General features: G+C 39.4%; 2 protein-coding genes and 1 long non-coding RNA gene across 4 annotated transcripts; 1 reads left to right on the top strand and 2 right to left on the bottom strand.

The window, feature by feature from the left end:
* Positions 1–2976: 2976 nt before the first annotated feature.
* LOC131991404 (uncharacterized) lies at positions 2977–4722 on the top strand. 2 transcript variants are annotated; one of them, XR_009396143.1, is made up of 3 exons: positions 2977–3212; positions 3334–3427; positions 3854–4722. It is a non-coding gene; the product is annotated as an uncharacterized LOC131991404 (long non-coding RNA). The 2 variants fall into 2 exon arrangements; XR_009396142.1 differs by having other exon boundaries at positions 3339–3427.
* Positions 4723–10121: 5399 nt separating this feature from the next.
* Positions 10122–32076, bottom strand: hsf2 (heat shock transcription factor 2). The gene is made up of 12 exons (XM_059356235.1): positions 31885–32076; positions 31433–31541; positions 25927–26054; positions 23974–24098; positions 23722–23797; positions 22403–22464; positions 21992–22070; positions 19671–19801; positions 18377–18646; positions 17121–17223; positions 14454–14520; positions 10122–12032 (listed from the first exon to the last, which is right to left on the bottom strand). Exons 1-12 carry the CDS (start codon positions 31975–31977, stop codon positions 11647–11649), a joined length of 1629 nt encoding a protein of 542 aa, XP_059212218.1. The 5' UTR covers positions 31978–32076; the 3' UTR covers positions 10122–11646.
* Positions 32077–34040: 1964 nt separating this feature from the next.
* On the bottom strand, positions 34041–53090 carry LOC131990660 (sacsin-like). Its single transcript, XM_059355744.1, has 7 exons — positions 53059–53090; positions 48710–48797; positions 48435–48546; positions 47825–47971; positions 46286–47717; positions 45948–46036; positions 34041–45843 (listed from the first exon to the last, which is right to left on the bottom strand). The coding sequence occupies exons 1-7, from the start codon at positions 53088–53090 to the stop codon at positions 34892–34894; spliced, it is 12852 nt and encodes a 4283-aa protein (XP_059211727.1). The 3' UTR covers positions 34041–34891.
* Positions 53091–61394: the final 8304 nt, after the last annotated feature.

Here is a 61394-nt window from a genome sequence, read left to right on the forward strand (position 1 = left end):
TGAGAATTGATGACATTCTGCTTGGTCATATTAGTGAACACCACAGCCCTGTGTCCGGTGAGGATGGCTAGGTAGCCCATAATGTAACCCATGAGCATGCCATGTACATTATGCTCATTTCCACTGCAGGCTATGGATTCTACAAAACATTAAGAACAGTACAAACAGACAAACACAAACAGGTAGTTATGAATGTATAATGGACCAGTGTCCATTGGGTAGCAACATCAATACAGGCCTCCAGCATATCTGGTCAGGATGTAGGGTTGTCAGAGGGCCATGAAAGAGCTGGTAGAGGAGGCTGAAAAAGCAAGGTACTGGTTGTGGCAACAGAGGGATGACACATGGGGTGTAACCTTATATAGCAGACATCCAGACTACCCCCAACCCCACGGACCAACACCCAGTGCACCCTCCACACACACACACGCAGAATGGACCAGACCTCCCTGAAATGACTTTTTGCAGATTGGGATGTCTGAGATAGATAAGCTGCAGGGGGAGGTGGCGAAACATCCCCAACTGTCTCCTGCCCCATCACTGGGAGATGTACTGGGTAGGGGCTAAATGGAGATTTCAGCTAACAACCCTACAGCTGACAAGGTGGAAGCTGGAAGATGTGCAGTAAGCAAACATGCCATACAAAAAGAACACCTCTGCAACGTAGAAGCTACCAAAGAAGAGGAAATATAATGTGAATAGCTACTTACCAAACAGTTCAGGAATCCTTCCCCTAGCAGCCATCATGAATTTGGATTCCTGGGCTGCCGTAAGCTGATCATCTCTGAAAACATTGTGTCAAGTACCACTAATTTATGGGGTTCTACAGCCAAATGTCTTTAGATGACAAAATGTGTTCCTCCCCAAAACTCTCACTCTGGCTCAAAGGTCCGCCCACCTGGCCATTCATGTCATCCTCCGCCCCTTGATGCTGGTAAGTGCATGGCATCATTGTCAATCTCATGTTTTAACTACCCTTTCTTGGTGTAACGTACCTTGTGCGTTTTCATCACTGTTAACATTGAAAATTCCCTGGGTGGAACTGCCAGGGTGGAATTGTCAGTCCTCATTCCGAAGGTTGAATCTAAGCTGGAACTAAACTTTTCATTTACATATATGTATTATTCAATAAATTGAAATTAGGAAGTTAAGTATTTTATGTGCAGGGTGGCCGGGCTCTCCCTTAGAGATAGGGTGAGAAGCTCGGTCATCTGGGAGGAGCTCGGTGTAGACCCGCTGCTCCTCCGCATTGAGAGGAGTCAGATGAGGTGGCTTGGGCATCTGATCCGGATGCCCCCTGGACGCTTCGCGGGCGAGGTGTTCAGGTCACGTCCCACTTGGAGGAGACCGCGGGGTAGACCCAGGACACGCTGGAGAGACTATATCTCTCGGCTGGCCTGGGAACACCTCGGGGTCCCCCCGGAAGAGCTGGACCAAGTGGCCAGGGAAAGGGCTTCCCTGCTTAGGCTGCTGCCCCCGCGACCCAACCGCGGAACCAGCGGATAAGAAAATGGATGGGTTGGAAGTATTTTATGTGGTAATTTTAAACTTGGGAATCATCCCATATTCCCAGTTCTCATCTATTCAATTCAATAAATTAGATTTTGGAATTATTATTACTCAAATTTTTCAATTGCACATTCAATCAATCAATCAATCAATCTTTATTTGTATAGCGCTAAATCACAACAAAGGCACTTTTCACATAGATAGTGTGGGCAATATTGCACTCATGTAATGGACGGCTTTGAGATGTTTCTGGTGGAGTTTGCTCCAGAAGGGCGCCACTTAGCTGATGCTGACATATGTAATAGTGTGGAGGTGGTGGGACCCAATTGGATCCTTGGATCCTTTGTACTAGGCAAGGCAAGGCAATTTCATTTGTATAGCCCGTTTTCACAAACAAGAAAACAGTTTATGGTTTACAACACAGAATGTGGGAAACATGGAAATGTTATCAAGAGTTGATGAAGGCAGCTTCTGGTGGGGGTACTAACTCTATTTTCCCCCGTACCGCCAAACAGTGTATATATAATATAATTTGTTGTTATTTGGCGCTATACAAATAAAGATTGATTGATTTAATTTATTAATTACACATTACCAAACTGAAAGACAATGACAACATTTATCTGTCTTACGGCGCACCACCTTCTGCCGGTGAGTGACTAATCCCACAAATGACAACAATAACACTGCTAATAATTATAACAGTATGAATGTGAATGAAATTGAAAAAGAAATTAAAAAATACCATATAAAATGAGTCCATATTCACCATGGCTACATGTTTCCACTTTTGAGCCGATCGAGGTGCTTTAGGTGGTGCACTTTTGGGGGTGGTTGCCTGTGACTGCATCTTGAGCAAAGTATTCAGCTTTTCTTCCACGTGCTGCAGCCTAGACAATGCATGCTTACAGTTGCATGCACATGTTTTTGACAGTGAACCAGTCGAGTGTGTTCAGTCTGGCCACTCAAGTGCCCTGGTAGGTTGAATGGAGAACTCCCACTCTCACATGCCACTTAACCCATAGACCCACGCAAAGGGGTGGAATGGGCTTGGGGAATCTGAGTCATAGAAATGTTGCTGAATGAAGAGCTTGAAGACATAGGAACAGGGGTGGAAGTAAGTGGCTGACTGGGAGCTTGATGAAGGTCACTGGAGGAGGATGTGTATTGACCAAGAGGTATAGGGGTGGAATCGATGCCAGTGGAAATGTAACCCAGGTTACTAGGCATTAAACCAGTTCATCAGTCTATTGGTAAAATAAATAAATAAATAGATTCATATTTTTATGTGGCAGAAGGAATAAATAGGATTTAGGATTAAAATCTTAAATATGTCAATAAATAAATAAATAATATTATTTATTTATAATATAATGTTTATTTCAATCTGTTTGAAAGAGTATTTTTATTTCATTTCAAGTGTGGTGAATATGCCTTTCTGAACGTGTACAAGATCCAGTGACATGAGGAGTTCACGTGATGTAGTGTAACCAATCAGGCGCTGTCAGGGCCTACGTGCTGCGGTGTTTTGGTTTTTCCTTTTTCTCTCTGCCGGACCGACGGGAAGGCGGCTACATGATACTTTTTTCCTGCATGTGTTAATGTTTTTGACCAAGAGAGCAAGATATTCAGACTTCTTTGTTAATATTTTTCTTTGCCGTGGAGAGCGAGATTCACCCTTTTTATCGAGAAGACGAGAGAGCGTGAGTAATGTTAATTAGCAGCCCTGGCGCTAGCTTAGCGGCGCTAGCCACATTAGCTTCGCTAAATTCATTTTGTAAAAATATACAGTGCTGAACTCCTCTGTCCCTGTTTCTTATCAAGTGTAGCCTGGATTGATGAGAGTCCTGTGAAGCTGTATTGCCCTGTGAACCTGTGTTTTGCTGGAGATTGTGTGTGTGTCATAATTGAACCTCTGGTGAGTAAATTTCATTGATCTCACAGATGAACCAGGAGATGTGCATATATGCTAGTAGTAATGTGGGATGAAGAAGCATTAATTTCACGTATGTTTTGTTTAAAGAAAATGTTTAATTAGTTTTGTTTAAATGTTAAAGTGGTAAATTGCATTTCCCTCGCTCGCCATGTGTTTCTGTGAGTGAGTGAGTGGCGGTAAAGAAAAGGGTAAATGAGCAGAAAAGTGATGGCTCAGTCATTTTGTTTCATGTTAGTGTTGAAAAATGCATTTAGTTAATTGATGAACAGTAAAATGGATATAATGATAAATGAGAAGTAATATTGTAATATACAGGAATGTTTATGTTTGTTTATATACAAATGTTTATATACAGAAGTATATTTTGTTATAAGAATATTATAGTAACCCTCTTTTTGGCCCTTATAGGCCGGGTCTTTTTCTTTTCGTGACATCGTTCCTGGTTCCAAGACCTGTGTGGAAATTTCTTCTACTGAGATTCTTCTTACTGTAAGGTGGAAGGGGACTCAGTTGAGGTGGCGAGCCATCCAAACAAAACAAAAACAGAACTGTAACTTTGTCATTAACTTTGTGATTTTGGGGATTCAATTTTTGTGAAATGTTGTTGACACCTGAAGTGTTTATTGATACTCATCCATTTTTATTTCATTTAATATTTTCCTACCTTTAAAAATAATTTCTTATTCAATACAAAAGAATATTACATAAAAACCTTACCTGGTTGTTTGTGTGAATCATTTACTCTTACACTCAATGCAAAATTGCTAATACCCCCTTCTCCTATAGCGAAACTAGACTTCTGATCTTCTGGTCCAAAAGAACATTGTTACACTGATGAAAACATATCTGTACTACTTAGCCTTTACCACTAATAGTAGGAGCTGAGATTGCTTACAGAAAGGTTAAGGTCATTGTCATCCTTCTGGGACTCCTCTTGCTGCTGCCTCGGTTCTTCATCAGTGTGCTCTTCAGACAGGTCTCCAAAAATTGGGGTAAAATCCTCTGCAATAAAGTGGACAAAGGCAAGGCACTGGCCGGTGCCCGTTATTCGAATTCTTCAACCCCTATACTTCCCCTTAGTATTTTTTGGATTTTTATTACTTTTTAAATCAATTTGCTTATAGTAATTTTTGTGGGTCTTTTTTTGTAAGAAAATTGTTGCATAATTGGATTGGGATCGTTTTGAAATTTTATAATTATTTATTAACATCCCCGTAAGATAGGCATATCTAAAGGATTCAGTTAAGGTTCTCGGTTAGGGTTATATTAGAGTTAGGGTTAGGGTTAGGTTATAGGGATAAATGCGTCCCTCGAGGGCCCCTCAAGAATTAGGGTTAGGGTTAGGTTATAGGATTAGGTTAGGGGTTGGGTTAGGGTTAGGGGATCTGCGTTGGGTCCCCCTCCGATAAGAGGGGGCACGTGCACGGTCCATCCCCCAGGACCTTCCATCCCCCTGATCCCAAAAGGGTTGACGGTTGTGCCGGCCTCTCCTGCCGTAACGCACCACCGTCCAACCGTCCATCATGTGGTTTTTTAAAAAAACAACTCTTTTTGGTCTATGATTTTTTATCCTGTATCCTAACCCTTTACGCTGAATTTCAGCCAGGGCCCTCTTCAACTCGTACTGAATTCTGGTCAGGTCTTTAGGTGTTAATTTACTGGCACCCTGGAATGAGTTCTCCGTGTGGTTGAAAAACGCGATGACGTTAATCATCATGTTCTTCACTGTTGTGACTGTATAACCCTTTTGGGCCAGGTATGTCGGCCAGCTATGGAAAAAAGTGTGCAGTTACAAGTCATTCAATCATGCTTTTAATTCAAGATTCCACATTTTATACTGCAACTGGATTACTCTGATGTATCCTTCTAAATCCAAAATAAATATTCCACTGCATATGACAGAAAGAATACTTAAATGCGCAACTTGTCCATCTGGTTCAAAAACCTGATGTCACCCGAAATGGATCTGGAAGGTAGGCCAGAAGCCATGTAAAGGCAAAAGCGACGAGCGTGGTTGGCTGACTGCTTTGCATTATCCCTGTCCTTCCTTCCTGTCCGTGGTCCCAGGCGAAATCTTTCAAAGTCTTGAATGATATTTTCTACATTAAAAAATAGTAATTATTAGTTGTACAATCCCAAAAATGACAATAACACTGCTAGTAGATCCTAATTGATTTTTTTGTGTATTTATATGTTTTTAGAAAAATAAAATGAAATAAAATATAAAACTAATCAACAAAGGAAGGTGTGCCAAATGAAATTAAACAAAAACAACGTTTCGACCCTGTCCGGGTCTTCTTCAGGTCAGGAACACTGATAACTATGAGCAGCAAGCTAGCTGTCAAATGGTCTGGCTGGCAGAGCTGTTGTCTCTTCGGTGGCCAGGCTCAGAACTAGCTCTCTCCAGTGCTCACTCCTATTTATCAGCTCTGGCAATGTAAACCGTACATGCGGTAATGGCTTTAACTTAATTTAAACAGTTTTAAACTATCTCATTTTGGTTTTAGTAAAAAAAAAAATATATATATAAATATTTTGGTCCTCGCGGTTAACACGTTAAATGCTAATTTATGGTTTTGACTAATATTTATCTGTTTCTTGACTATACCGTCCTCGCGGTAAATGCTAAAATGTGTTTTTAACTGTTTTTGACTTATTTAACCCCCTAAATGCCAAAATCACCTATATCCCATGAATTTTAACCTGTATTTATAAAAAATTTTAACCCCTAAACCACTAAATGAGTTATTTTTAATGTACTTATTTATATGTATAGTATTTATTAATTAAACCAAACACTTTTAACCCTTCCAATGCCAAATACTATGATTATAATCCCATCAATTTTTAACCATATTTAACCCTTTTTAAACAAAAATTATGAACTTTTAGTAAATCAACTTTTAATAATGAATTACCCTTGTAAATAATTTTAACCCTTACAAACCCAATGAAATTAGACTTAGGTTTTGGGTGGGGGATAGGTTTCAGGGTAAGAAGTGAGGGTAGAACATCAGAGTTAGGGTTAAAACAGACTAGGGTTAGGTTTATGGTAAGGGTTAAGATTAGGTTTAGGATTAGCGTTAGGATTAGGTTTAGGATTAGGGTTAGGATGAGGTTTACGATTAGGGTTAGGATTGGATTAGGATGAGGTTAGGGTTAGGTTTTATGTGTTATCTCAATGATCCTCCCTGCTTCGTCCGACGACTGAGCAGTTAAGGAGAGTCAAAGGCAGTACACTGGCCGTCGCATGTCATCCGCAGCTCTCCTCACTCACTACCCTCTCTAAACTACAATTAGAATTAGCCTATTTTTGTCTATTTATCGTTCTGCTTGCTGATGTCTGCTTTGGAAACAGATCGCTTAGATTATAATAATATATAATAAATATAGAATAATTTATATATAATAATATATAATAAATAATACATGATATAATAATTAATGTATAATATATAATAACATATAGGAATAAATTATATATAATGAGGAATTATATAATAATAAGAAGCACTTGTTTTGTTCATTACATGTATTGGGCTGTGGAATCTTTTCTTCTTTCTTTTTTCATTGAGGTCACATGTCGACGTGTATTCTGTTTTGAGTATTTTTCTTCATTTGTTATCCTTTATTTATTTTTGTCTTTTCGACTTGGTGGAGGTATACTCCAGTTTGTACATCACCTTTTTGTTGTATTAGGATCTGAAAACTTCCTTTGTATGAAGATGTAGAGACTTTTTTTGTATGGAGTCACATTCGGACATATATTCTGTTTTGAGTATTTTTCTTCATTTGTTATCCTTTATTTATTTTTGTCCTTTCTTTTGGTTGGTTTCTCCTTTTGTTTTTTTCTGTTTTCCATAACTTACCTTATATTGGATGTTATTCCCTTGTATTCTTCTTGGATTGCAGTATTATTGTTTTAGTATTTCCCCTGCTTATGGGATATTTTGGTTGGTTTCCACCTTTGTTTTTTTCTGTTTACCATACCTTTTCTTATATTGGATGTTATTTCATTGCCTTTGATGTAGTCATATTGTTTTATTATTTCCCCTGTTTATGGGATATTTTGGTTGGTTTCCTCCTTTGTTTTTTTCTGTTTTCCATCATTTTCCTGATATTGGATGTTATTTTCTTGTATTCTTCTTGAATGTAGTATTATTGTTTTAGTATTTCACCTGTTCATGTGGTATTTTGGTTGATTTCTTTTGTTGTTTTTCTGTTTTCCATCATTTTCCTTATATTGGATGTTATTTTCTTGTATTGGATGCTGTGGTATTGTTTTGGTATTTCACCTGTTTGAGAGATATTCTGTTTTGTTTATTCCTTTATTTTTCCTGTATTGGGATGAGATCTCATCTGGTTTTTCATAAAGTTTCTATGTGGACTAAGTCCAAATTGTAAGACACATCCTCAGTAGTGGACCCCAGGATCACAGGGTTTTTCGGCCATTTATCACTAGACACCCTCACCTGAGGAGATGCCCAGCCAAGGTTGATCAAACCTTGGTGTGTGTCCCAAGCCAATTAGGTGATTTTGTTGTATTATATTTATTTATTTATTTATTTTTCTTCATTTTATAATTCATTATATTTAATCTATTTAACATTTGTATTATTCATAGTATTTGATTTTGTATTTCCTTTATATTATTTTATTGTTTTTTTATTGTTATTTCATTCTATTATTTAATTTTTATTCTATTATTTATTTTTTTATTTTTTCTTTGATGTTATTTTATTTCATTTTTATTTAATATTATTCTGTTATTTTATTCTTTTTTTATTTTATTATGTAACTATTTTATTATTGTATTATTATTTTATTATTGAGTTGAGAGATTGTATGCCTTAAGTAGTGATGTTGCTATAGGTGAGGTTTGCCCTCTGCTGGTCAAGGTCTGTATTGCACCCCCAAAAAATTCTAATTTTATTGATTAATTGAATTTATTTTTTGAGTTATATTAATAGACTTACCTTTTAGAAACATTGCTGAGTGAATTTTGCCCTTTTTTAAAAAAATTATTAAAAATTATATTATTGAATAAAGTTTGTACTCACTTAATTAAACCTGAAGGAAGGATGGATGTCCCTCTTTGTCTCTATCTGGGCCAGTGTGTGTTCCGTACACTGCTCAACTACAGATCTGGTATAAAATGCATTAATGTGTATGGGCCCTTTAGTTTCCCTGCAACAGGTCTCACTCGTGGTGCTGATCCAAATCCAATTTTACTTGCTTATTTTATCCCTTTTTACTGTACTTTATCCTATTTCATTCCGAATAGGTGGATTATTGAGTATTTTGTAAGTAGACTAACTCTTGAGATGTTATTAAGGTATGTATTGCAATAAAATTCTAAATTATATTTTATTCATTAATTGAATTTATTTTTAGAGTTATATTATTACACTTAGCTTTTAGTGACCTGCAGAGTGAATAACAGTTTCATTTTGTATAATTTTTTGTCAGTCACAGGGAGCCACAAGTTGCTCTGGAGCCGCAGGTTGCCTACCCCTATTATAGATCATAGAGACACTTTCAGTCTCCTGAGTTTGACAAGAAGCAATGAAACGCCAGATGAACGACTGTAGCATTTGCTTTATTTTAACTGTGAGACTTGCAACAATGACATACAGCTCATGGGATGTGGGCGGGTCACAGAGAAGTCATGTGACATATGCGGCTATGCACATCAAACTAGAACCAGTCTGAGGCCTAGAATGGGGCTCTATGAGAAATAATGGAGCACGGATGCAGGCACTTCTATATCAGTGAAGAGAGACAGGAGAGGACTTCCCTTTAGCACAACATGAACATACTGAGGCTCCCCAACACTAGTCAGGGCTCACACATTTTCTGATTGAGGAGCACGCAAAAAAGAACAAGCGGGTTTTTCATAAAACCCCTCCTTTTGATAACACTAAAAAAGGTGTGTCTAAAAACCAGATAAAAACACTAAATCTGAGGGAAATGATCTTGCTGCATGGACAGATAATTTCACATGACAAGATTTCTTAAATTAAGATTGTTAAATCTTAATTTAACATGCTTACTTAGAAATAAGCATGTTGAACACTTAAAATAAGAAATTTCCTCTGAAAACAAGATAAATTATAACACTTCTAAATCTAAAATATACCTATCTATAAAGTTTTTTTTATCTTGGTAAGAAACAAATAATTGTCAGTGCACTCAGTGCCAGTTCATCGCTGCTTGCAGCTTTAATTTATCTTGTTTTAAGAGTTAATTTCTTATTTTAAGCGTACAACATGCTTATTTCTAGATTTAACTATCTTAATTTAAGAAATCTTGTCATGTGAAATTATCTGTCCATGCAGCAAGATCATTTCCCTCAGATTTAGTGTTTTTATCTTGTTTTTAGACACCTTTTTCGCAGTGAACACAATGAATTTGTTTTTAACTGCTTTTTTATTCTTGACAACTGGGACAACAGCTGTTCATAAAGGTGATTCAAAGTGAGAATACAGAGAAAAAGAAAAACAAAGTTGACAACATCCTTGAAATGACCAAAGTATTTTCTCAGTGGTGCCTTTTTGGACGGCAGCATCACCTGCTGGTCACTCATACAGCAAGCCTGAAGTCGGCATTTAATGAGATTTCTGTACACACGCAACCACAGACCAGTGGAGACAAAAAACTATGTTTTTAGGAAATGTTGATTGGTTTAGCATTTGAATTTGCATACCATGTTGTTGCTAAGAAATGTAGTCAATCATTTATTGCACAATCGTTTACTCTGTAGTACACTGACTGATGTGGAAACTGTAAAATGACTTGATCTGATGCTTTAATAGGTTCATTTACAGTCTTTAGTTAGGATCTTTTTGTCCCAGTTCTCTACAATGTTTAATTTCATATAGTTAACACTCACTTTTCTCAGTCTGATCTCAAAGGGAAGGAAGACCCAAGAGTCTTTTGGACAGAAATGTATCAAAAAAATAACACAAAAAAAGAGAATAAATACATGTTCAGAAGTACATACAAAGATTCAACGTGGTAATACAGAGTGGTGAGGATGCCTCCTCACTTAATTTACTGATGGGGAAGATACTGAAGGAGATGAGAGCAAAGATGAAGCTGCGCTGGGAGTCATGTGCTTACACCAGCCAGTTTGTGCACGTCATGTCATTTGTACATCTGAGAGCATTGCATTGAGGAAAACATTAAATTCATGAAAAAAAAGCACCAATATCACCCAAAATTAATAGATTTCACTTCCAGACATGCAGTTTGTTTGTTAAGTCAGCTTCTCTAAAATGTTGTACCTGTATGTTTACAAGATTTCAACACACACGATATATGCACGAAAAGAGAAAAAACAATTAAGGCTGAAGTAATACCAAAAACATTTATCCACAGAACAAAAAATAGCTGTTTTTCCAGAGAGTTATGACTCTGGAAAAAGTGGCGCAATTTTTCACACGAACTGCATCCAATAGGTTTAAAGGCCTATTAACCCATTTAAGCCGGGAAAGCATTACTGCATTTCTACCATCAAAATCGGGGGCGCTGTTGCGTTATTCTACCATTAAAGCCGGAAAGCGGATACACCGTTTTGTAGTACTTTACTTTTGTAGTAGTTTTTTCCACCTATTTTCAGTCTCTTGGCCAATGAAATGCATCAGAATACATGTGGGAGTGTCACAATGCAACATGGGACTTTTCCTGAAAATCATTGCGGAAGACGACTATAGCAGAGGGAGCTCAAATATAACAGCTATAAGCTCTCAAATACTTTTGTAATTTCATTTCTATCTGCTACAGAGGCTGAAAAATCTATTATTTAGTAGGAAGCGTTGACACACTGTTGAATTTCGAGAAAAACTTCAGGTTTTAGGGGGTTATTTTAAAATCAGCCATAGGTTTTACAGGCATTTTAGGCCTAAATGGGATAAGCTGCTAGATGCTATTAATAATAATAATAATAGTAATAGTAATAATAACAGTTTATTATTATAACTGATGAAGGTGTGGCTTATAACAGGAACTCAAATGCTATCATCAATGCAAAAGTCTTAAATGTTAAAATGTGTACATGTTCCAAACTGCAGCCTGGAGCTGTTCTACTTCTCTTACAGCTTCTCATCAGACACACAGCTCAGGACAACATTAACACACAGTGTCAGTCCTGTCTGACGATGGAGGGATGTTGTCTGAGGTGAAGAGACATCACTTCCTGCTCACACTCTGTCCAGCAGGGTGGCGTCAGACTCCGCTCCAGGAGGACTCAGTTCACACATGTAGAAGAGCGTCTCGGCGCTGGCCTCTGCCTCCGTCAGAGGCTCCAGGCGGATCAACGAGCTGCGGGCCGGATGCTTCAGCTCCTGGCTGGGGTCCAGCAGGTCAGAAGGCGGCTCTGCATCCACAGGAGCACCACAGCTGGAGGAGAGCTGGAGGTGTGTGTTAATGGAGCCTGTGGTGGTGCTGCTGCTGGTTGTGGTGGTGGTGGTGCTGCAGCTGCAGGTGCTGCTGCTGCTGCTGCCGCCCAGCTCCACCTCTGGTTGAGTGATGCAGCCATCGAGGAAGGCCAACAGGGGGCAGGAGGTGTACTGGATCAACTGCTTATCTGCACAGAAGACACCAAAGGAGGTCAGAACAAAAAACAATAAATAAGTGGAGAAACATGAGTACAGGAGCTTCTACATGGGACTCATTAAATGCTTTGATAAGGATAAAAATGATGTGAATCATATGCTAAGGCAGTGGTTCCCAAACTGGGGGGCGTGACCCCTAGGGGGGGGGGCGCCCAGGGTTATAAATAATGTTATGAAATAACTTAGTTGTTCTCCAATGCTGGTAAAAGCTAAATCGGTTCATGACTCTAGTCCAAATATTACAAATACAAAAAACAAAGATAAAAAAATATGACAAGACCTTGCTTGTTGTGTGGAGGCCGCCGGGGGGTGGGGGTGGGGGGTTCTTTATAATATTTTTTAGACAGAAAAGGGGGGTCCACTAGAACAACTTTATAATATTTTTTAAACAGAAAAGGAGGGCCCACTAGAACAACTTTATAGTATTTTTTTAGATAGAAAAGGGGGGCCCACTAGAAACACTTTATAGTATTTTTTTTAAAACAGAAAAGGAGGGCCCACTAGAAACACTTTATAGTATTTTTTAAACAGAAAAGGAGGGCCCACTAGAACAACTTTATAGTATTTTTTTTTAGACAGAAAAGGGGGGTCCACTAGAACAACTTTATAGTATTTTTTTTTAGACAGAAAGGGGGGGCCCACTAGAACTTTATAATATTTTTAGACAGAAAAGGGGGGCCCACTAGAACTTTATAGTATCTTTAGACAGAAAAGGAGGGCCTACTAGAAAAGGTTCATGGTATTTTTTAGATAAAAAAGGGGGGCCCACTAGAAACACTTTATAGTATTTTTTAAAACTTTGGGAACCACTGTTTTAAGGCTTTAACTGTCACCACATCTCCTATGAGATGAACACACCTATGAATACCTGTGGGAGATTATGGAGGGATGTGTGAGACGGTGATCTCGCCCACCATCATCATGAACTGAGGGAATGAGTTGAACACGTGGAGAATTTCTAACAAGTGGACAGCATGAACAGACAGGGTCTTCAGCCAGGTGGAGTAACTCAACAGTCAGTGAAAGAATGAGCAACCTTGTTATCACAGTAGGTGCAGATTTTAAGGTTCAGTGTGAATAACTTCCGGGTCTGGGTAAATACTTTGCACAAACTACCCTGTCCTACAAAGTCTAACTGCAGTAACTACATTTTTGGTCAAAACTGAGTTATAACTTAAAATTAACCCCTGGATGTCTGTTTTATCTTGTGAAAAAGTTTTAGATTTAAATATTGCTTAATTTCAGAGAAATAATATAAAATCCAACTCAAAACCAAGCAGTCTGCTTTGGATATATATACTAATTTAAACATAAAAATAATAGAAATTCTAAGTTTATTTGAAAGGGAAATTATAATCTAGATAGTGATTAAGTAAAAAAGTGAGATTAAATCATATTAAGACTAAAATATAACATTACTTTATAATATTGAGTCTAAAATACACAAATCTCCGAATGGAGTTGTTAAATACTTTTAAAAACACTGATAAGAAAATCAATCTGAAAATGTTTTTTCACTAAAAACAAAACATAAAAGCTGAAAGAAGACAACAACATTGTAGTTATTCCACTCGATTCTGCATTACTATTAGAACCTTTTACAGCAATGCAGTAACTATGCTACAAAGGCATTTATCTACATACAACCAATTTGGCTGGCCAGTTAAAACACGTCAAAACACAACTTTTAAGCAGTTTTTCTCAGTTTTACCCTTTGTATTACTGCAGTTAGACTTTGTCGGACTGTACTTGAAGACTCTCCCATGATGTCTTTTAGTCAGTTGAAAAGAAAATATAATAACATTTTTTTTTTTATATTTTCAAGTGAGAGATTTTGTCACAAAGGAAACCTCAATCCTTAAGTGTCAGGATCTAGATAGATAGATGGAGATTGTTTGTTGGGCATCTGTGAAAAAGGACCCTCTCCTTATGTAGATATGAAGAGCTCAATCTAATTATTCTTAGATTCAGGTGATTATAGTTGTGTGAATACTTTGAAAGGACATAGGCATGGAGTAACCCTTTATGGATTTTTTTTAGCCCACCTTTTATTCTCATTTTGTACTTCATTATTTGGTTGGTGACTTAATAATATTAATGAATTAATTCAGCTCAATAAGCGTGAAAAATGACCAAGACAATTAACCAGAGCTCTAGCAGAAATCTTTATGCCCTGTTGTGTGGGATGAAAACAAAGATATTCACTTTACAATCTTAAGCAAAATCCAAATTGCTTTAATTGGTATGGACCAGCTAGTCGCGTTGCTATTCTTTTTTTATTAAATACAACTGCCGACTAAAAAACATCTACATGTCTACACAGGATCCAACTTAATATTTCACTGCAGCCTTTGGAACAGTCCAGGTAAATTGAGGCAGAGTGTGTGACTCACCTGTGTTGACTTCGTCTGTCTTGCCTCTGTTGAGCTGTGTGCTGTTCTCTTTGGAGGAAATGCTCTCCTGAAAACATATAGAGATAAAATGATGGATAAAAAAAAAACTAGCCTCAAGCCCAACAAAACTCCATGTTTAAAATAAAGAGCTTGATTGAAGGAACGATGTATGAATCAATAAATCTGTCCAAACTGGCTGTAAACAGATCCCCCACTAAAATGATTCCACTGTTAACACATGGCCCCATCCATAGTATACCCCTTTATTGACCAATGCCAACCTAGTTCTTTTGCTGTGCTCGTGTGTTCATAGGGCTGGGCGATATATCGATATCAAAGATATATTGATATATTTTTAAATGCGATATGGAATTAGACCATATCGCATATATCGATATAGTTCACATTTTTTTCTTTTATATATAAATGCTGCCCTTACTAGGGTTTGTCATATTTAGTTATTTTGTAATGTTTGTTATTATTTTCTCATATAATATTAATTTCAGAAAAAGATTGGCCTATTTAATTTCATAGGCTATTTCTATTTAAGATATTTTTTTTAATTTAAATGTCACTTTATGGAGCTTTGATTTAAAAAAAAAAAAAAAAAAAGGTACTCCTGTTGTTATACAGTATTTATGTTTACTTAAATAAATGGTTTCAATAAAACTACTTGTGACAACATTTGCTCTCACTTTGCGATAAAAATATCAGGATATACATCGTATATCGATTTTCAGCCTAAATATATTGGGATACGACTTTTGGTCCATATCGCCCAGCCCTATGTGTTCACAGCTGGTTCAGCGAACCTTCTCAGAACCAGTTTTCTTTACGCAGGCTTGAGAGCAACGTCATTACATCACTGCATACGCAAATATATTGAACAACAATGTCAGACTACATAGTCTCTTTATAAATATTGCTCCTGGCTTTGAGAGCCTATTTTGGCATCCAAACACGACATGTACAACAATTTTTTTCTGTTCGTCTTCAATGCTGTGGACGAAGATGAAGTTCTTATTAACAATTAATGTAAAATGTTAATGTTAGCCTTTGCTGTAAGCTAACGCTAGCCCACAAATGCAGTTAATCAAATCAACCAAATTTTCACACACAACACCTCTCCTCCGCTCCCTCCACTGGCTACCAGTGGCTGCGCGGATACGCTTCAAGACTCTAGCTCTGGCGTACTCTGCTGCTAACGGTTCAGGTCCTACTTACATCCAGGACCTTGTCAAACTCTACACCCCTGCCCGTCCTCTCCGCTCTGCATCAGCCAAACAGCTAGCGACTCCCACCTTGCGTGGGTCAACTCGCCTCAAAACCTCTTCCAGACTTTTCTCTGTCTTGGCTCCCAAATGGTGGAACGAGCTCCCCACCGACATCAGGACCTCAGACAGCCTGTACATCTTCCGCCGCAGGCTGAAGACCTATCTCTTCCAACAATACCTCGGTTAAGTCATGGTCACCTAACAGATATATATATATTAAAAAAAAAAAATAAAAAAAAAAAAAAAAAATTTTCTTCTTCTTTTCTCTTCTTTTCTTCTTTAACATATAGCACTCCTTAGCAATGACAGTTAGCTCTTAAAGTTATGTACTTACTCGATTCCTATGGTCTATGTCTAGTACCATCAGGTTGAATGCACTTATTGTAAGTCGCTTTGGACAAAAGCGTCTGCTAAATGACATGTAATGTAATGTAAAAATCAAATCAATGATACAGGTTTTATTTGGTCTAGTTGGTCACAATAATCCCGACCCCAGCCCGTGACGCAAGTGGTTCGAAACCAGCAAAGAGTTGGTGCTAAATTCTACAATAAATGGCAACCATTTATGGACTTTTTTGTGACAATGCTTGCTTATATGTTAAACTGTCCATCGGAGCCGTTGCTGAGAAATTCATTTTGAGGTGATTTCTGTTTAAAATGAGCTGAGGACCAAAATGCTACTTGATTCTAGATTCTTGATTTTTGTTTGTGTCTCTGTGATGCCTCTATCAATTCAATACATTTGTGCTGCTGGGAATAGGCGTCTTTGAAAGTGGTTGCTTATTTTTTTGTGAAAACTTCCTTTCATATGTTTTTCTATCTTTTTGGACGGTGTCCTTCAGTGTTAAGACAGGCGCCTTCCAAATAAAATGTATTATTAATTATTATCATTATAATAATAATTATTATTATTGTTATCTATGTAGTGGGTCAATTTTGCCAGATGATACTGCTGCTGATATGTTTTGTTTTCATATCATATGTGAGTGTATGGCTTGACAAGAGGACATCGTGGTGCATTTGTAGTTCTATGAGCGTTTACACATCTGTACATGAAAATGCTCTTGATGACAGTTAGTTATTGATGTATTGAGTATATTTACTGTATATTACCGTAATTTAGTCTGTATTTTGCCAGATTATGGTGATTCTGGGGTCGTGATGATGCGGCCCTTGAATATTTTAACCCAGGGTACAGCAACGTGTTAATCTGGCCCTGAGTGACACACATCGATATTAACCCTTCACATGCTTTCACAGCAGTGGAAATATGTGGAAACAGTCATACTGTCAACGGTACGTTTGTCAGCGCTGAAATAAAACCCCTGAGATGAGATGTGTTATTGATCAGGTAAACACTCTTTGCTTCAGTGTGTTAGTGATGTCATTTTACCTCCAGGGTGTCAAAATCCAACCCAAACTGTTTTCCATACAGCATGGCCTGAAAGTCCTCCAGACTGCAGTCAATACTGTCCAGATAGTCCATCAGCTCCATCCTGACAGCACACACACAATATGTACAATCAACTCTTGTCATAATAAACTGATAGAAATGCCTGACTGTATTACACTGGCTCTGACTGCTCCTTTACACCACAACAACTCAAAGGGAGATATAACTTTAAAATCATGAAAATACGTACAAACAGGAAAAGGTTTTGCATTTCATTCAGCGGAGTAAAAATATGGAATGGGATGTGTTCAAACATTAAACACTTCAAAATCAAATATCAAAGAGCATGTCTTCACACGATATAGGGATGAAAACGGGGGTGTGAGATGACAGTAGGTGGTTATTGTTGACGCTTTATTTTTTAAATGTCTTACTATTTTTATTTTTGGTGTGTGTTTTGTTTGTTCATTGTTGTCTCATTATGACTACATGGGTGTATGCGTACTTATGTGTTTGCAAGTTAATAACAAGTTATGTATGTTAATAATGGTAATAACAAGTGTATATACTACATTACTATGTGTTATACATATATAAATATAACTGAATATAGTAAACTAACATAGGGAGAAGGGGTGGGATTTAATAAGCTTTGGCTTCTTCCCACTCCTTTTGAACACAAATAAGTGTTCAGTCTTGTTGTTTCGTTTTGTGTTGTCTTGTATTTATTGTTGTTTGTTTTTAATTGTTCATCTTTTATTTTGTGTTCAAATAAATTCTCAATCAATCCAAAACAACATCAATTTCTTTGTTGTCCAAAATTAAATATGGGAAAAGCCCAAATCTGCAATTAAACATTATTAAGCCGTTACATTAGAAAAACTAACCTATGTCATTAAGGGTAAAGTGCAAGAATTTGAAGAGGTGTGGACACCCTTAATGGACTTTCTCAAGCAACAGTAGATTATATTTATCTGTAAGCATATTGAGTGTAACAATTATTTTTTTATTATTTGTTGTAATTGTTATTTTATATTTATGTACTTTTTTCTTTTATTTCAATTTTTATTCATTTTATTTTATTTATTTTGTGTGCATGTGTGTGCAGCGGGGTTTGCCTGCTTTTCATTATGGGGCTAGTGTGGTGAGTGTTGATGTGTTTTGTATGTTCTTATTGAAAATTATTAAAAACGTTCAAAAAAAAAAAAAAAACATTATTAAGCCCCTTCAAAATATAATTTTTTATTTTGACTTACTTGCCCAGCAGGTTGATGTTCTGCGATATTGCTCCGTTCTCATTCAGTATGGAGTCCATCATCTTGACGGGGTCCTCCAGACTCAGGCCTGAGGGTTTGTTGAGCTGCAGGGCGCTGCTGGTTGACCCGCTGCTCCTCGGGCTGTCGTCTGCTGCTGCTGCAACACCAGCCTCTGACTGTCTCAGCTCATCTGAGCGACTGGTGCTCACCTCCGCCTCGGCTGGCAGCACAGCACAGCTGTCCAGCTCTACCTCTACGATTTCTAAATCACTGAGGAGGATGTTGAAAAAAATAATAATAATAAATATATATATATATATATATATTTAATATACTGACTGTTCTTTTAAAGTCAACTTGTTTGTGGTTTTGTAATAAAACGACATTCCCTTTTGTTGCCGACAGAATAGAGTACATGAAACTAAACTTTACAAGAACTTACACTCTAATGAGGTTTTTTTGGGCCCAAATGCATATGATGTGCTGATTCAATCGATGTGTTGACTGCAAGGTTATTATAGTTAACGAAAACTAGAATTGAAAAAACATTTTCATTAACTGAAACAAAAATAAAAACTAGAGTTTTAAAAAAAACGATAATTAAACTGTATTTCGTGGTTACAAAACTAACTAAAACTGGCTAAAATTATAGTGAAAATGTCCTTTGTTTTCGTCTTTGTCAAAAATCAATTTAATCTATCTGGTGTTATGACTTGATAAACTTATTGGGTGGGATACTTGGGTACTGAGATGGATAAGACAAAGGAAATGAAGGCAAAAATAATTGTAACTTTTTTGAATCTCGCACCCAACAAATACCCCATTACTAAAAAAACTAAAACTAACACTAAAACTAATAAAAACAAAACTAAAACTAAGTATTTAAAAAAAACAAAAAACAAATTAAAACTAGCAAACTCACTCTAAAAACTCATTAAAACTAACTGAATTTGAAAACAAAAAATCACAACGAAGTTAAAACTAAAACTAATGAAAAATCCAAAACTATTATAACCTTGGTTGACTGAACATAACAATGCATCTGCACAGCAAATAGTTGGTTTGCAAGTCTTCTCTTCCCAAATGCACATTAAGGAACATAGAGGAGTTAAAGTGAATTGCTGAATTTCACCTGATCACATCAATTTGAAGTGGAGGAATCCTTGGGAAAAACAACCTGCAATTTTACTCATCATCAAGACTCACAACAAGACAGACAACATTGTTGTAAAGCAGACTGAATGACCAACATATGGCAGTCTTAAAGCACTAAAAAAGAGTGAATGATACCTACCCCTGGTCGTAGGCTCTTGGTGAGCCCTCGGAGATCTCAGCAGCCGCCTCAGCAGCACTCTCAGTCAAGTCACAGATGATAACATCATCGGATATCTCAGAGCCCTTCACACCATTCAGACTGTTGACAGACTTAACATGTACACACAGACAATTGGTAAATGGACCTGCACTTATGGATTTTGTCCGCCACAATTAAATTAACCTGATCATCGGCGATATTTCCATTTTAAAATGCGGCTCTCCTGCATATCTAATCAATCACTTTCTACACCAGTAATCCACCAATCACCAGGGGGCGGGGCCGTTTTTCTCCCCTGAAAAAAGCCTGGTTGCTGATTGGATAGAACGCTAAGCAGAATGTGACATAGTACTGGACGCCACAACAACACACGCCATTTGTAAAAGCCGGTGAAGCAGTGTTGCCAACTTAGCGGATGGCGGCTCATTTAGAGTAAGAAGGAGTCGAAGCAGCACAGTCCTCCTGCAGCAGTCTCTCCCAGCTGCAGAGCCGGAGGGGATGTTAACCCCTTTAATGTTCAGTCTGCAAATTGCTAATAGGCTAACAGTTAGCTCTGTAGTAGTACAGTGTGTATGTGCTGCTGCTGCAGGAGGTGTTCACTTAGCGATCTCCGTTTAATTACAACAAGCACCGGACACTGGCCCTCATTTATCAAACGAGCGTAGAAACCAGCGCAGATCTGAGTGTATATTTCGTCTTACGACAGATTTCACGTGTGATTTATCAAACGATCGTATCTCTCCAATCACAGCGTAAGAATGATAGGCTGTTGATAAATGTGGCGGCTCGAAACGAGCTTCATTTAAGTGTCACGCCCTAATATATATAATATATATATAATATACCCGATTCAGATGACTAGCCTCCAGAGTTTACGACACCGAAGGTCAGATTCCGGCCAAAAAGAGGATCCCCCCCCTAAAGTCAGCTTTATTCGCAAAGTGCACCGTTACAAATAACAACAGGGGCAATATAGACAGAAATACGCAGCAACAGAGGTTTATCAAATAAAAGTACTTATAGTTATAAACTCAAACAAGTTCACTGAATATTTTACATTTGGAGCACAGACTTAAAAGTTTTCACAGCTATTTGGTTGAAGGAGGTAAACAATGTTTTAAAGTAAGTTTTAATCCCAAAAGGAGAGGAATTTCTGAGAGTCGGAAAGTGAAATGCTGACGTCCAACAGCTGCAACACAACAAACTGGTTTTGTTTGGCAGCATAAAAAGTGAAAAGGAAGGAAATCAGTGGTGCTGTCAGCAGAGTAGCAGTGGACCATTAAACTCCTGGTGAGGTTGGAATATTTCATTCATACATCGTGATATATAAAGCCTAATAATTTATATAATATCCAAATATTGCTATCATTATGGTGGAGAGATATTATTCACCTCTTTACATTTACTAAGAATGATGTCCTAGTTAGAGCGTGTGGCAGCGCTGATTGGAAATGTTTCTATTGGGTCAGAACCGCTGGTGAAGGAGACGCTGACGCTCCGGTGTCCAGCAGGATAACAGTAAACAGCAGAAGACAACAACATTTTATATCCTCGGCTAGTATTCTGTTTAAAGAATTTCACTGTCGCAGGGTGTATTTATTTTAAATTATGTTTTAATGATAAATGATGTAGTCTAAACATGTTTTGCTTTGTCACCATTAAAAAACAAAACACAGCAGAGTATTATCAGCTCCAGGCATCGATACAATAGTCTAAGATCAATTCTCAGACTCAGGCGTGTGGACTTCACGCTGACTCAAACCAGCATAGACGAGCTGAGAGCAGACTGAGATCTGATCGTACCCTCCCTCACGTCCACATTGATAAATGCCGAGGCTTGAGTAGAAATGATCTTACGCCGACTTTACGCTCACTCTCTGTCGTACGCTCGTTTGCTAAATGAGGGCCACTAACTGTGCACACACTAAAAACTGTGCACGCACGCACGCACGCACTACAGAGGCTACCCTAAACGGTAGCCACCTGCCACCATTGGGAATTCATTCTCACACTGATGAACGCAGCATCGGGAGCAATTTGGGGTTCAGTATCTTGCCCAAGGATACTTCGACATGTAGGCTGCCATGGTCGGGGATCCAACCACCAACCATCCGATCGGTGGGTGACTGCTCTACCAACTAAGCCACAGCCGACAAAAGCTAGACTTCACAACTAATCTTATGGAATACGTCACATATTTAATATCATCCATTTAAAACAAAGGAAAAAAGCGAAAAAGAAGAAGTGTTTGCTGTAGGTAACCAACATATTTCTGTCAGCGGGTACTGAGGTTTACTGACCTGTTCAACACACACTTTGTCATCATAGATCTGATGAATGTATTTGGACTTCTTCCCACTGCTGTTCATTAGAAGTGGCCTGTCAAAAAGATGATGACACATCAACGTTTAATGTTCAGACCGAATGGAGTTTACATTAGGAAAGTGCTTTAACAGTTAACAATGACAACTTTAATAACAGATTCATCATGTGAGTCATTCCAGTAAAAAATCATAAACACCATTGACAATTCATTCCTATCTTTTATCAAGGTAAATCAACAATCAAAAACATAGCACACTGATCAATAACAGGCGGACTGATAAAGAAAATCATTAGTTGCAACTTTGTTATCTACACAACTGTGTGTGTGTGTGTGTGTGTGGGTGGGTCAGTACCAAGCTTAAAGATGCAAAACACTGTGAACTCACCTTTTGCGTTTTAAGTTCAGGATGCGGTTGTTCTGTACCAATGTGACGATGAAGTGTATCAGCTGAAACAAAAAAAATAATTGAGATTCAACAGAAAACACAGTGTAGACTTGCTCTAGTACATTGGCACTAAACAATCTGAACTGTCAGGTTGTACAGGCTGCCAGTACTCAAAAGGGCTGTTTCCACTACCGGACAATACCCGGAATGAGGCGGGTCTCACTCGCCAAAACGCCCCTAATTTGAATACGAGCAGTCCGGAGCTGACTTTTGTCAGGACCTTTTTAGTCCCTGTAGAAGAGCAGGGTCTTTTTTCTCCCCTGAAAACAGCCTGGTTACTGATTGGATAGATCGCTAAGCAGGATGTGACGTAGTACTGTACACCAGTAGTTCCCAACCTTTTTCTTGAGAGACCCACATTTTTACCATTGTAAACTTTGGCGACCCCCCATGTTACACATGTCCTTATTCTCGCGATATAGCATTTATTTTTAAACTTTTCTATAGTGATTTTTCTATTTAAATAAATGAATAAACGTTTAATGTAGCCCTTATTTAGTTGTTTTTGTCCCACTAATGAATTAAATGCTGACTCATCTATATTTAACACATAAGATTTACTAGATCCCTTAAAATCAAGAGGGCTTCGTGGATCTTTCACACCCCCCCTGTTGGGAATAACTGCTCTACACGACAACAACACACGCCATTTGTAAAAGCCGGTAAAGCAGTGTTCCCAACTTAGTGACTTTGTTGCTAAATTTAGCACTTTTCAGACCCCCTTAGCGACTATTTGTCAAGAAAGCGACTGGAGACAAATCCAGCGACTCCTTCTTACTCTTCTTAACAAGCCGCCCGTAGCTACAGTTAGCTCTGTAGCAGTACAGTGTGTATGTGCTGCTGCTGCAGGAGGTGTTCACTTAGCGACCTCTGTTTGTTTACAACAAGCACCAGACACTCTGTGCACAGTTAGAGATGCCGTTAATTCACAATCACTATGTTTATTATCAGCGGAGACTCTGTGCATAATAAGCCATGCTGCTTTCAGCTACCGACGTTGTGCACAGTTAGCGACGGTGAAAACCATACGTCACCTCCAGAGTCTCTAAATCCCTCTGGGGGCTAACTAATGAGCGGACTTTTGAGAGGGTGTGGCCTGAGACTTTCCTAGTGGCCACTCTCCCCCTAGCGGAAACACGGCTAATCACTTGGTTCATCAGAACATACTGGTGATGGAGACACTGAAGAGAAAGCTCTTTATTCAAAGACGGTTCTCCTGGGATGAATGCAGCATTTCAATGTTGTGCATTGAAGCTTACCTTTTTGATGAGCTGCTGTTGGTGAGCATGTATCTGCCTCAGGTCTGAGATCTCCCTCCACAGAGCTTCATTCTCCCTGAACAACAAAACAAGGGCAATTTCATTTACATTCAAGAGTGGACTGCACAACCAAACCCCGTTTCTATGAGCTTCATCGTGATATGCAGCACAAGTGCAGAAATGCACTATTCTGGCATGCTCACAAAGGTTTTTTACTCTCTGTTGAAACTGTAGAATGACGTTTACACTGACCTCTTTAGTGATGTCAACCTGGCGTCGATGTTCTCCTGTTTGCTATGAACGCTGTGAACACTTGCCAGGACCTTGGTCAGGTCCTCTTGTCGAATCTTGTTGTCCTCTGGACGTGTGTTTGAAACCTGAAAGATCAGAGCTTTTGTTTACAGTATGGGAACACTGGAAGCATAAAAACACAGCAAATATGTGATGGAAGAATTATTTAGGACATCAGTCTAATGAAACAAGCAAGCAGGTACAGGGATCAAATGTCTTGATACGTCCCATGGTTATAATAGTTTTAGATTTTTCATTAGTTTTAATTTTATTGTCAATTTTTGTTTTCAAATTCAGTTAGTTTTAATTCGTTTTTAGAGTGAGTTTGCTAGTTTTAATTAGTTTTTATTTTTTTGGAAAATGCTTAGTTTGAGTTTAGTTTTTATTAGTTTTAGATTTTTTGTAATGGGGTATTTGTTGGGTGCATGATTCAAAAAGATCACAATGAATGTTTCCTTTATTTCCTTTGTCTGATCCATCTCAGCCCCAATAAGTTTATTAAATCATAAACCCAGATAGATGAAATAGATTTAATATCAACCAAAAAGGTTTACGTATGAAAAAAGTTGACAAAGACAAAAACGAAGGCCATTTTCACTATAATTAGTTTTGTAAACACACAATAGTTTCAGCTAGTTATTGTTTTTTTAAAAACTTGTTTTTATTTTTATTTCAGTTAACGAAAATCTTAGTTTTCCTTATTTCGTTAGTTTTCGTTAACTATAATAACCTTGGTACGTCCCAACACTTATTTATTTATGTTACAATCATCTGTCTTAACTTTTTAACACCCTGCATGTGATTTATAAAATTATGTTGTAGCAAACCACTGCTGAGTGTATCTACCTGTACAGGTCTGTACCTGCTCTGCCCTGGAAATGAACACATCTAACAGACATGAATCCTGTCCTATATCCTGTGTCTAAAATTTCGCAATGATTTCCTCTAAACACTGCTGAGCAGTTTCTTAGGATGATGCTTTTGGCAAAAAGCATCATGGGGCTGTCACTTCACTCTGCATTCAGCAACGTCTGGCCTCAGTGACAATAAGCAAACGTAGCAAAAACTGCATATTTTAATGTTTGTTGTCATCCATTCAGGGCTTGGTATATTTCTGGGTAATGCCAGGGTGTTTGGCTAGCCTGGGTATACCCATACTGCCTTGGGTGCTCGAATTTCATTTCGAACCTCCAGGCAGTCTGGCAACCAGAGAGATTTCTTAGCCCTGTTTTAGGGATCCAATCACAGAACGGGGAGGGACGGCAAGACGATAACGCGTACTACTCGGCAGACAGAAGCTTGTAGTTTTCTTACGGATCCAACATGGCTGCAGCAGACGCGAAGCTCTCTTTAGCTGTAGATGGTGTTTTAAATAGTTGAGAGTGAAAGTTGAAAGGCGAAAGGTCTCTCGCCGGCTCCGCTGTCCCCCGGCTCGTAGCGAGATCACCGGCGTTATGGTAGCGGGGCTAATAGCCGGGGGACAGCGGAGCCGCAGAGAGACCCGCAGCAGCTAGTTTATTGCCCATAAAATCAGTGGATGTGTGTGGCTGAATGACACGAGGGGGAATAAAGCGTGAAAATAAATAATCTTACAGAAAGCGAGAACTGGAGAAGCAAAGCAAGCAACACTCTCTCACAGACACACACACAACAAACATCCATTTCTGTTGCTCTACATACGTCATCTGGTATAACTGATATGACTGGCTAAGAGCTACCTACAGACGCTTTTGATAGACATTCTTAGCACGGCTCTGAAGGATCGTAAACCACGCCTCCTCTACGGAGAAATGAACAGCTGGTTTCCAGACTAATCTCATTTGTGATTAGTCTGGTGTTAGCCAGGCTAGTGTTTGGCATCATTTTTAAAAGATTAAATTGACTGTTGACAACTGAGCAGACAGATGACTCCACCTTTCTCTTGATGTTCTCCAGTAGGTTGTCCTGTCCATGTTTGAAATAGGGGTGCTGAAACTCCACTGGCCCATCTCTCTCCTGTTTCACAATACCAGTGTCGATGTGCATCACTTTACGGAATCCATCTGAACACACACAAACACAAACACACAGGTTAATAATCAACAAAACAGAACATTAAAAAAACAAACCCTGTAATGACAATTTTCCCCATGTGTTCCATTCATTGCCATTAGTGCAAAGGTAGGGGTGAGGTTTTACTCAGACATTTGATTCAGTTATTGTAGTTGAGTTTGAAATGTGGTTTAGTGTGAGTGCTTCCATGTCCATTGGATCATCAGATACCTTACTGATGGGTTAACCATAGTGGATTTTTTTTGTGGTTCAATAGGTGAAAATGGTATTCATTGCAATTGTTTTTTTTTTTATATGTTTGATGTCTGGATCGTTAACAGAGATTGCCGTTTCCAAGTTAGGTTTTGTCTATTCTTATCGTTGAAACTCTGGTCCTCCCTCCATAACCTCCAAATTTGACAGCAGTAAAACAAATTTGTGCTGGAGGGATTGTCATCTGATAGGAGACCACACACACATATTTTGGGACTGTCCAAAGTTAAAAAAAAAAAAAAACTATTGGGAAGGGATTCAGAAAGAATTATTTTCTATATTAAACATTGATTTACCTCTGACCCCATAATTTTATATCATAGGAGCACTCCCTAAGGGAAGATGGGAAAAAGGGAAGCTGTATCTATTACATGTCCTATTATTAATAGCTAGGAAGATGATAACTGTCTTGTGGTTAAAACCACTCCCTCCTACTATCTCCCAGTGGCACGAGAGAGTGAAAAAGGTACATGTGATGTGAAGATAAAGGCTCACCTTCATCCTAGGATGGACATTTTCACAACAAGATGGGGCCCTTGTTAAAAGAATCTGTTATTCTGTCTCTTTGTCGGTCTCTGTGTGTGACGCAGGCCACTATCAAAGGTCACTATCAAATGCATGCGTAATTCACTGTGTGTGCCCTCTCTCTATGCTTTTATATATTAATCATGTAAGATGCTTTTGATACAATGATCATGTGCTAATATTGTTTTAAAACTATGATTACTTTAAATACATGTATCCCAACTGCTTAAACTTAGTAAGATTCTAAAATAAATCACAAAAATATATTATATGTTTCATATTTTATGTTTTATAGTTTCTGTGCACGCTGCAACATCTGTGTCTCCAATTATATCTCTGTTAGTCATAACAAGGCAGGAGGTTTTGTTGAATGTTTTGGGGAACAGGCCAGGTCATGGACACAGTGTGCTGGGGAGAGGAGGTAACCAACTTCTCTGCCCGGTGACATGACATGTCCCAATATTGATTAAAACTGACGAATCAGCAGATCACGAAGGCAGCACTTCCTGGAAGAAATCTACCTTCATGTCTTAGTAAACCATTGTGAGGATAAAAAAGGGATCGAGGGATAGAAGGGGGGTCAGACCTCATGAAATGATCCACCTCAATCATGTAAATCAGGGAAGTGATGTTTGAACCCACAGAGATCTCTGTAACTGCACATTTCTTGACGTATTGTAATAAAATGTAAAAACTGAGAACTTTGACGTCTCCTGCTCATCATTCCCCATCAAACGATCAGCGCAGAGAAATAGGTGAGGATTTTCTGTTGTTGTCAGATAATTTAATTTTAAAGGTTTCCTCAATGCATTTCTCTAACACCCTACTAATACTAATACTTAAGTCTACCAATGTGAAACATTGTCAAACTATGCTACCTCAGAACTGTCCTAGTGTATTTGTGATTTAGAAGAATGTCAGAAACAGACCGGTGAGCCTAAGTTGTTTGCCAAACTGTTATTTGTTTGACTGTTCAGTCTGTACATTTCATGAATAACTTTGTTTAGTTGTTTTTTGTATGTATGTAACAGAAAGAAAATCTGATGTAAACTAAAAGATGTGTAAATACATATGAACACCAATAAATACTTGGTTAAAAAAGAAACTCTGGTCCTTTGATCCATCTCTTGCAGCTTAGAAAGCGCACTGCTGTTAGTCCTCTGGAGGACTAATCTGCAGGGTTTTCCTTTAGTTAACATACCTCCAATGTGTTACATCAGAAGCAGCCCTTACAAAAGAGATCCTGTTTGCTACACGTGTTTGGAAGTTCTGTTTTGTTGTTGATATACTTTAACACTGTTGTGCCATCAGTCCATTGAAGCTGTAATTTTCTTTGCAACAATAGGAATGCAACATGCACTTCATGGTTATCGTTTTCCAGTCTTGCATACAAAACTGTACCATATCCACTGGCGTCTGAAAAGTGGTGAAGTTGTGCATACGTGATTTGACCGAAGTTTGTGGGCTTTTTACAAATTTTTTCACCCGGGTGGTCATGCTACCAGACCCCCCTAGATGGTTTGGGTCTCCCCACCACAGTCTCATAAAATCCTGTACAAAACACTGGCTTGGTTCATGCTCTGCAAAACAATATTGGTTGTTTGTCTTCTCCTTTAGTTTTCTGTGTGAAAGGAAGATGAACTTCCATTATCCAAAAATGCACAGGTCTGCAGCACTCTGTGTCCCCCATGGCTCTTTACTTGTACTGGTAAAATGGAGGAGATACAATGATTTTTGGGGTAAAAAAATCAGTGGCCCTAACATGCCCACAGGTATGAGGTGAGAAAATGGCACAGTTGATTTCTCATTCATCTCAGGATAAATCACATGTCAATCTACCCTTGCAGTCTTTCCTAATGTGTCCTATTTTCAACCATTCCTGATATGTGGAGACTGCATCAATGTGTGACCACTCCTATTACATAACAATCAACTTTGAGAATTAGGGGAAGATTCATTACTTTCCTTTTCCATGTGTTCACATGTTCTTCTACCGGTGTTTCTATGGGTGGAACCGTCAACTAGAGGTGTGAATCTGCAGAGGCCCCACAATACGATTTTATCACGATACTTGAGTCACGATACAATATTATTGCGATTTTAAGCATTTTGCGATATGGAGAGTATTGCGATAAAATATATCACAATTTAACTGTTTAACTGTAATTTGTGTCCACAAAACTAAATTCAATCAATAATTATTTTGTCAAATAAGAGAACATTCTCAGTTCTGAATTGGGAGGCAGCATGTATGTAAAGAGGAGACTTGTGGGAACCAGAGAGACTGTTTTCATTGAGATGTCTTTTTATGATGTCAGAAGTCACATGAACGCATTTAAAATCACTGCAAAGCATCAAAAAATAGCCTAACTTTGCAGCATTATTTCGACAACGATATCCTGACATAATTGGTGCCTATAGATTCCTTAGATCTAGATTCTAGTTTCATACAATACCAGTATGTCCAGTATATATATCCAGAATGGCAAAAAACAGCGGGCCGTTGGAACACTAAATATCGGTACTTGGCGGCCATGACTTGATATAATATTGCCACGCAAAATATCAAAATATCAATCTCCCCCCCCCCACCCACTTCTACAGTCTACCAAGTCAGAAAATCCAGCTCAATGTCTATGCTGCTGTTGTAGTTGACATGCCCTATTCCTCCGCTTGTCTGAGCTTATAAGGCTGTTTCAGAAGTTTTTACATCCTCTGATTTGATTGCTGACCAGGCAAATACTTTGATCATATATGGGAATCTTATAATCTTATATTCATTCCCAAGTTGAGCTTAGCAGATGCTTTACTCTTTGATAGCCCTGGGCTGAAGGCATATGTTGGCAGCTGTTGACTTTTGCAGATCTTTTGCATGGCCTCTTCTGTATTCCTTTAGAGCAGTGGTACACGTACCCCTGGGGCTACGTGAAAGCACTCCAGGGGGTATGTGAGATTTTAAAAAATATACATCTAAAAAGTAGCATCCATGCAAAAATCCTTTAAAAATAACTATTTTATAAATATTTTAGGAAAATATAGTAGTAGGCTATTCAATTTCATGATCCTAAAAACCCAGAGTCTCCCCCATACCAGGATGGTTCGACCCAACCTGTCATATGTCACCTGTCAATCACTTGAAAACTCAAAGATGGAGTCGTGGTTGAAGCGTAGCAGTTATAGTTTTAAATGGTTATATGCTCACTGTTTTTACTACATTAGTTTGAATCGCTACATTTTAGTGATGGCAAATATTTGCAATAAATTTAGTCACGGATTATTAACATTTAAAATATTTGAAATAGGTTTTTTTTCAAATGTTTGAATTTTGTATGCATTTATCAGTTCCAAAGTTTAATAAATCAGACACTGATGGCACAGCACTCTTTTATTAAGTCTTTTTTTTTCAACCAAAAATGATTTGCCCTGGTTAGGGGGCACTTGGCTGAAAAAATATTTCACAGGGGTTACATCACTGAAAAAAGTTTGAGAACCACTGATCTAGGAAATGCAAGCAGCCACTATGGTCAGTCTTTTTTCCACTCCTCTCTCAAATGCCCTGATAAAAGTTTCATTCTGAAAGGATCACCATTGTAAACAGGAATGTCTCTTGGTGGCAGGGTAAAACAGAGATTTTGCTGCGCCAGAAGAGCAATAATGTAATTTTGTCTCTGAATTATGTCAGCGTGGTACCCTGGCTGACCCCACACAACAGGAAGACCCTCTAGTGCATCATAAAGACAGCTCATCGGCTCCCAACTCCTCGAGCCGGCCAGGAATATCAGCAGGGACACTGCTGAACACACAGCAGCTGCAGCGACCCCTACCCCCACTACCCCCGCTCCCCAAACACAGCACCAAGCCACACTGACAACCCCCGACCATCTATGGCCAGTCACACTGCCCACACCCTTTTCCTCCCTATACAGCAACGCAGCCTGCTGATGACATCACACCACCACAGAACTACATTCTGACTGAGCTTTTAACTTCTTAGTCAAGGGTATTGCAGCACTGCCACATTGTTTTATTTATATTCTATTCTTGTGTGATTATATACCGTAGTATTCTTTTTTCCCTGTTGTACATAGAATTTCAAAAATATTTTTTCGTATATTTTAATTAAATAGTTTCTAAAAATCACCTGAGTGTATACTGCCTTACAAAGTCTAACTGCAGTAACTACGCAAAAGGTAAAACTGAGAAAAACTGCTTTAAAGTTCTTTAATGTCAGCATACTGCTAATAAATACAAAGTAACTTTGGCAGCTGCTTTGGTGTTTACATTATGCTCTGTGGTTTCCATGGTTACCATGCTCTGTTCTACACTGAACCTGGCTTTAGAGCTGCAACAAGCAGTTGATTAATTGATGGACAGAAAAAAAATCGGCACCTATTTTGATAATCATTATAATAATTTGCTTGTATTGTATTTGCTAGCAGCATTGAAACTGCCTAGATACAGGCTGCATACCTGCATCAACACCAAATCTAACACTATGGATTTACCCGAGTTCTGCGTCACTAGCAGACACTCTGAGGCCAGTACTGACTAACAAATAAAGAACATGGGATTAACGTTAATAGAGTCTTACACATGTTGAGCTGCCTGATGAAACTGGCCATGTTGTTGTGCTTGAAGAACTTGGGGAGGATCTCCTTGGCAAAGTGCTGCTCGTCCAGCACCAGGAAACTGTTGCCCTCCTGAAACACAAACAGACACACTTGGTACTAAAAAAGAGAAGCTGATGCTGCCATGACGCAGAGGCTGGATCTGGCTCAGTGAGCTAGCTAACCAAAAGGTATCGTTACACACTGAAGGGAAATCACTGACTGGCTCACATTTGGTTTCACTTCAGCTAATGCTCTCCGATGCATTGATGGTCTTGCGTAGTAAACACACAGTATCTATTGTTATCGTCGTGACGTTTCTCGGTCTAAACTCTCTCCGTTAGTGAACTTAAGGCTAATCTTACACACTACCGTTAGCTGTTTGCGTCAGATAACTGCGTGCTAGCTAACGCTGTAAGGTTTAAACACTCATTACCTGACTCCAGCAGATGAACTCATTGGTGTCTGCATCCTCCACCAGCGTCCACAGCTTGGTGAGGAAAGCCGGGACGTTCGAGTTGTGTTTCATCTCTCAAATGTAGCGATAAAAACACACCGAGTGAAAACCATAGACTGGTGGAAACCTGCTTCTGGCTCTTCTTCTTCGTCTTTAACGGCAGCTTAATGTCGCACTACTGCCATCTGTTGGTGGAGGCCCTTTATCATTACACTTCCGGACCAAACTCCAGGACAGTGATTTTTTTTCTTTTTTTTCCAATGCTTTATTGAAAATTACAAAAACAAACATTTCTGGCACTTTTTTCACTGTAGGCTGCATAACTTGCATAAGTGTAGAAAGAATGCTAGGTGAACATAAATCAACAGTAAAACTTATAATAATAACATAAATATTGTAAATTCAGAGCAGTTGAAATAAAATTAAAATAAATACAAAAATAAAAAATTTCAAGATACCATATAGCCTAATTTTTGTGCCTTTGTTATTATTAGAATTATAGAGATTTTAAGTACAATTTGAATTAATTCATGAAGACAATAAATACACACATATACATATATTCATACACACACACACACATATACATACACTCACTTTAATTATATAGTCAAATACTATAAAACAGTTATATTGACAGTTTTCAGGTGTTCCTCAAGACATTATGTCACACCACAAGTGAATTCTACTCCCTCGCAGCCTCCTCCTGCTGAAGCAAGTTACCAACATTAGCTTTAGTGTTAGTTTTTTTGTAATGAGGTATTTGTTGGGTGTGAGATTCAAAAAGGTCACAATAAATGTTGTCTTTATTTTCTTTGTCTTATCCATCTCAGCCCCAATAAATTTAATCAGTCATAAAACCAGATAGATGAAATAGATTTCACATCAACCAAAAAGGTTCACGTCTGAAAAAAGTTGACAAAGACGAAAACGAAGGACATTTTCACAATGATTTTAGTTTGTTTTAGTTAGTTTTGTAACCTCACAATACAGTTTCAGTTAATTATGGGTTTTTTTACCCATAAAAACTCTCATTTTTATTTTTATTTCAGTTAACAAAAATGTTTTTGCAATTCTAGTTTTCATTAACTATAAATACCTTGGTCTGCAGACCCGGAGACTGCAGATTCAGACCTGCAGATATGGACCTGTAGTTCTAGACCACATGTATTTAATGAAAGCTATCGCTATTAAAAGAGTTTAAGTTTACTTAACAATTTTTTTTCAATATGAATGAAGTAGGCCATTAAAATATTCCCTTTGATTATATAGGCTATAGCACACTCAGAACATTGTCATATCATTTAATTACAGCAATAGGCGGTGAGCCTGACGTTTGGGAAGGCTATCTGACCACATGTTATACACAGCACCGGGTAGTGGTGGACCAGGTAGTGGAGGACCGGGTAGTGGTGGACAGGGTAGTTGAGGATCGGGTAGTTGAGGACCGGGTAGTGCCGGACAGGGTAGTTGAGGACTGGGTAGTGGTAGACTGAGTAGTGGAGGACCGGGTAGTGGTAGACTGGGTAGTGGAGGACTGGGTAGTGGTAGACTGGGTAGTGGAGGACCGGGTAGTGGTGGACCGGGTAGTGGAGGACAGGATAGTGGTGGACCGGGTAGTGGTGGACCTGGTAGTGGTGGACTGGGTAGTGGTGGACCTGTTAGTGGTGGACCGGGTAGTGGTGGCCGGGTAGTGGTGGAGCCTGGTGGCCGGTGCTGCTGGTCGCTTCTGAAGTACTTTTACGTTGTTTATCTTATCACCATGGCAACGTGTTGTCACTAGCAACTCGTCAGCATAGTGACAGACAGGGAGCAGCTGCAGCAACAACCTCACACACATCATAAACATAATAAATCACTGGAATATGGGGGAAGCTTGCTCGTGATCGCAGCTTCTTTGATGCGAACGCGCAAACAGCAATATTTTAATTATGGAAGAATCTCAATAAGTGAGTTGCTACCCAATTACATTAATATGTACTTTGAAAGTCCGTAAAAAAAATGGTAATCAAAATCCCCCAAACTTCTTTATATTTGCATTTCATAAAGTCTTACAGTGGTTACATTGATCCTCAGTAAGTAGTTATAAATGAAAATGAGCCATAACATTTCATTTTATTCATTTATTAGGGCAACACACATTAACTGTTGTCTACATTTCTGTAAAAATACACCAGTGATAGCCAGCTGGCTAACTTTCAAATGCTATCCTTTGGAAAGATGTTTTGAAACCAGAAGAAACAAGTTTATATTTTCATAACAAAGTAATAGAGATTATATTTGTTAACATTGAAAAAAAAGTTAACATTTTTGTTACAAAGTAATACAGAGTTTATACTGGTCTTCAATTAGTTATAAATGTTCACAACACTGTAAAAAGATTATATTTGCAATTTCATAACAATGTAATAATGAGATTATCTTGGTTTTACAATGAGTTGTCATAAATTACAACAAAAAAAGTTGACACAGGCATTTTCTTTGCAAAGGATTACCTTGGTTCTTAATGAGTAGTTATAAATGTTAACCTTGCAAAAAACAACAACATATATTTGTCTTTTTCATAATAAAACAATAAAGAAATTAAATTGGCTCTTAATGAGTAGTCATAAATGTTTACATAGAAAAAAGAGCTTTTCATTTTCGATACAAAGAGATGGAGATTATATTCACCCCTGATTAGCTGTAAATATTTACAATGGAGAGAAAAAAGAAGAAAAAATACATATGTTCATAACAAAGGAATGCAGAGAGCTCATTGGTTCTCAATGAGTTGTCATAACTGTCTACAACTCACAGTTTCTTTGATATTTACATTTTCAGCAGTTACTCAGAAATAAAACAATCTTTCTGAAGAATTCGCATAGCATTTTCCTATCCTGTTTCACAAAAAAAAACATTTTTGTTTATATTTTTGTTATATTATCACAATATGGATGTGAAAGCATCTTGAACTGACTCTGCTAAAACTGTTTGTCCCACATCCCTAGTTCACATATGCCTCTACTTTACTGAGAAGCTCAGATGCCTTGTCCAGCGCCAACATTTCATTCTCTGATTTGAAACGATCATTGGGAATATGGGGAAATGGATGGCAGTTTGGATACTGAGTCTCTTTGGCGTCCACTCCCAGTGTCTTCAGATTCTGCACAATTTCAGGCAGAACTCTCAGTTGGAGGTTGTAAAGGGAAACTTTTGCAGCAAGGGCTGAAATAGAGCAGTCTGTTGGATACTGGCCATCCTTTTTATACTTTGCAGCTATGAGAGACTTTTCCACTGCTTGATGGATTTTGAACAGACACCACTCTGTGCTTGCCCCACTCATGTCTTTGTGAGCTGCATTGAGATCACAACGAGCTTGTCTACACCAGCGCTGGGCCTCCCCTCTGTTCGGCTTCGGGACATCATTATGGGTCCAAAAGTTGTAGGAGCCTCTAGAGAACTGCTCTCGACTATTTCTGTGATGCCTGGCTTCCTGATCCCATTGCCGATAATGGTTGCGGAAATTAAAGTTTCCACTTGGGGAGGACGAGCTGGCACTATTGCCTTTGCCCTTGCCTTTGCTGAGCTCATCAATTTGATTCTTCAAGTATATGAATGCCTCAGTGGCGAGAAGTGGGCAGTCAGGGGTTTTGTCAGGATGCCATCTAAGGTACAGTCGTTTGATGGCTTTATCCCTCTCCTCCCTAGGAAGAGTCCAGATCTCTGCCAAACATTTGTCTATTTCCTGTTTAGCTTCTTCAATAGTGGCTGGTGAGGATCTTGTAGATGAGGAACTTGTAGTTGATGGTTGGGAAGAATGTGGCAGAGCTCCTGGTAGTGGCACCAGATCCGTGCGAGAAGATTTGGCAGATGTGCAAGTCCTCTCCTCAGGTTCTGGCTTCTTCGGTCGTTTAAACTGATACAAGTCAAGGCAACTGACTTCAACTGGCTCATCTTCTCCAATATCTATCCTGTATCTCTGAGAATAAAGTCCAGCCTGCCTAGGCTGTTCTTCAGCAATAACTGCATAAATATACTTGTTGTTAGTGCTGTAGCCAACATATTCCCCCTCTTCAAAGTTATTGAGGATGTTCATGTCTAAGGAATCATGCCATTCCTCAGGAATTTCTGTTCCAGGGGGCGGTGGATTGAGGAGCATGCTTTCAGTCTCAGGACTGTCATGGATGCTATTCTCAGCCAGAGTTGTCAAAACATGTTGCAGGCTGTCACACATGAGAAGTTGGCCGAGGACAGGGAGATGGTCTGATCCCATTCTGTTTCCTAAAAGAGCATTAATCTCCTTTGCCAGTTTCATACAGATGCTATTTTTCACCATGAGAGCCATGTCATTGTTGTGTTTCAAGTAAAATTTGTAACCTTGTTGATTTTTTTTGACAAAAACGTTGGTTTCAATAGCAGTTTTATGTAGTGGCTGTTTATTCACAAACAACTTTGTTATCAGACTTCCGCAGCAGACAATCTGAATACTGCCAAAAGTCTTTTTGCACATGTCTGTAGCATCTTCTGGTGTTATTTCTCCTCGAGACTGCTGCATTATAAGACAAATTAGTCCATGTGTGAATGCTCCTGAAGACAGATGTTTCTCAAACCATCCACTAAATTCACAGTGTGGCACAAGCTCACAAAGCTGCATGCATTCTTCCTCCACTCTCTCCTCTGTGATTTGAGTCAGCATTTTAGGCCTAAATTTCTCAGGCAGCAATTGCAACAACCATAGATGCTCATATCTGTTTTTGCCTAAATTACATTCACTGAGTTTCTCAAGCAACAAGAACTCATTCTCCAACGCTTTTTCCAGCCTTTTGGTCTCAAACGCTGTGTCATTGTAGTAGAGTGTATGTGAGGGGTATAATTTACCATCTACTGCAGGAAGATACAAAGTCTTTACATCGTCAACAAGCGACTGGTCTCCTGGAGTTTTGATTAACTTGAAAAACTGCTCGACAGCACGTTTCACAGTTTTCTGTTGGTTTGGGTTTAGTTGCGCTTTTTCACAGGAATCCACATAGACTGCTTCAAGAACATTACAATACTGCACTGTAGTAGGTTGGTCCTTTACACCAATTTTCTTGAAGAAGTCTCTGAACATGACATCCTGCGGCGAAATGTTGTACAAATATGGCCTGAAGTCACGGTAGGGGAGTGAAAAAGACGCATCATCAGGTCTCACGAGTTCTTTGTCTTTTTCAACCAACACAACAGGAAGACCAGCCAATGGTTGGCCTTCAAACACATTTGCTTGAAGGTAGGCATAAGCACTTCGAAACACCTCAGCACGTGTTTTGATCAACTGGTCAGTTTTACACAGCGACTGACAGATGTTGCTCATGTTACTGGTTACACAGAGTGTAGGTGGGTTTTCATGAGCTCCTGCATTTTTCATCATTTTCAGGAACTTTTGTGACTTATAAACTGGTATGTCTATAATTGGCATTGATGACCAAATCAGTTGCTGATGCTTGGCATTGCCATCCATCAAAGATCCTCTGATTTTAACAGCAGTTTCCTCAGCAGCAAATGGTTGATGATAGTTGCACAGTTCTTTTTGAATTTTCACTGGAAACATGAACTTGATGTCAACTATGCTCTCCAGCAACCCTTCCTCTTTGTTACTGTTACTCACTGTAGTCCAGGCTGCTTTGAAAATTAATGATGATTTCTGTTTCAGCTCCTTAAGTTGGCCATTTCCTTTTGCTTCAGTTTCTAACTGCTGTGCAAATGTTATTATGTCATCTTTTGACACAATACACTTCATTCCAAGGTCCCTGAGTAAGTCTTCCAGTTGTTTTCGTGTGTGTGGATTTTCTTCACACAACTCATTCCAAAATCTCTTAGGCACAAATCTCTCTTGGGGCAACATCTTCTGATATAGCTCCACACCTTCATCAAAGTAGTATGATGCTGTCTCCAGACTGCCTTGAGAATTGCGAATCAATTTCACCGTCTTCATTGAGGAGATGATTGTGTCCTTTTCATCAGAAGATTGGAATGGAAGTGACAGTAACAGTTTGAGACAGTGAAGCATCTGTATCTCTGTGAATGTGTGTACGGCGGGTAGAATGAACTTCATGAAATAGTCCATATCAGTCAGGTTTTTGATGTTCAATGTTTCTGACAGACTGCAGTTCTCTGGATTGTTTTTGAGAAAAATGCTGTTACTGTTGGGCAGATTGAACAAATCTGGAAATGTCCTTGAATAGTTGCTGTTGAGGATAAATACTTCTTCAAGTCCATCAATCCTCATTCGGTTACCATCTACTGTTTCAAATAATGGCAAGGATTTGAGCTTTCTCTGGTATGCTTGCTTGTCTTCGGACTTTGATACTCCAGACTGCAGGAAACACTGAAGCTCTTTCATCTCATCAATGGAAAGCTGGGGAAACTCTGAGCGGTTAACGTTGTAGACCTGGTCCAACACACAGCTTTTATCATTTACATCCATAAGTTCTGAGTGGGGAAGTAAACGATCCTGCAGGTCTACAATTATCTTCGAGAAAAACACATTGTCAAGCTTCAAAAAACCAAGTTTAAAGAGGATGCCTGATATGTCATGGTCTGTGGCAGACTGAATCACACTCGGCATGTCTTTCATCGTTTGCAGGAAGTGGTTGTTGTTCAACCTTGGACACACAACCGGTAAGATGCAGCATTCACTGAAGAGTTTCCTCACATCACTGAATGTGGGACTTTGTTGATCACCACTAAAAGTTGCAGGTTTAATTTGACTTGTTAAGAATGCCCAAAGGGATTTCAGCCAGTCCAACATGTTCTCGTTTGGGACATGAAGACCACTGTGCAGATCAACTTCACAATTCTGAAGACACTGCTGAATTAACGGCTTCAGATACTCTGCTGCACAGGGAAATGTCAAGCTTTTGACAAGGTTTAAAGTTTGTAGAACTTCAATGTGGTCTCTATTGGTCTTATGATCTGCAAACTGGTCCTCGTAGCCAGAGAACAGACTGTCATATCTTGATATCAGCTTGGGAGTTTTGGAGTTAAACACTCTCAAAACATTATCTCTTGTGAGAAGAAGTGGAAGCCCACTGAGTGGACTGAAGTTGGTCTTTTTCAAGTCAAAATCTCTTAAGCAGAAACTCAAGAGCTTTGAACATCTTGTTGGATCTTTGATCAGAGTGACACTTATGGGCAGGGGTAAACCCTCATCTGTTTGGGTTGAGTCATTAAGGCTTTTCTCTCTTAGGAAAGTCTGCACAGTTGAAGGATTCACATCATTTAGTTCAATGCCAGCAGATTTGAAACTTTTCCAAACTTTTTGCATTGAAGGAGGAACCAATTTCATTCCAAGATCCTCCAAAATGGGATTAATCTCATCACTTATCCAATGTATCAGGTAAGGTGCCTGAGTTGTTTCAGTTTCTTTGACATCACACCAGTTCAAAGAGTGCTCCCTAAATTCATGGCCTGCAATTGTTTGTGTTGAACTCCTCAGAAATGGAATCACATCCAGGCCTCTTTCTTTGATTGATCTGTATACCTCATGTATCATTTCATGCCAATCCTGGCCAACATCTTTAGACACAGTTGGCCAAAAACACAAGAAGTGTGACTCAATATGTGCAGGATCAACTTTCTTTTCTGCAGTGCTAGGGCTGATGTAATGAAGGAGATCTGCATACAGTGGAGCAATGACATTGTGTTTCAAGTATTCATTCCAGTTAGATTTTAGACCCTGTCCATCTTCTTTCCAAAGGTTTCTCCTGGCAGAATCTACCTCAAAGTTTGCATTGACATGCACTGGCAGTCCAGTTTTCCCCGGCAAAGGAAGTGAACAGAAAGCTTCTCCCTTAAAATCTATGGCACTGGGTGGAGCCACATCTGAACTCTTGTTGATTTTTGAGCTCACCTGTGCTGCTATGGCTGCTTGGGGAAGTTTCTCCGATGGTGTTACTTCATCATCATCACCACTGTTTTTGGAAAAGCCAAACTGCTCTGCAATGATCCATCTAGTTTGTCTTTCATCTGAGGTTGAAATCAAGGTTCCATAAATTACCTGCTCAGGTGTTACTGGTATGTCCGATTGCAGCGCAATTTGTTGAAGTTTGACAAAAGCATCTTTTCTTTTTTTGTATTTTTGTGGCAGGCTTTTTTCAACCGTGAAGATTGTTTTGAGTTCTCCTGAATGCTCACTGATTTCATGGACTTTTATTTTGCAGATGTTTTTCAGAAACAGAATTAGTCCTTCGGGATCTTTTGAGAGTTCTGAGCATAGTTCTTCCATGTCACGGTCAGTGACGCCCTGATGTGATATTTTAGAGTTGTTTGCCATGGTACCCATCCTCAGAGGTAATCTGAACATTGTACCCTCTTTAAGAGGAAATTGGTCTGGAAGAAAGGATTTGTAGATGTCCATGTACATGTTCTTGAAAGTGTTAGCTAGTGTATAGCCAGTGCCAGCTGGTGGTTTGTCTGAATAACTTTCAATATATTTTCGATTGGGATCAGAAATGCAGAGTAGCTCATCTCCAGTGAGGATTGAGGGGCAGTCAGTCAGATGGTAAACAGAGTTGAATCCTACTCCAAACTTCCCTGTCTTCCCTGGAGAGTTGTGCTTTCCTCCTTCTCCTAAATGTTGAATTCCAGCCAGGTCAGCATCAGAAAACACTTTGTTGTTGAACACACATAGTGCTGGACCTTGCAATTGGTTCCATTTCTTCCCAAATGTTTTTTCTGTGCCATGCCGTCGCCTGTCCCAAACAAAGTTTATTTCGGTTGCCTCTGCATCATCAGCATTTTGGATAAGCTCTTTAATGATATCCTTCTTTGCTGGATAGCCTGAAATTATGTTTTTGATTCGAACAGTCAGATCTTCATGCTGTTCAAACTCAAAAGCAAATGGTGAAATGTTCTCAATTTCATAGTTTTGCAGGGTATAATGCCTGGTTGTTTTGATTCCAAAGTGCTTAGCCATAGAACGTGAGATATGCTCGTGACATAATGTGACACCTGGAGCGACTGGCATCCATGGACTGTCATTGTAAAACATCTTGCTTGCAGGTTGTAAAACACCATCTTTGTTTGGTATTAGACAGTCATTCGTTTTCTCTTTGGCTTCATGTATGGCTTTTAAAATTGTGAGGCAAATTGACAGGTCCTTCTTTGGTAGGGTCTTGTTACCATGTTGAGAGTGCATCTCCTGGAGTACAGTTAGAAACTGAATGGTTGTAAAACCTTTTTCAACACCTACACATTCCCAAAGCGTCCTGAAACCACTGAAGGCAGATGGAAGTAAATGCAGATGGGGTTTTGCTTCAAATTGCTCATTTTCAGCTACACAACACACATTTGCAAATGTACTGCCGACAAGAATGAAGGGAAATGAATTTGCTCTTTGTGAAATAAAGGTGAAATCCCCATCATCAATGAGACAACGATCCAGAAACCTATAGCATTCAAATGCTATTTTGTTGAGCATGGATCCGTCAATGGATTGAGATTTCCCACATGCTTCTTGAAGCTGCTCAAGCACTTTCTCAGGCCCTGGACTGTCATGGACTCCCAGAATTTGCAGGACTGGATCGGTTTTGTGTATTTCCAGATTGGTATGATCCAGAACATGTTGTGTCATGTTAACGAGTGGGGAGCATTTTTCACTAAATACATCGGTGGGCCTTCTAAGTATGACATTTCTTTCCATTTTTGTATCACCAGGGGAAAATGCTGGGAGAAGTTCAGTCATCCTCAGTGTTTCCCAGTGGAGAGAGTCTTTGTCATTCATATGATCCTTCAAAAGATCAAGAAGGCAATTCAAATGCCCATATGCTTTCTTGTTGTCAGTGGTCCAGGTTTTGGGGATTGTGCTTGCCTTCTCTGTGATGTCTTCCAGTGAGAGATGATCATTAGCCATTCCAAGTTCCAACAAGCGCTGAATCCTTTTGGGGGCGAAAAAGTCATTTTTGGTGCCGCCAAGCAAGCGTCCTCTCTCTGATTCAAAAAGACAGGCCACTTTCCCTGTCGGATTCACAAGTTTCCTGATATACTGGAGCTCTCCGCTTTTTGTAGGGATGCAAGGATAGCGGACCAGTAGACTGTTAATTTCTTTGATGTTAAGGTCAATAGCATGCAGTACGAGAGTATCTCTGCTCTCAGAGTCCATGGTACCAAGGTTGTTAAACACTGCTTCTTGGTAAAACTTGTCCCAGTTCCATGTTCTGTTCAGTAAAACCGTTTCAAGGCCCGACTGTTTGAAGCTATTTCTCAACCACAGTGGAAGAGGAATAACATGGTTGGGTGCTTTTATGTGTTTCTTGCACACTTGCATGGCAAGCGCGAAGATGTCTTTATCCTCCTCAATCCTCTCGTGTAGAAATATGGCATTGTTAATTGAGCACCAATGTTCTCCATCACTGAAGAGCTTTGGACCAGTGGACTGGTGAGCAAGGATGGAGTATAATGCATCAACCAAAGGCTTGAAGGTTTCACTTACTTTCTCTCGATCAGGCCAAACAGTGTGATAACTGTAAGTTTCCAGTTGCTTGTTTTCAGACATTTCCTTAAGTGCCAAAAGTGCAATTATGTATGCCTTCACTACAGGATCCTGAAGAAGGGCTTTGTTCCAGTCATGTTTGTCCCCACTCTCCCACAGACCTTTTCGATTGCTCGTCACAGCAAATGTTCCATTTACATTGACTGGAAGACCTGTGTGAATCGAAAGAGGAAGGAAGCAAAATGCCTGTCCAACAAGATCTGTTTGTAATGAGGCCAGCTTTCCAGTATCTGGATTTTTTTGCAAAGGCACAGCAATCCCCCCAATGGGCAAAGAGAACTTGGCTTGCTTGTTTTCTTGAAGGGCCATTTGCAAAGACTGATGTGTCCCAAAGCAGTTGTACAGGAGCCAGGACTGGACTTCAGTTACACCAGATTGCTGACTGCTTATTTGGACAATGTTGACTGTGCAGGAATCAATTACCTCTTTGCACTTTTTATCAAGTTTCATCAATGATTTCTCAGCTTGGTGCTGCTTTGACACATTGGTTTCATCAGGAATCGTAAACAACTGAATTGTATCAACTGTGGTTTTGGAGACAGTGAGGACAGTTTCTATTTGGTCATCTCTCGGTGGAGTTGATGCTTCGTTTGAGATAGTTAGTAGAGACAGTGTGTTGATGTTTTTCAAAAACAGCAGGTGAGTTTGTGAATTGTTGGTGAAGTGCTGCTGAAAAGAGATGATATCGTGATTGTGATACACTTTTGAACTTATTTCTGACTCAACAGCCTCTTCTTCAGTTCGGAAAGGCAGTTTGATCAAAGTGCCTGGATAAGGTTCAGGGGGACATTGTCTGCTTAAATTACAATCAAAAATGCGTTCATATGGTCCAAACTGACCAGGAAACCAATGAAAAAGTCCCTTCTGAGCGAGATCCAGCTTGATTCCAGGATTTGTTTTATGTTTGATGTGCTTCTTGAGGTGAGTTACATTTGGATCAAGTATGAGAAGAGTGTTGCCACTGAGGATGGAAGGAACATCTGTCACATGATATACAGTGTTGAATCCAAGTCCAAACTTTCCTATTTTTTCCGCCTTGTTTTCTTTTGAGGCAGCTCCAACTCTGACAATATTTTTCCAATCCTCAGGTGTGAACTGCTCATTATTAAATGCCCAGAGGCAAGGTCCTTGGCAAAGGGTCATGTCAGGGTCAATGAGACTATCAGGGTCATCTTTGTGCACTCTGAAATCTACCAAGAATTTGCAGGCTTCTGCCCCAGCATCCTCTGCATTTTGAATGAGCTCCTTGAAGATGTCACTTTCTTCATCATACTCTTTAAGAATGTTTTTAATCCTTGTTGTTATCAGTTCAGATTGTCCACACTGTTCAAATCCCACAAACTCCGGATGGAGGATGTGGGTGCTGAGAAATTGGATATTAAACCATTCAGCAGCTGCTCTTGGGATTTCCTCATGTACAACATGAATTTCTTCCTGGCTGTGCTTCAGCTCTTTCAACCCATTCTTGCTTACATCGCAGAAGACTGCTGTTGACAGTGGTTTAAGGGTATGTTGGTCACCCTCTATGAGGACAGGCACTGGGATGTCATCCTGAACCGTCTTTTTCTCTTTCCACAGCCAGTTCAGAATTTCAATTGACACTTTTACCTCAGATAATGTTGCCAATGGCAGTTGTCTTCCTTCAATGGTTTGCTTGATGGAATGAAGAATACCAATAACTTCTTCATCTGAAAGCAATGTTCTCAGGCCAAACTCCTGGAGCAACTTGTTGTATGCCAGAAATTCCTTTGGGACCTTCCCAATGTAGGCGCTCAGATCAAGATTACATGGGTAGTCTAGGACCAGATCCTGTGGCGATACAAACTGGTTGTGATTCCACAGCCAGGATGTGTCCTTTTTCATCATTGTTGAAAATTCTGAGATGTGGTCTTGCATGTGTTTGTAAATGCTGTGCAACTTTCTCTTGAAATCCACATTTGTGTCCGGGTCAGACATTTTCTGTGCTTTTAATTTCAACACTGTCAAATTCTCTGTAACTTTTTCTGGTGGTGGTAGGCGTTGAAGACCAAGTTGGCTGCTAACTCTGTTACTGAAATTTCCCACCAGAGGCATTGCATGCCCAACAATGTCGTCGTACATAGAATGCCTTATTTCATCTGGACAGAAAAAAAAACAAGTTGTCTGAGATTTGTCGTTAGAGTGTTCACTGCCAGGTTTAGCACATGGGACCCATCTTAACACTTTGAGGTGATGAAGCTGCTCATGAGAGAACTTTGAGAGCAGATCACTAGTATCCAACATCTTCAAGAACACCTTCGCTCTTTTGAGAGCCTCAGCTTGAGAGTTGACCTGTTTACTATCAATCAGTGTGGCGGCATGCAACAAGTGCTCAGGTGACACGTCTACTTCTTTATTTAGCAATCCAAGCACTGTTAGGCTTTGAAGCATCTGTGACGTGTGAGTGTACAATGGTGGGGGAAAGAAATCTGACTCAAAAATGACTTCAAAGGTTGCAATTCTTGGGTCAAAAAAGTTTGAGGCTTTTTTCAGCTTTCCATTCATTTCAATGAAGCTCAAGTCCTTACATCTGCGCCTCAAGGTCTGATTTTGAGAGAAAAGGATCTCGCCATTCTGTAAGATCCAAGTCATGATTTTCTCAGTGTCTTCTTTTCTGCATGCTCCCTTCTCAATACAGTCAATGAGGAGATTGGCTGCTTCTGCAGTATCCATGAGATTAACTTTGAGCAGTTGTAACAGTCTGCGATCAGCCTCAGTTGCACACTGCACAACCGAATCGGGCATGGGGAACTCTGTCGGTACTTTTAGACCAGAAATTAGAAGCACAGCTTGTTTTGATTGAACTGCAACACTTGATCCTTTCATGGTTTGAAACAGAGGCAACTTTGAGAGTAAATCTTTCTCAGTGACTGAAAGAGAATCCAGGCAAGAAAGATAATCTTTCAGTTCTTCTCGTGCTTTTTGAGAGGCAGTTTTGAGTTCTCTGACGACATCCTGAGAATCTAAATTTACCAAGACTTTCATGACACTCCTGGGAGATGGGCATAGCACAAAAGAGTCTAGGTCTTCATGCTTAAGCCACTCATTTCCTGTCACCACTGTGCCACCAACTTTGTTCACCAACTGAGCTATTTGTGTTGGCAAGTTCACCTGCTTGCTTTTTTGAAAAATGAGGGTTGTTTTCTGCTCTAGTCTTGCTAGTGATACAGGCTGACCTACGGACAGAGGACTGACTGGTATTAATGGCATTCTACTGAAATTACTTAACTCTTTGAAGTGAGTGTTGAGAAATTTCCAGAATTCTTGGAGCCAGTCGAAAGGTGGATGTTGACTGCTGCTGATGTTCCAGGTAACAAGCCCTGTCCTCGTCTGCTTCCAGTCCTGTGGCAGATACTTCTTTGTATATTCAGCCACCTGGTTTGCGTCAATGTTGATGACCTTGAATAAATCTGAAAAATAGATTTTGTTTTAAATATATACATAAATGTTTATGGCGTGTGTCAAAAATGCAAAACAACCTTTAAATAACTTGTCTTTAAGATTATATTCCTACTTTCTCTCGCCAGTTCTTTCAGGTGGGTACTGCAGGTTGGAATGAGATCATCTGGGATGAAGAGGTGTTTGCAACATGGTAGCAAGACTCTGCACAAAGAATCCGTTTGTAAGCATATAATCTTAGCGTACAGTGAGTTAACAAATACAGACTTTTCAAACAAAGCAGAAATAAAAATTATAGTAATTGTCAAATAATATACTGAAACAAGTGTGATCTGATCACTATTGGTGATCCAGGAACTGGCTAACATAATAGCCATTTACAGAAGTATAACTTGTGGTAATATATTTAATATAGACTGTAAAAGAGAATAAGGACAAAATTTTAAAACCCACCTTGGAAATTCATTGCTGTCAATTAAAGCAGTGTCCTCCTCTCGGTCTGTGAAAGATCTGAAAGAGCCATCATTGAGTGGCAGCAGTTGAAGGCCCTTGAGTTCTCTGCATTTTCCATCACTCAAAACATATTCCAAAAGGCAGAGTTTATCATCTTTGGAGATGGTGTGCATGTCCATCCTGCGGAGAATGTCCCTAAGGAATGTTGGGGTGACATGTTTAAGGGTGTTGGGCTGTGGATAAGCCTCATTTATAGCTTTTGCGATGTTGTCTGATAAAGTGACAAGATTTTCTCCACAGGAGACCAAAGTCCTTTCAATGGCGGCCAAAATGTCAGAACTTGTTGGACCATTACAGGGGAACACAGCTTCTGATGGAGTGATGAACTGTCTTTCATCTTTGGCAAGAGAGAGGACAGCCACATTCTGTTTGAATAAGTGATCAAGAACATCCAGAGCAACGGCATACCATTTGTCTCTGTGCTTTACCTGGCAGATATCTGGCCACAGATCGTACACGGAGGAGACAGGCAGAACAGATGCTTGAGCAAGCTTGATAGCATCTTGAATGATCATGAGGTATGCTTGTGGAAGCACTTCCTTCATCAGCAACTCGTTCCACACAGCATGTTCGTCATGTTTCTGGTCCTCCTCTTGCCACTTGATGTGTCTTCTGTTGTCTGTGAGGCCAAAGCATGCGTTGACATAAACTGGGAGTCCTGTCTTGTTGGATTCATTGTTTGGGAGGGGGAGGAAGCAGCTCAGTCTACTCTCTCTACTGTCACTCTTCTCCCCACAAGAGAATGCCAAGTCAACTTGAGGGAAAAAACTCAACTTTTTCGCAAGTAAATCAAGCTCTTCTACATTGCCTTCTTTCATGGTACATGTTGTCAAAAGCCACGTTGTTTCTTTGTTGTGTTCTGAGTTTAGGCTTATCACTTTGAACCTTGTTGAACTCTCAGTGATTGACTCGTCTTCGGACTCCAGAAGAACATTTGATGGGACGGAGGATTTCACTTCAAGTCTGCTGTTTACAGTACCATGTACGTCGATATGTATCAAGGACACTGAGATCACGTTTTTCAGGAACAGAAGGCTTAAGTCAGCATCCGCAATGAAGCTGTCAAAAAGCTCAACCACCTTGTTGGAGTCATATAGATTATCTGAGATATCTGATGCCTCTTTGCGCAAGGGGAACCTGAAAACTGTCCCATCGAATTGTTGATTCTCCTTGATGACTTTTGACCATTCTTGTTCGCTCAGGAGTGAAACTATATCATGAAAAGGTTGGAATTGATCATGTATAGTCATAAGATCTTCTTGGTCTTCTGCATCATCCAAAGACCACCGAAAACCTCCTTCTCTGACCCCAAATATTTTTTCTTGGGGGTCCAGAAACCCGAGGTGCTTTGAACTGAATATACTTGGTACATCTGTGAATAGAGTAAAACAGAAATGGTCCCATTAACTTACTATACATGTAAAACAAAAACTTAAACTGAGACTCTTAGGTTTATAGGTTATCTTTATGTAGTTTTACCTGTTATGTGGTAAACAGAGTTGAAGCCGATTCCAAACCTCCCGACTTTGTTTGGATCATTGCGCTTGACACTCCTCCCTGCCGTCTGAATTCCTTTCCAGTCTTCTTGAGTGAACGATGCATTGTTGTAGGCGTAGAGAGCAGGACCTTTGCAAAAACAGACAAAAAATACTTAAGAGGTGCTTATGACTTTTTTAAAAACACTTCTACTCTTACAATCTGGCCAACCACACTTGACTATGGGAGGAAACCGACATGAAACAAGCAGAACATACAAACTTTAAAAATGTTTAAGGCAGATGCGAAAAAATGCTGTAAAATAAGAATGCTTTCAAAAATAGAAAAGTTAATCGTTTATTTATTTTTCAGTTAACTAAGTGCAAAATTAAATGAACAGAAGAAGAATCTGAATCAAATCAATATTTGGTGTGACCACCCTTTGCCTTCAAACCAGCATAAATTCTTCACACCTGCCTAAGATTTTTGCACAGTACTGTATACTATATTATACATAATATAATATACAGTACTGTATATATATTAGTATACATATTATACTAATGTTGATAACCACCTCAGAGCATGGCTATTGTCTGAACACCCTGCATACCTTGGTATAGTCCCAATTCATCAGTCCAAAGGCTCTCAGTCCCATAGCTTCTCTCATCATGGATGAAAACCACTTTTGTGGCTTGAGCATCATCTGCATTTTGAATCAGCTCCTGTGGGGAAAAAATAAAACAGAAATATTAACATAGTTTAACAGATTGAATTTGCAGGGCAGGGAGATCCACTGATATAAAGAATGCTATGTAGTATAATATATAATATGACATTTTTTATACCGTAATTATTATAACCAGTTTTAGAGAGTATTGAACCAACCTTCAAAATTTGTCCACCATCTGGATATCGACGTAGAATATCTTTCAGGTAGTCAATGAAGGGCGGTGCTGTTGCCCCAAAGGACTTTCTGAAAAAAAAAAGAAAAAAGGAGAAGGATTAAAGATTCAAATCAACACAGGGTGTGTCCTCCTCAAAGAGTTGTGCAGCCTGAAATCAGGCATGGCTCCTGACAACTTCAAGTGCTGAAAAAAAGCTCTCATTTCCACACGAACACACAGCTCTCGCCCTTAATGATTGTAGCAGGATGATGCCTGCTGCAATGTCCTTCCCCCTTAACTACCTGGCTCTCAACAGCCAATCACTGCCAGGAGTCTGCCATAAAGGCAGATGGCAGGTAGAGTTACAGCCTCTGACTTTGAGGACCGAGACACGCCCACTTCCTGGTCGTCTCACTTCCGTTCGTCCCGTTGCTACCGGCTGCAGGTATGGTGGCGGTCGCCGCATTGTGTCTGTCTAAACGTGTTTCTTGCTGTTTTTACAAAGACGGTTGTGTCGTAGGCTTGCTCCGGTGTTGGTCCGGCATCAGCAATGGCACTTGCAGGCTGCAACAGTCGTCCTGGTGGCTCCCGTCGCACTGGCCTCTCTCTGTGATCTCCTCCCGTGCGGTGCACACACTGATGCTGCCTGATCGGTAGGTGGACGCTCACATCCCTTTTTTCTTCCTGTCATGTTGTTTGATCAGTCAGTAAAGTGTGTGTATTTATTGCAGGGCCTCGGTGTAACGCTATGGGGAGCGGTGGCTACTAACATTACCCTTGCAGAAAACACTGCTGCTTTGCTTCTACTGGCTTTGCTTCTAACGGCTTTGCCTCTACTGCTTGCTCTACTGTTTGCCTCTGCGACTTTGGCCTCTGGTTGTTTTGCCTCCTTCTGCTGTCCACGCTTTGCCCAACTCATACCTGCCACCAGTTGCTGCTATGGCTGTCGCTTGTACTGCTTCGTCTGTGGTTGCTGCGGCTTCGGGTTTGCTGCGATTTGCATGATGTGCATTGTGGACTTATAATACTAGCTCCTACCTTCCCATGCCCATTCCCCCCCGGTAAGCCTCAGCTCTGAGTTGGCCCCTATTTCCCCTTATGCCAGTATTCTTGTGTTTTTTTAAGTGCTTTTGAATCGTAAAAGCTTGTGAAATAAAAATAATATTTTTGAACTTGGAACCCTGTCTTTTCCTTATAGGTTAACGAACCTGAGTGCCTTGACTTATATATTCTATTCTATCTCAATTACATTACATTACATGTCATTTAGCTGACGCTTTTGTCCAAAGCGACTTACAATAAGTGCAATCAACCTGAGGGTACTAGACTTAGACCACAGGAATCAAGTAAGTACATAACTTTAAGAGCCAACTGTCATCGCTACAGGAGTGCTATATGTTAAAGAAGAGAAAAGAAGAGCCTTTTTTAAAATTTATATATATATATATGCTAGGTGACCATGACTTAACCGAGGTATTGTTGGAAGATTCCCTGGATGAAACTCCCAGGGTGGCGTTGTCTGGCTTCTTTGTACTCACGATTGATTACATTACATTACATTACATTACATGTCATTTAGCAGACGCTTTTGTCCAAAGCGACTTACAATAAGTGCATTCAACCTGAAGGTACTAGACATAGACCACAGGAATCAAGTAAGTACATAACTTTAAGAGCTAACTGTCATCGCTACAGGAGTGCTATATGTTAAAGAAGAACCCACTTGACCCACGCAGGGTGGGAGTCGCCAGCTGTTTGGCTGATGCAGAGCGTAGAGGACGGGCAGGGGTGTAGAGTTTGACAAGGTCCTGGATGTAAGTAGGGCCTGAACCGTTAGCAGCAGAGTACGCCAGAGCTAGAGTCTTGAAGCGTATCCTCGCAGCCACAGGTAGCCAGTGGAGGGAGCGGGTTGTGGGAGGGGTGTTGTGTGTGAAAATTTGGGAAGATTGAAGACCAATCGAGCAGCTGCATTCTGGATGAGTTGCAGAGGTCGGATGGCTTTGGCAGTCAGACCTGCCATGAGGGAGTTGCAGTAGTCCAGACGTGAGATGACCAGCGCCTGGACCAGGACCTGAGCTGCCTTCTGAGTGAGAAACGGGCAGATTCTCCTGATGTTATGCAGCAAGAATCTGCAAGATCTGGTAGTGGCGGTGATGTTTGGGGAGAGGGACAGTTGGTTGTCAAGAGTTACGCCAAGGTTTTTGGCGGTTTCTGTGGAGACAACCACTGTGTTCTGGACAGTGATGTGGTGGTCAGTGGTGGGGGAGCCCTTCCTTGGGAGGTAAAGTAGCTCAGTCTTTCCCAGGTTGAGTTTGAGGTGGTGCAAGGACATCCACTGGGAGATGTCGGCCAGACATGCAGAGATACGTGCTGCTGCCTGTGTTTCAGACTGGGGAAATGAGAAGATTAGCTGGGTATCGCCGGCATAGCTATGATAGGAGAAGCCATGCGAGTGGATGAGGGAGCCAAAGGAGTTGGTGTATATCGAGAAAAGGAGCGTACCAAGGACAGAGCCTTGAGGGACCCCGGTGGTGAGTGGACAGGGTTCTGAAACAGAACCCCTCCAAGATACATGGAAGGTGCGGTCCTTGAGATAGGATTTGAGTAGAGACAGGGCAGAGCCTGACACTCCAAGGCGGTGAAGGGTGGAGAGGAGGATCTGAGGGTCAACAGTGTCGAAAGCTGCAGAAAGGTCCAGTAGAACCACCACAGATGAGAGAGAGGCTGCCTTCGCCTTGTGAAGCTGTTCAGTCACAGCGAGAAGGGCAGTCTCTGTTGAGTGGCCCTTCTTAAAACCAGACTGGTGAGGGTCAAGGAGGTTGTGCCCGTGAAGATAGCAGGATAGTTGGTTGAAGATAGCTCGTTCCAGAGTTTTGGAGAGGAACGGCAGGAGAGAGACGGGTCTGTAGTTGTCCACTAAGGATGGGTCGAGGGTGGATTTCTTGAGGAGAGTATTCACCCTTGCTTCCTTCAGAGAGTTAGGAAAGCAGCCAGTAGTCGAAGTGTTGATAAGATGGGAGAGGAACGGGAGGAGATCCGGAGCAATAGACTGAGAGGTTACAAGGCTGAGCACTTGAGTAGGAGACAGTGGAGTGAATGCTGAGAGGGTGGGAGACGCAGATGGGGAGGGAGGAGAGGCAGGTTGTAAGACTGGATGGGTAAATGAAGAGCGTATGTCCTCAATCTTTTTCAGGAAGTGGTTGACAAAGTGGGTCGGTAGGAGGGAGGAGGTAGGAGGGGGGGTTTGAGGGACCAGGAGATTTCTAAAGATCGAGTAGAGCTTCTTCGGGTTGGAGAATGAGGATTGGATCTTGTTCTGATAGAAAGAGCTTTTTTCAGCTGAGATCAAAGATGAGAAGGCAGCAAGAAGAGATTGGTAGTTGCGTAGGTCCTTAGGGTGTTTAGTTTTCTGCCATTTCCTTTCTGATGCCCGTAGGGGAGCTCTGGTGGCACGCACAGAGTCCGACAGCCAGGGGGCAGGGGAGGACTTGCGTACTTTCCAAGGAGTGAGGGGACAGAGTGAGTCAAGAGAGGAGGAGAGGGTGGCAAGGAGAGTGTCTGTTGCAGAGTTGGGCTGCAGAAGTGAGAATGAGTCCGATGAAGGGAGGGATGAGAGAACAGTTGAGGCCAGAGCAGGAGGAGAGAGAGAGCGAATATTGCGGCGGACCAGTGCAGTATCTGTCGGTGAGGGCAGACAGTCCGATCGGGAGAGTGGGAGGGAGAAATTGATGTAGTGATCAGAGACATGAAGTGGGGTAATAGAGATTGACTTACACCTATAGTTCCGCTTGCCACATTAGCATGAATAGCAAAAATATGAGCTCTATATTTCTTATAGTAATGGTTTAAATCGTATAAGTAAGTACATTTTATTTATAAAGCGCTTTTGACAAGAAATAGAAAAACAAAGTGCTTTACAAGGATATAAAACAACATACAGGCAAACAGAAAACACAATACATCAAGCACATGTATCTATGCATGATAAATTGTTATTATTTATTTTTTTAAAGATATTTTTTGGCCATTTTTGGGCTTTATTGAAAGAGACAGAGTGAAGGGGGAGACAGAGGGGAAGACATGCGGGAAAGGGCTCCGAGCCGGATTCAAACCCAGGCTGCCTGCTTACGAGGACAATGCCTCTATGGTACGCACTCTACCAGGTGTGCCACCGGGAACGCCCCGCATGATAAATTATTATGCATATATAGGTAAGTGCAACAGGTTTCTTCAACGTCTATTCATCAAACCTATGCTGCAAGAACAAAATCTGAAACATAATCCTCCTCATAATCATAATCCTCCCCAAACAAAACAAATAATATAGAAACAAATAGGTGTGCAACTCACCGAGTTTTTTTTTTCTTTGTCTTTGAACTCATCCTTCCTGACTTGGATGCTGGAAGAGAGTCAGAATACAGTGCATTGAAGAACAAACTTTTCATCCACATGTGATATTAAAAGAAACCTGGACCTGCTGCCACATAGTTGATTTCAATATGGTCACCCTCCTGCACACACTTTAGTTTTCTACAGTTTACACTTTTTCCTTTAAGTTTTGTTTACCTAAGACCTTGTGGACATTGCAAATGCAGCCCATTAAATAGTGTTTTTCAGTTTTGTTGGTGGTTCATTAGTCTCTATTTGCAGTGAACTCATTAAATCCATTTCTAAACAGTCTCACGTTAGATTCTTTGATTTCGCAGTTTTTTTTTCATTTGGACTTTTCCTCGTGACTTCAACTTTTTTCTCATTATTTTGACTATTTTCTCGTTATTTTGACTTTGTTCTCGTGACTTCAACTTTTTTCTTTTTATTTTGACATTTTCTTGTGACTTCAACTTTTTTCTCATTATTTTGACTATTTTCTCGTTGTTCTGACTTTTTTTTTTCGTGATTTCAACTTTTTTTTTTCATTTTGACTTTTCCTCATGACTTCAACTTTTTTCATTATTTTGACTATTTTCTCATTTTTACTTTTTTTTCTTCTAATTTTGGCCTTTTTTTCATGATTTCAACTTTTTTTTTGTCATATTGACTTTTTTCATGTGACTTAAATTTTTTTCTTTTCATTTTGACAAAGCCTTGTGAGTTTGAGGAGACATTTTGGAAGGCTGGGGGACAAATCGCACCCCCTGCTGCTGAGCCTTTAAATAAAGGAAGTGGAACATACAAAGTGTCGTGAAGGAGGGGGGTTGACTGTAAATATTTTAAGTTTTTGTTAATAGCTGAAATTATTATTAACTACTATTATTAACTCTGATAGCCGACATATTTTTCCAGGTTTGTGTTTGTTTTTAGATTTTTTTAATGTCTAATAAACAATTGAATATGCCTTTGTTCCCCAATTAGGTCAGATTTTAGATGTAAAACATGTACTGCAGCCTGTACAGCCATGTATATATATGTATATATGTATATATATGTTATGTATATATATATGTATATATATGTTATGCATATATATATATGTATATATGTGTGTATATATATGTATATATATATATGTGTGTGTGTATATATGTGTATATATATGTGTGTATATATATATATGTATATGTATATATGTTTATATATGTATATGTGTATATATATATATATATGTATATATATGTATATGTATATGTATGTATATATATATATAAGGCTAAATATATGTATGTATATATATATATATATATATATATATATAAATATGGCTTTGTTCCCTTATAGGTCATGTTATAGATTTATAATATATACTGCAGACTGCCATTATAGGCCTAATATAACAAACAAATAAATGAAATAATAAAAAGCATAAAAAGAAGCAATGATATGCCTAGCCTGGGACTTGAATATGATATGCCTATTTTGTCCCCTGTATCTTGTGTGAAGTGTCCTTGGGTTTCTTGAAAGGCGTTATATAAATTCAATTTAATATAATTATTCTTTTATTATCATTATTATTATTATTATTGACCTCTCTCTGTTTTTGTGTGTGTCCAGAATACAAATGGAAAGGTTAGAAAATGATTTATAGTCCTTTATCACACAACTGAATTAAAAAGTTTTCTGATGAGTTTGTTCATTTTAGGTATATGATACGTCAACACTTTTCCTGATCTAGGTTTATTGAGCAAAGTATCCGGATAACTTTTGCTGAGTCACACTGCAGCATTGTAGAAAAACCTGTCAACCGCTTCTTGCCTTGACGTCAGGGCTAACAATACAAATGTTTACGACATTTGTGTGGTTAAAAACTGCTCTTGTTGCCAAGTTTTATGAATCACCTGATCAGGAAGGTGGCATTGTTTTTCTCCAGCCTGGCATACAGGGGCAGGTGTACGAGTAATTAAATCAGAACAAAACTTTACTGCATCGTTTTCTCAGGCTCAACTGAAATAATCCATTTCAATGCTTTTATTTTTTTTACACATTTAATTTGAAGTGCTTTTCAAAACACACTCACACATAAAAAAGAAGACTGCACTCTTTGGGCTAAAAAAAAACGAAATTATTAAAAATATAGAATTTATACACACACACACACACACACACACACATATAGTTTGTTTGTCTTTGTTTCACCCCTTTTTTAAATGTCTAATCAACAATTAAATATGGCTTTGTTATAGATTTATAATATATACTGCAGACTGACCATTATAGGCCTGATATCACAAACAAATAACTGAAATAATAAAAAAGCATAAAAAGAAGCAATGATAGGCCTAGCCTGGGACTTGAATATGATAGGCCAATAATAGTTATTTTGTGTAAACATTAAAATTGCAAGTAATGACAAACTTTGCATTCTTGCATCATTATTCATACATTGCATCAGTAAACTTGTTAAGGATCCCTGACAGGGTGCTACAGAACTCGCTTAGAAAATCACTGGTCTAACCTCTAATCTGAGAGGGAAATGGTGTTATGGCAGTATCAGTGTTTGAGGAAAAGTTCCTGCTACCTCACTGCTATGTGAAGCCTAACGCTAAAGCAGGAAATGGAACAATAAATGAATGCAGAAATAAACGTGCAAATTAATGAATACATAGGTGTACATTAAGAAATACAGATATACTGAATAAATTATGAAGAAACAACAACAAAAGACAAATAAAATTAGCATCAAATTATTTTAGATTTTCCATTATGACATGTCATTTGATGTCATGTCATTTCCCCCACATTGATCTTATATATATATTGGTTGGTATATTGGTTAATTTGCTCAGATGCTAATAATAAGTAGTTTAGTAAAACTGTAGGCCTACCTCAGTCATTTTGGTGAAGAGTCATATCAATGCTGCTGTTCACTGGCTTGTCAAAGACAGTGATGTTACATCCGTCCCACGGTTTATGAAGGATGATGATGCCCAACCCCAACACGTCGTTTCCTGGCACACACTCATGTTTCTTTTGTTTCCCAACTAAGTTAATTGGCATTTTGGACTAAACAAAACTTTAGAGGGCAGCAACCACTAAACCTGACTGCAGGTTACAACATACGTTGAGGTGGGTGGAGTCAAACGTTGAGGTGGGTGGAGTCAAACGTTGAGCTGGACTTAGGCTGTTGATGAATGAATGAATGATAAATGTTAAAACGTTATCTATCCTGATTTATAATGCTATTAAACTGTATCATTTGTAATATTTTACTTGTTTCTAGAAAAATTCTGTCAGACACACTGATAAGGTGAATGTGCTGTTTACATGAGGTTATACCACTTAAGAGATCAGAGACTGAGGTGACTTTAAAGGAACACTCCACCGTTTTTTCATATTAAAACATGTTATTCGGGTAAGTAAGACGAGTTGATACAGACCTCTTGCGTCTCAATGCATGCACTAATATCATCACTTCCGCTCCCTCTCACTTCCGTCAGGAGTGATGATATTACTGCGCCGAGTCGAAGTGCTCCCAAGTGCTATTCCGCCATACATTATAGTTATCCTTTTTATCCGCTTCGAAAAGCGCCACGTTTTATTTTGTGTCGCCATACTTGGTCGTTTAACTACTCGTGTAGCTGTATTTAAATAGGGAAAACGTGGAGGAGTTTGGTCGCTTCTAACTGTCCATCTGTTTGGACCGCAATGAATGAACTGGGCTAAGCTAAGTGCTAGCCAAGTAGCTCCGCGCGCCAGGGCGATTGAGTGCACGCATTGAGACGCAAGAGGTCTGTATCAACTCGTCTTACTTACCCAAATAACATGTTTTAATATGAAAAAACGGTGGAGTGTTCCTTTAACATTATCTTTATTGAACTGAACACAATTAAAAATCAAAGCTAACATATTAGCCAGGGTCGGGGCCACTGGGTGCAGTTGAGGGTCCTGGTCCAGGGCCACTGGGTTTGATTGAGGGGCCGAGGCCACTGGATGGGGTTGAGGGGCTGGGGCCGGGGCTGAGGTCACTGAATGTTGATGTGATGATGGATGTTTAATGTACTGGGATCTATTTATGATAGTAATGGTGCAAAAACAACAGTAGAAGTGTGTTGCTTTCCTGCAGTTTAATCCACACTTTATGATCGTGAACTCTGAAGGAATGGAATAACAGTAAAAACACAAGTTATACAATTCATTTGAACATGTGTACAAATTGTGGAAAAATAGGTCAAATCAAAAATGAAACATAATTATTATTCTTTTATCTGAGTGTGTGAATGCACATTGTGGAAAAGTTTTACCCGAATTATATTCCCTGCCTAATTAAAGAGCATCTATAAAGTCACAAGCAGAGGTCCCCAGTCAAGACTGACATGGCTTCAAATCACAATAATAGTGTTAATAATCATTGAAAATGAGAACTTGTGAAATTATGACTTCAGTGCTGATGTTTATTAATCACATGAAGAGTAGACCTGAGGGCTTTAGTACGGAGGAGGCTCAACATAGCCAGGCTCTGTGTTCATGTTCCAGCTCATCAAAACCTTTAGCCCCGGTCAGAGTTAACTGGTGTTATTTTCTGGTTATTGTCCGGCTCTGAGCTTAACTTATTTCAAAAAGTGGTGTTTGGGTGAGATGCTGATTTCGTTGCAGTTTTACAGAACTGTGGGTCCAGAATTGCAGGTCTGAATCTGCAGTCTCCGGGTCTGCAGAGATATACTATTGCTTTCAGCCTTCACACAGATCATGTCTGTTCTCTTTGATATATTATACGACATTTCCTGCAACTAATAAGCTCACGTTTTTCAGTTTCTGGTATCTGACAATGATCACATATAATGTCAACTTTATTGTTCAGCTTACTCTGTCCTATATTTTTCTATTTCCTCCCATATTAAATGTATTACATACTGACTCTATTTTCAACTGAATGTAAGTGTATTATTTTCATGTCCTGATCACAGAGCTACTGCTTTCCTATATTGATTTCATTCTGTACAATGCACTCTCTCTCAGATTTTCAAGAGTCTAATAGGTTGCAGGTTAGGTTAGTTCAACCATTCACCCATAATACCTGTATGAGCGGAAACCCAAATGAATATAACCCTGAGTGCCTTGTTTTCTTATACTTGCATGTGTTGACACACTGTGGCTCAGTTGATAGAGTGGTCGCCAATTGCTCGGAAGGTCTGTGGTTCGATCCCAGACCATGACAGCCTACATGTTGAAGTATCCTTGAGCAAGATACTGAACCCCAAATTGCTCCTGATGCTGCGTTCATCAGTGTATGTATGAAATTCTCAATGGTGGCATTGTTTAGGATAGCCTCGGCCACCAGTATGAATGTGTGTGTGAACGGGTGAATGAGCACAGTCTGTCGTGTAAAACGCTTAATGGATAGTAGGTGTAGTTAGCATCTTTTAGCTTGTTTGTGTTATCTCAGTGCTTCCCCTAGAATTTTTTTGCAGCGGTGCTGCTGTGTCCGTGGCCATGAGTGGTGTTGCCAAGGAAAGTAGCTATTGGCTGTCCAAAAAGTCGCTAGAAGTCGATAAATGATGTCATCACCTAATTTGCATAATTTGCCATGTCCATGTACTTGTAATGGACGCTTTAGGACAGAGGAATAACTTTGTGGGAAAGACAAAAAGTGAGTAAAAAACACCCTAAATATGTTTAGAACTGCAAGTGCACTGTCTTCTGTCACAATTTCAACTCTCCTCTTTTATCCGGCCTCGGGACCGGCTAAAGTTACCCAAAGGAGACACTGACTGTAAACCATCCCCTCCGGCTCTGTGACTGCAGCTGGGAGAGACTGCTGTGGGAGGACTGTGCTGCTTGGACTCATTCCTACTCTTCTTAATGAGCCACCTCTTGAGTGAAAAGCTTCTTTAGCTTGCTGCCATTTATGAGACAGGAATGGATGGTGTAAATATACCTTGTGAATTAAATTATGTAAACGTAATGTTGTAGCAGTAAGTTTAAATTTAAATTTAAAACAATTTTTAAATTGTTGTAACAAAGTTCTACATTATGTGCAGTGTTCATTATCATTGTCAGTAGTTTGGGCAGGAACTAGTGGCAGTCCATAACAGATTGATCACATCTATTTATACTTCTTCAAAGTAAAACATGCTGCCATAGTAAAGTTTGTTGCTCAAACAGGATTAGATTTGAGGAGTTGTAGAAAATGTGTTTCCTTTAGCAACAATTCCCAGAGCAACCACATGAGGGCAGGCAGCATCCCCACATCCAGGTTTGAACTGAGTGCACTGTTGTCACATCATTATCAGCATGAGATGCATAAGTGACTCTCTGATGCTTTGCTAGGTGTATAAAGAATGTAAAACTGCTGATATTTTGTATCTATTAAGGCCACTGCCAACAAACCAGAGTCTCACTCAGACATCAACAATCATCTACCTTGGCTCGCAGAAATGCTTTGTCAGGTCAAATCTGTGGTAGTGAATCTCCAGTGGAGACTGGGGATGCTTTGTAAAGTTACTTTGGGGATTATACAACTTTTAACTAAGGTTGACACATCATTCGTATACATTAACAGACTAACAGAGCAATGTCTATTTCTATTTCTATTACACAGACTCGTAAGTCCCTGAGCTGTACTGGACCAGAAAACACTGTGTGTATCTCTGCTGTTAAGAATGCAGGGACAGGAGGTGGTAGAGCAACTGCAGAGGCTGAAGCTGCAGAATGGGTTAAGACTGCAGCCAACTGCTGAATCTGAGAGGCTACTGCTGCTAGTGTTACCGGCCTCAAGTCCAGGGGGACCTGGGCCACTAGCTAGTTTGCTGCACAGTCCTGAGGGTCTGTGAAGCAGTAAGGACAGAGACAAGTTATGTGTTTGCGAACAACTTGGCGCCATGTTTTATTCTGCTGGTCACAAAATGTCATTAACCATTCAACTGGCCTTAAAAACACACTTGTAAAATTTACTGACCTCCTTAGCGGAAGCAGATACTGAAAGTGCCAGCATTGTAGCTGCAAAATACTTATATGCGAGGAGAATATCATTGCATTATTACAATGTCAAATGCATGACAATAATTAATCAAAACAGTTAAATAACAATAAAAACACATTAACAAATATTTGGCTTTTCCTTGAGAACTGTTTCAATCTGTTTAGATAAGGCAAAATGATTTGGTAGCTACGTTATCAACAATTACAGGGCTCCAAAACACCACAAATTTACCACAGTTTTACATTTAACTAATGGATCCAAAACAGACTACTTTTAACAAATATATGGTAATACATTCAGTAACATTAATACTAGGGCTGGGACTCGATTAAAAAAATGTATCTAATTATTTAGAGGCTTTGTAATTAATTAATTGAAATTAATCGCATTTTAATCGCATATAAATATTTGACCTGAGAACAGTGAGAAGTAATTTTTTCACATGGATTTTTAGTATACCATTGTATAATGACTGAATACATAAGCTTAAGCAACAAAAATATTGTTTATTTTTGTTCAAGTCCAACAGGCCAGTGCAATTTTTGCCATTAAGTGTAGCAAAAGCATATTTAGAAATATAGTACATTTCAGAAATTCAGGTAGCCTATAGGTAGGTAGACCTTCTGTAAACTATAATACTTTGGTTTTTTAAGTAAAACACAATACACGCTAGCTACCACTCTAGCCGCTAGCTGCTATATTTTTTGCATTGAGGTTATACTTGAGGCTCGATGTGCTGCGGTGATATGTGAATTCCTTGTTGCATAGCAACACAACCATGCTCTTATCGACGCTTCCATCCTTTGGTTTTTGGTAACAAAATGTCCCATCATCCACAGGGCCAACCAAAGCGTCTCATCAGCTTCTTTGTTCATGTTCACTGTGGTTTGTTGTTGTCTGAACTCATGAACGCTAGTTGGTGCTCCAGTATAATCGGTCCGCCTGAAACTCATCAAGTGAGAAGCGTTCTGCGGTGCAAAAATAAGTGCGATTAAATTGCGTCAATTTTTTAACGCGTTCATTTTTGTGTAATTAATTAATCTTAATTAACGCGTTAAAGTCCCAGCCCTAATTAATACATATTATTTCCACACTATTCAACATAGCAGATTTAATTTCAAATATTTTTATTTGGATTTTCAGACACATGTTCATGTTGATTACAAAGTAGACAGTAGATCCTTATTTTTAACAAACAAAAAGTGCAGGGATTAACAAATACAATTAACAATCCCGTACATAACAACCCCCCCCCCCCCCCTCCCTTTACAGTACTGAGAGCATTTTAAGGCACCATTCTAAAGATTAGCTTATGGTGTATCCCCCTCACGGG

The sequence above is a fragment of the Centropristis striata genome, chromosome 18 (genome assembly GCF_030273125.1).
Source record: "Centropristis striata isolate RG_2023a ecotype Rhode Island chromosome 18, C.striata_1.0, whole genome shotgun sequence".
Lineage (NCBI taxonomy): Eukaryota > Metazoa > Chordata > Actinopteri > Perciformes > Serranidae > Centropristis > Centropristis striata.

Coding starts and splice junctions, on each gene's coding strand:
- hsf2 (XM_059356235.1), bottom strand. CDS start 31,977: ATGAAACACAACTCGAACGTCCCGGCTTTCCTCACCAAGCTGTGGACG. Junction 31,542..31,884: donor AGTTCATCTGCTGGAGTCAG/GTAATGAGTGTT, acceptor TTTGTGTTTCAG/GAGGGCAACAGTTTCCTGGT. Junction 12,033..14,453: donor GACAGACGAAGTCAACACAG/GTGAGTCACACA, acceptor TCTTCTGTGCAG/ATAAGCAGTTGATCCAGTAC.
- LOC131990660 (XM_059355744.1), bottom strand. CDS start 53,090: ATGAGTTCAAAGACAAAGAAAAAAAAAACTCG. Junction 48,547..48,709: donor ATGGTGGACAAATTTTGAAG/GTTGGTTCAATA, acceptor TTTTCCCCACAG/GAGCTGATTCAAAATGCAGA. Junction 46,037..46,285: donor GACAGCAATGAATTTCCAAG/GTGGGTTTTAAA, acceptor TTCTTTGTGCAG/AGTCTTGCTACCATGTTGCA.